This window comes from Anabrus simplex, chromosome 1 (genome assembly GCF_040414725.1).
Source record: "Anabrus simplex isolate iqAnaSimp1 chromosome 1, ASM4041472v1, whole genome shotgun sequence".
Classification (NCBI taxonomy): Eukaryota; Metazoa; Arthropoda; class Insecta; order Orthoptera; family Tettigoniidae; genus Anabrus; species Anabrus simplex.
This window is the reverse complement of record NC_090265.1, coordinates 44,231,640-44,303,728: the sequence shown is the minus strand read 5'-3', so window position 1 is coordinate 44,303,728 and position 72,089 is coordinate 44,231,640. Positions and strand designations below refer to the sequence as shown.

At 41.0% G+C, this 72,089-nt stretch overlaps 1 protein-coding gene across 1 annotated transcript; it reads right to left on the bottom strand.

Moving 5' to 3' along the window:
* Positions 1-33,880: 33,880 nt before the first annotated feature.
* On the bottom strand, positions 33,881-64,469 carry LOC136860808 (glucose dehydrogenase [FAD, quinone]-like). Its single transcript, XM_068225464.1, has 2 exons — positions 64,402-64,469; positions 33,881-36,455 (listed from the first exon to the last, which is right to left on the bottom strand). Exon 2 carries the CDS (start codon positions 36,450-36,452, stop codon positions 34,623-34,625), a length of 1,830 nt encoding a protein of 609 aa, XP_068081565.1. The 5' UTR covers positions 36,453-36,455; positions 64,402-64,469; the 3' UTR covers positions 33,881-34,622.
* Between the last annotated feature and the right edge of the window lie 7,620 nt (positions 64,470-72,089).

Below are 72,089 nucleotides of genomic sequence, written 5' to 3'. Positions count from 1 at the left end.
AGTCCAGGACGTTTCCAGATAGCGCAAGCCTTGAGATTACACGTTCACAACTATGGTATTCTTTACAATACATGTAGTCTACGTATTCTTTCATAGAAGGACGTACATAATAAAATGCATTCAACACGGCGCTTGTATAAAATGCGCGAAACAGCATGCTTTGTAATCACCATGTACCAGGAAAGTAAACAAGTACTTTAAAGGTTGTCATAAGCAATGAAGTACTAAACAAAAAGGGCCGATTGCAGACACGGTATTTAGACGATGTCTACGGTTAAACATTGCCTAAGTATGACTGCCGTATTGCAGAGACGTTATCTATCACTTAGACACTGTCTAAAATCGATGTTCAAGTGGTCATGTTTAAACACTGCCGAGAGCACTGTTTAACCTCACATGAGAGGAGTGAATCACAATCAGAGGTTATGTACCATGAAATGTGTCATTTGTATTATCATGTTGAGGCGATTCCGGGAAGAAAGGTTAGTCCGACCGCCTCTCTGTGGGTCGCCCGCTGCTAAATCGCAGCAATTTGTTTTACATGCACTGGGAGATAGATCTTAAAATAAGGTTTCGCTTTTCGAGAGACTTGTTTCTTGAGACTGACAAAGTGACAGTCCGGTAACTGTCAACTTGAATACAATTCTTGGCAACCGATGTATTTTATTATATACATGGGGTAATTTCCATGGAATTATAGGTCACTTTTTCTACATACATATCAGAATTATGTGTCCTGATCGTCAGAGGACTGTCGCATATATCAACCGGGAGGGATTCACTTATATTTACTGCCAAGAAAACACATAATAGTGAAAACTAAAAAATAGGTTATATGGGGCTTTAGCAACTATCAGATAGGAAAAGGCAAGTGGTTGTGATTATTGTGTAAAGACGACTGGGAAAGAAGAGCCGTGGCCATAATAACAGCCCTAGTATTTTCCTGGTGTAAAAATAGCGAGACCACGGAAAACAATTTTCACGGCTGCCGATGATGCGTTTCGAACCTACGATCTCCAGAATGCAGGCTACATCTATATGGCCCGCGCAACACACTCGGTTACACATTACTATTGCTTCATCTTCCCTTCGTCGAAGCTACCGTTTTTTATGAGTAGATTACACTCACTGTAACAACGCTATAATGAAACCTACACTTCCCCGCACGGTGGCGTGTCGCTTTAGTGACGATAATGTTATGAGATTTAATTTACACCAAAAGCGATACTCTTATCTGTGGGCAAGTCATACTCAGCCATATTTAAGTAATGTGTAGGAAGACAACAGCTGACTGGCGTTCGGCGCGCGCACCGACGAATTTCATTGGTTGCGACAAGCAAAGAGTTGCATGAAAGATACTTCTTTCTCCATTTACAAACCAAAATTGAAACTTTAAGTGGTGTCTAGTTAAACATCGACTGAACATTGTTTATGCAATGGAAAGATCGTGCTCGATTTAGAAGTTTTTTAGGTAGACGATGCCTAAGGCTTAAAACTAGTCATCGTTTCTGCAATCGGCCCAAAGCGTTCTGCTTTTTAGGGACTTAACATTCTTAACTCTTATGTGAACTGAAGCAAAATAATACTGAATACTATGCCGCTACTATATTGCTTCTATAACAAAACGTCATGCTTTTTAAACTTAAACAAAGGAGTATTGGCTACGATAAAAGTAGCATCTCTTCAAATAACCACGTTGATACCGAAGTACACAAACACAAACACACACTAACAAATTACTATGTCAATCCTTATGCCACACCCTATGTGGTTGTGTCCCATTTGCGATCACAGCAAGAGTTGTCCCATTTGCGATCACTGTAAAATTATCAGCAGCCTATCAGGGTTTTCCAACGTCCATGAAGCAGGAGGACTGCTAATTAGGGCGTACTCCACACAACCTCTCTCTTGAAGGTATTTTGAGATACTATTACTCTATAGTTTTAACATACTGTATATTATTCCAGCTGTAGACATCCATCGTAGATGTAGCTTTTGTTGTTATGTTGTTATCTGCGTACTTACTTACGGCATGCAGGTCATTGAGACTAATAAAGGCAGGCCTTGTGCTTTATATAATGTATATTCTTACAGAAATTTATGGAAAAGTCGGGGATGTTTGGTGAAATGGGTTTTTTAATCGCTGTCTTTATATTGCACCGACACAGATAGGTTTTATGGCGACAATGGGGTAGAAAACGGCTAGAAGTGGGAAGGAAGCGGCCGTGGCCTTAATTAAGGTACAGCCCCAGCAATTTGTTGCTTGTTGTGAAAATAGGAAACCACGGAAAACCATCTTCAGGGCTACCGACAATGGGATTCGAACCCACTATTTCCCGAATGCAATCTCATCTTTTCTCGCTGTCATTATAGAATGATCATTTCTTCAACTTATTTAAATCTAAATAATTTCTTAACATGAAGTTCTAGAATCTTGTGCATCTAATCGGAGCGTACAGACAAAAAATATCATTTTTTTATATAGGTGAAAGTAGGCTGAGTGGCCGCGCGTTTTTACGCGCTACGGCTATGGAGCTAAACTCTGCGTGCGGGAAACGTGTGGGTTCGAACTCCACCGTCGGCTGTTCTCAGAGTGGTTTTCTGTGGTTTAATATTTTCATCTCCAGACAAATGCCGGTACAGTTCCTATTCATAGGCCAGAGCTGAGTCCTCCCACCCCCTTACCCAATTGTATTCACAATAACACATTTCATCTTCATTAGCTCCTCAACTGAGGTTGGAGCCAGGAAGGGCATCCGGCCGTAGAAACATCTATATATAAAATAAGAGTTTTGTCTGTACATTGCTCAGAATTTGAAAAGAATGGTATTTCTGTATCGGTCATGTCCACAGTAACAAGGAAATGCATTTTTTCTTTTCCGTAATTTCTGTCTGTCTGTCTGTCTGTCTGTCTGTCTGTCTGTCTGTCTGTCTGTCTGTCTGTCTGTCTGTCTGTCTGTCTGTCTGTCTGTCTGTCTGTCTGTCTGTCTGTCTGTCTGTCTGTCTGTACACGCATCACGAGAAAATGGCTGAAGAGAACTGAATGAAAATCGGAATGTAAAGTCGGGTGATGAACCGCTACAATCTAGGCTATAAATTATTTTATTCACGCCGAGTGAAATGGTAGTTTAGGGGAAGGCCAGAAATTTAATTCTCAAATATTTATGTTATTATTGGCCGTGTCTTAATGAAAATCGGAATGCAAGGTTGGGGTAATAAGTCGATATAATTTAGGCCATCAATAATTGTATTCACGCTGAGAAAACTGGTAGTTTAGGGGAAGGCCTAAAATTTAATTGTCAAATATTTATTATATTAGTGGTCGTATCTTCACGAAAATTGGTATGCAAAGTCGGGGAATAAGTCGCTATAATCTAGGCCATCAATAATTTTAGTCACTCTGATTGAAATGGTAGTTTAGGGAAGGCCTGAAATGTAATCTATATATAAAATAAGAGTTTTGTCTGTACATTGCTCAGAATTTGAAAAGAATGGTATTTCTGTATCTGTCATGTCCACAGTAACAATGAAATGCATTTTTACTTTTCCGTAATATCTGTCTGTCTGTCCGTCTGTGTGTATGTACACGCATCACGAGAAAACGGCTGAAGAGAATTTAGTAAAAATCTGTAGGTATGTAAAGTCGGGCGATGAACCACTACAATCTAGGCTATAAATTATTTTATTCACGCTGAGTGAAATGGTAGTTATGGGGAAGGCCTGAAATGTAATTCTCAAATAAGTTATTTATTTATTTCTCAAATAAGGTTCTCAAGGGATACCTGGTAGGAAGGTATCGATAAATACTACATAACTAACATGATTTTAGTTATGTCGGAATTTAGTAGTAGTTATGTAAGAAGTTATTAAATTTCCGATCATTTATATCTTATACATTGTTACCGTACCGCATATAATCACAGAGATATTTAATGAATTTGGATTTTTGTTACTAAGTCATATCAGCGCCGAATCACGAGAAAATGGGTAAACAGAATTTAGTGAAAATAGGTATGTAAAGTCTGAGAATAAGTAACTACAGTCTACAATATAAATAATTTTGTTAGACGCCCTAATATCACAAAGTCGAAAGAAAAGTAATGTGAAGGCCTGCAATATAGAAAGCTCATAAACTTTATCAACAATAACATTACATTGACCATTGTTTGTTGTGATGTGCTTTTTGTCTTCTGTTTCCACTCATCCCCGATAGATAGGATTACTGCAGCGTACCGAGGTTTTTAAAATTTGATTTACGTCGCACCGACACAGGTAGGTCTTATGGCGACGATGGGATAGGAAAGGAATAGGGGTGTGAAGGAAGCGGCCTAGGCTTTAATTAAGGTACAGTCTGGTGTGACTGGTGTGAAATGGGAAACCACGGAATACCATCTCCAGGGATGCCGGCAGTGGGATTCGAATCCACTAACTCCCGGATGCAAGCTCACAGCTGCGCGCCTCTAACCACTCGGCCAACTCGCCTGGTCGTACCGAGTGTAACAGCCTGCCTGTATATTGGCGGGAAGTAGCCGGGGAGTTAGATAACTTTCTTCTTTAGCATGCCATTCCTCTGGTTTATACATTTTCTGATATTACTGGTACGTAATACACTGGTTCATCATAGCATTCGAGCTATTCAATCCCTACTCTGAGGCACTGGTTGGAATGAGTAGTGTGCATATTTAACGGAATAATGACAGAAGGGTGTTCACGGCAGACTGCGACCTGGTTATTCCAGCTCTGAAACTTTGGACTCTTAGATCGTCACCGTAGTACTGTTCGTTGAAAGTGAGAAAGCGTGCAGTTTTTCATTTGATCGAGTATTTTATATGATAACATTGCTTTCAATCGCTACATTCCTACTGACGTTTTTGTAATGACGCATGTTGAATGTGATGATGTGGTGATAGGAGTGGAATCGTGGTTGAAAGAAGGGGTGGGTAATAGAGAAGTATTTCCAGAAGGGTACACAGTCTATCGTAGAGACCGAGGAGATAAAAAGGGAGGGGGGGGGGTGTTTATTCTGGTGAAGGAAACTTACTGTTCACATGAATGGTTTACCGATGAAAGGGATGAAATATTAGGGATAAAATTAGTTTGTGATAATATGAAGGAGGTGGGAATTATAGGAACATACAGGCCTGGAAGAGAGGAAAGAGACATGGAAATCTTTGAAAAAATAATAGATTTTACTCATGAAAACAATAATAATGATATGGTAATAATTGGGGGAGATCTAAATTTGCCTGAAGTTGAATGGAAAGGAGCTGCAAGTGAAGCCCATGAACAGAAACTGGCAAATAAGTTAATTTGGGAGGGAGGATTTACACAAGTAGTACAAGAACCGACTCGTCTCAATAACTTACTAGATGTATTCTTGGTTAAACCATGGGAAATTGTTGATAAAACTGAGGTAATTGAAGGAATAGGAGACTATAAGGCTGTAATAATGGATGTAGGACTCGTACCAAAAAGGCTTAATAAGAGGGTTACACAAGACAAGAAATTGTACAGAAATACTAAAGTTGATGAATTTGGGACTTACCTTAAATCACAATTCAGTTGTTGGATAAGTGAAGGGAGTAACGTGGATACACTTTGGGCTAAATTTAAAGGAATTATTTGGGAAGGAGAGAAGAGATTTGTACCTGTTAAGAAGGGTAAAATGACCTCAGACCCTGTTTATTATACAAGGGAAATAAGAAAATTAAAAAGAAAATGTAGAATAGTAAACAGGAAAATCAAAGAGGGTAGGGAGAGTAGAGAAACTAGAAAACAGCTAATGAGGGAACTGAATAGAGTGAAAAAGGAAGCAAAAGAGAATTATATGAATGGCATACTTCAAGAGGGTAATGACCACAAAGGGAAATGGAAAAAGCTGTATTCATATATCAGGAATCAAAAAGGAAAAGGAGTCCAAATTCCTACAATGGTGGGAGAAGGGGGTGAACACTATTTAACAGATACTGAGAAAGCAAACCTATTTGGTAGGGAATTTAGAGATTCAGTAGATGATTGTCAAGAGTTGGAAACCGAAACAGAAGATAGAGAGGGAGAGAGACAGAGGGAAACAAGAAGCTTCTCATTCACAAACGAAGATATTTTCAGAGAAATCCAACTGCTTCAGCAAGGAAAAGCTGCAGGAAGTGATCAAATTACTGGGGAGGTATTAAAGACAATGGGGTGGTACATAGTGCCTTATTTAAAATTTCTCTTTGACTATGTCATAAATAATAGTGTAATACCAAAGGAATGGAAGGAATCTATAATAATACCAATTTATAAAGGAAAGGGTGATAAAAGGAAACCAGAGAACTACAGACCAATCAGCCTGACCAGTATAGTTTGTAAAATTCTGGAGAGTTTAATATCGAAGTACATCAGAGGGATATGTGATGATAAAAATTGGTTCATGAGGAGCCAGTATGGATTTAGAAAGAAATTTTCTTGTGAGGCATAACTGGTGGGATTTCAGCAGGACATATCAGATCAGTTGGATTCAGGAGGTCAGTTAGATTGCATAGCCATAGATCTTTCCAAAGCCTTTGATAGAGTGGAACATGGAATATTATTAAAGAAATTGGAGGGAATAGGATTGGATGTAAGGGTTACACGTTGGATAAAAGCATTTCTAAATTCAAGGGTTCAGAAAGTCAAAGTAGGAAATAATGTATCTCAGGAAGAGAAAGTTTGGAAGGGAATTGCACAGGGTAGTATAATCGGTCCGTTACTTTTCTTAATATACGCAAATGATTTAGGGAACAATATAACATCAAAAATAAGATTGTATGCAGATGACATAATTGTTTATAGAGAAATAAACAACATTGAGGATTGTTCAGAATTACAAAGGGACCTTGAAAGTATCCAACAATGGGTTGAAGAAAATAATATGAAGGTTAATGGAGGCAAATCAACTGTTACAACTTTTACAAACAGGAGCTTTAAAACTGAATTTGAATATACTTTGGATGAGGTAGTTATCCCAAAAGATGGCAAGTGCAAATACTTAGGTGTGAGATTTGAAAGTAATTTGCACTGGAAGGGACATATTGATGACATTGTTGGGAAAGCATACAGATCATTACATGTCATAATGAGGCTACTTAAAGGATGCAACAAAGAATTAAAAGAAAAAAGTTACTTGAGTATGGTTCGTCCATTATTGGAATATGCAAACAGTGTTTGGGATCCTCACCAAGAATACCTAATAAAAGAAATAGATAGTGTGCAGAGGAAAGCAGCAAGATTTGTAACAGGGGATTTCAGGAGAAAGAGTAGTGTATCAGAAATGTTAAAGGAACTTGGGTGGGAAACTTTAAGTAAGAGAAGGGAGAAAACTAGACTTACAGGATTATATAGAGCCTATACAGGAGAAGAAGCATGGGGAGATATCCGTGAGAGGCTTCAGTTGGAAAATAATTATATCGGCAGGACTGACCACAAATATAAAATTAGAAGGAATTTTAGCAGAAGCGATTGGGGTAAATTTTCATTCATTGGGAAGGGTGTGAAGGAGTGGAACAGTTTACCAGGGGTAGTGTTTGATCCTTTTCCAAAATCTGTACAGATATTCAAGAAGAGAATAAACAGCAACAGAGAAAATAAATGAAGTGTTAGAGGGCATTCGACCGGTGCAGGTTATTGTAAATTTAAAAAAAATGTGTGTGAATAAATTAATTCCATCCCCTGGTCTAAGGAGTTTGGACAGCCAAAGTAGGGGACTGCCTGTAGGGGTGAAGTACAGTGGGGACTTCGAGGGCCCTGGGACCGCTACGGTAGCTGTGAAGGCCCTTCAGGAACTCTGAAAAGTGGTGGCAAAAGGGGCTCTGGTTAAGACGCAGCAGGTCGTTATGCTACTTAGGATCCAGAACGGGTAAAAAAAAAGTAAATAAATAAATGCAATGTAAATATTAATGTTATACCAGTTTTATAGTATCATTTGAAGCAATTCCACATACTGTATATCAGTTGACTATATTTGTAAGTAGTACAGGAGATATTATAATTAGAATTTTGTAAACAATATAAATTTATTAAGGATGAGCTGTGTGTTTAATAGAAAACATTGTTAGCGTAAATTGTATAATATTGTATTATAGGAAAAATTTTCTTCTCTTGTTAATTTAATATTTAGTGCTTGACAATAATGTATTTTAGTGTACCATTTGCCACCGAGGTAGACACCTCATTTGCAAATAAAGAGATTTTGATTTGATTTGATTTGAATTCGGTTAGGAAAACCACCAAGCCAGTCTTCCTGAGAAGCCCGTAGCGAAGCACGGGTACATTGCTTTCAATCGCTACATTCGTACTGACGTTTTTGTAATGACCCATGTTGAATTCAGTTAGGAAAACAATCAAGCCAGTCTTCCTGAGAATCCCGCAGCGAAGCACGGGTACATCAGCTAGTCCCGTATAAATTAATCTCATCTAATCCCAACCAAGTATCAAGAATCGGGACTAAGGGGTAGACATACATACGGATAGATGAAAGTAGGCTAATTATATTTTGAGAAGCTGCTTACTTAACGTGTCAGTATGATGTTAGAACCGTTTGAGCATTATTTAAGCAGTAATTTAATAGTGTCCCCTATTGTATAAGAAAGTGTAGGTTAACTATTAAGTTTGAGATGAGCTATAATTGCTTCAAAAAGGGTAGCACTATCGAAGAAGCAAAGTCATGCAGTAAAATCCCTTGTTTTGAAATAAAGTGTAAAAATCAACGGTTTTAATGCGCCCATATTTTTTCCTAATTCTTAAAACTCATATAACCGCCTTTACATCCACAACCCTAAATAAAAGGTTAATTTGAGTCCTGTTTATTCTATCAGTCCCAATATTAACGCACCAGTCTCAAACGGTAAATATAAATAATTAAATGAGTTTCAACATACGATTCGTAAGAATCCTAGTATGTAGTTTCGCCGGTTACTTGAGGGATGTCTTCCTGTAGCAGTCGTTCAGTAGGGAATTTCCTCACAGCAACCTGACTGTATGTCACTGATAAGAGTGATCGCAAATGGGACAACGTTTATCCCGTCAAAAATAAACTAGTCTTGTATTCCACCTGAGTGACCGCAAATGGGACGACACCCCTATGTAGATGAATGTTTCAAGCATTACTTGTAGACCAAAACATGTAACTGGAGCCTGTCACCGGTAGACGTGCACAGCCCTGAGTCAACAACGCGTGGAAGTACAGACGTGCACATTAATGGTGTCCCGACATAAATAATCAACACTGCCCCACTCTAGTACTGAAAAGAAGAGGAGAGAGTGAAGGGGTAGTATTGAAGACCAATCCAGTACAAAACATGGGGGAAGGGAGTGAAGGGGTAATGTCGAAGGCACAATGACTCACCTTCTCGCTTAACGCATTGCTGCATGGACTGCATGAAGACAGCCCGCTACAAGACTTCGTTGTGATCGAAATGGGCACAATGGCGGATGTATTGAAGTACAGCATTAGGTTACCTACTCGTCCGGCCCCGCGGTGTGCGGGGCAACGCGTCCGGCCGCCCCGGGTTCGATTCCCGGCCGGGTCAGGGGGTTTTAATTGTAAATGATTATATCCCTGGCCTGGGTACTGCGTGTTTGTGTTGTCCTTAACGTTTCTCACGTTCAACACTCAACACTTCCGCAATTCCAATTACATGCAGGTTCATATATTGTGCAAGCAGGGGCAAAAGAACTCTATAGTTCGACGCCCCGAACAAATAGCATTTTAATATAAAAATATTAAAAATTAACCTACTCTGTTAATTACAGTATTAAGAGGTAAAGGAGGTTTTTAACCGAAAAGTATTTGATACTAGTTAGGAATATTTTGTAGCTGCGTTATATCGGGTCTACCAATCCTTCCGGGACCATGTGAGCCTCCCACATGCCAATAATACGGCCTCGATTCACCTGTGATAGGATAGGAGCCATCTTATTACAATGTTACAGTATAACGTCAGAATACACACACCGTGTATTCAGCACTACCTGTTCACTCCCTTCCCCTCCCTTTCAGTACTGGAGTGGGGCAGCGTTGATTGTTTATGTCGGGACACCATTAATGTGCGTGCGTGTACAAGGCGACAGAGGGGAAGAGTCTTCCGCGTGCACACATATTTCTAGCACGGGAACTGAGCTTACGGCGGGCAAGGTTTGACACCAAGGATGTAGACCACTGGTTCCCAACCTTTTGTGGCCCATCTCCCCTTTGTAAAGGCTGACTAACACATATCGCCCCTTTTCATTTTCATTGTATGCCTAATTTTAATTTGAAATAAAGCATAAATAATAACTCGGTGTTATTATTTTAAACAATTTTATTACCGTATATAAAAACAACCAAAGCAGTTATCTGGTCACTCTCAAAATAGATAAAAATTAAAATGTATATTTTAACAGATTTTTTTAAGAACAAATAAGTGAATTAATTACCTAAGATCATTGACATACATTTAAAAAACAGGAGTACATGTTTTCATTTTTAAATTGAAATCTGGAAAAATTAAGAAAGTTGACGGTTAAAATTTGAAAAATAAATGAAAGTTATTGTTTGTTCTATTTTACCTTTTCAATGGCTGCCTTGTGCTTGGTGGATTTCAGTTAAAGCTTGAATATCCGGCTTTTTATGTTCGTCAAGTTCAGGAGCGAGTTTCGTTTGAGGCAAATGTTCAACTTACTTGTTTGTACTGTGAGGAGCTGGACAAGAGAACTAAATCCTTTTTCAACTAAATATGTTGACGGGAACGAGATGAGAAGTGGTTCAGTTTTTCCACACAGTTGTGTATAAGTGTCCATAAGCTTCACCCAGACTAACTCGTAATCGCTCTGCTTGAAAATGATTTTCGCCTCACAGTCATACTTCAGATCTAGAAACTTCGTCTGCAAAGATTTATCAAGCTTATCCACAGCTTCAAACGCGAATGGATCTAGAATCCAATCCGGAATTTGCAACTTGGTCAAATCTTCAAATCTTGATTCCATATCAGTTTTTAACTGGTCAAGGCGATCAGTAAAAATTAGGATTTTGTCTTCTGGGATTTCAGTAGTCATCTTATCTGACATTGAACACTTTTTGAGGCAAGTTACGCAAGTTCCAACTTGCGATGCTTCAAATTCTCACTTAAAACAGAATCAGACGTGTCGAGAAACTTAGTAACCGTGTCAAATAATTCGAAGAAACGGCGCCGTTTCCTTTGGAAAGCCACCTCACGGCCGTATGTAGAAGCAAGCGTTCGAATTCCTCATCCTTTTCATGGCAAAATTGTCGGAACACACGGTCATTGAGGGAATGAGCTTTGATATTGGTGACACCTGTAATAACCATTTGTAGGGTTTCGTGCAGGACACTACTCAATTTTTTCTCAGCTAAGTGTTGACGATGAATGACACAGTGAATAGTGATGACCTCTGGCACTTCTTTGTTAAGGTGGGCTAGAAACCCAGCATGACGACTTGACATGGCAGGAGTACCGTCTGTTGTGTAAGCTCTCACGTTCGTTAGGGGAATCTCTTTTTCCTCAAAATAATATTGCACCACTTTAAATATCGACGAACCCTTCGTATCAGTGATCAAAGTTCTAGCAAACAACATTTCCTCGGTAATTTCCTTTTGTTCATTGATAGACCTCACATAAGCTAATACAATTGCTTTGTTATCAATCACAGTTGTTTCATCAGTCTACAAAGCAAATTTACTTCCTTTCAAAAAATTGGTGAGTTTGGATTCGATGTCCGTGGCCAATTCGTCAATATGCCTGGAAACAGTATTGTTGCTCAAAGGAACTGATTTATCATATTACTAGGGCCCTCGCCTAGCATGATTTCAACAATATTTTTGGTAGTCGGTAAAATAAGAGTTTCGCCAATAGTCTGAGATTTACCACATTTAGCGATCAATAAAGAAGCAAGAACACCTTTGTCAAGATCGGTTAATGGGTTTTAAAATAATTCACTCACATTAGGCCGTTTATCAATTTTAACTTTGAGGTGTTTAGTAACGAACTTCTTTACTCACTTTATCATTGAGTACTCTTAATAAATCTTTCATTCGCGAAGGGTTCGTGGCTTCATTACTAGTAAATGTTTCATCGCACAGTAGAAAATGTGAAAACTGCACATTTTGCGGTGACGAGATAAAAGCGAATTTTAAATACTCAGCTGAGTATTGACGACACTTATTCATTTTCGAATTCATTGTGCATGAACTTCTACACTTCAATGCAAACGCACAAAAACTGATTGTGAGGCACACAAAGGCTAGTTAAGAATCAAGACGTATTTAGGTGAATGGCAAGTGTGTTGTGATGGCAGGAGTGGGAGGGGTTGAGTCACCAATCGGCTGCGCTCAGCAACAACAGTTGGGAACTGTGGAGAGGGGTGAGTGCAGTGAAATCGCCGGCTGAGAATAGCCAGTGACTCGTGCTACCCGGCAACTTCTACTGTACACTAATATTTTACTTTTCCCCCTTTGAATACTCATCGCCCCAAATCGCCCCCCCCACTTAGTAGTATAATTGGATGGTTCTGCGGCCTCCTCCTCAGCCCACGGCGCGGGAAATTTGAATTTTGGCCGGAAATTTGAATTTTGGCGGGAGATTTGAATTTGTAAACAAAGCCACGTGCTTTTTGACAGCTGTCATCGACAACAACGCATCGCTAACCTCACTGCCGCCATCTTGACGGGCCTAAACCTCACTAGTGCCAACTTAACCTAAGTAGCGTGAGGTAAACAAAGCCACGTGTTTTTTGACAGCCACGTGCTTTTTGACAGACAACAACGCATCGCTAACCTCACTGCTGCCATCTTGACGGGCCTAAACCTCACTAGTGCCAACTTAACCTAACTAGCATGAGGTAAACAAACCCACGTGTTTTTTGACAGCCACGTGCTTTTTGACAGACAACAACGCATCGCTAACCTCAGTACTGCCATCTTGACGGGCCTAAAACTCAGTAGTGCCAACTTAACCTAACTAGCATGAGGTAAACAAAGCCACGTGTTTTTTTGACAGCCACGTGCTTTTGACAGACAACAACGCATCGCTAACCTCAGTACTGCCATCTTGACGGGCCTAAACCTCAGTAGTGCCAACTTAACCTAACTAGCGCGAGGTAAACAAAGCCACATGCTTTTTGACAACCACGTGCTTTTTTGACAGCTGTCACTTAACCTAACTAGCGCGAGGTAAACAAAGCCACGTGTTTTTTGACAGCCACGTGCTTTTTGACAGACAACAACGCATCGCTAACCTCAGTACTGCCATCTTGACGGGCCTAAACCTCAGTAGTGCCAACTTAACCTAACTAGCGCGTGGTAAACAAAGCCACGTGCTTTTTGACAGCCACGTCCTTTTTTGACAGCTGACATCCGCCATCTTTAAACCACAAAGCACTGTGCTGCCCTCTTTCATCACCTGTCATCGGCAGTGCTGCCATCTTGACGGGTTTAAACCTTAGTGCTACCAACTTAACCTCACTAGCGTGAGATAAACAAATCCACGTGCAGCTGTCATCCGCCATCTTTAATCTATAGAGCGCAGTGCTGCCCTCTTTAGCTACTTACCTTTGAAATGTGGTGGCGGGTAATTTGAAAAATGCTTTTTGACAGCAGCCATCTTTGAGCACCGTGCTGCCCTCTTTAGCTAGATACCTGTGGTGGCAGGCAATTCCACATGACAGCAGCCATCTTTAATCAAGAGAGCACTGTGCTGCCATCTTTAGCTAGATACCTTTGAAATGTGGTGGCGGCAAATTGAAAAATTTCACGTGCTCTTGTTTGGAAACAAACTCACGTGCTTTTTTGACAGCTACCATCCGCCATCTTTAATCAACAGAGCATAGTGCTGCCCTCTTTAGTTTGAAATGTGGTGGCGGCAAATTCCACGTGCTCTTGTTTGGAAACAAAGCCATGTGCTTTTTTGACAGCTATCATCCGCCATCTTTAATCAACAGAGCACCGTGCTGCTATCATGCGGACAATTTCATCACCTGCCATCCGCCATCTTTAATCCACAGAACACCGTGCTGCCCTCTTTATGGCTACTACCTTAAGCACATAGTAGCGGGCAATTTGAAAAGTTCTGTTAGCTATCATCCGCCATCTTTAATCAAGAGAGCACCGTGCTGCCATCTTTAGCTAGATACCTTTGAAATGTGGTGGCGGCAAATTGAAAAATTCCACGTGCTCTTGTTTGGAAACAAACTCACGTGCTTTTTTTGACAGCTACCATCCGCCATCTTTAATCAACAGAGCATAGTGCTGCCCTCTTTAGTTTGAAATGTGGTGGCGGCAAATTCCACGTGCTCTTGTTTGGAAACAAAGCCATGTGCAGCTGTCATCCGCCATCTTTAATCCAGAGAGCACCGTGCTGCCCTCTTTATCGTAGTAGATGTAAATTCGTCACCTGTCATCCGCAGTGCTGCCATCTTTAGCTAGACACCTTTGAAATGTGGTGGTGGATAATTTAAAAAGAGAAATTCTACAGCAGCCCTCTCTCGACGCTAATTGCATAAGATGGCGGCTATACATGACTCCTTAAGGGTGCTTACGCAAGATGGCTGCTATACACAGGTTCTTATGAGACACACTTGGGATGCTTGCGCAAGATGGCAGTTATACATGGCTCCTTATGAGATGCCCTAGGGATGCTTGCTCAAGATAGCGACTGCTCTTATGGGACGGCTTAAGTGTCCTTGCACAAGATGGCTTGAGACGCCCTAAGGATGCTTGCGCAAGATGGCGGACACAAGATGGCGGCTATACACAACTCCTTATGAGACGTTTTAAGGGTGCTTGCGCAAGATGGTTGCTACTCTTATGAAGAAAGCTAGCTTAGAGGCTAACGTGTCGTGCTAGTTCGATTCATTAAATTTAGGGCTTAAATGCAAAACGGACAAAATTTTTCTGCCTAATACCTAGGTTCGCAGTATGAGGAACAAGAAAACCATAGTCTAATGATGGGATCAACGGTTCGGTTCCTACTTAGGCCCTTTGGCATTTGCTCTGTTTTAGCTTGTATTGAAGCGAGTCTTCGTAACATGATCAGGTCTAGCTATGGTAGAGAGTATAACGTACCGTGCTGGTTCGATTCATTAAATTTGGAGGCTTAAATGCAAAATGTTAAATATCTCGAAAACGGTGCATCGTAGAGCAAAACGGACAAAATTTTTCCGCCTAATACGTAGGTTCGTAGTATCAGGAACAAGAAAAAACATAGTCTAATGATGAGATCAACGGTTCGATTCCTACTTAAGCCCTTTGGCATTGGCAGCTATCTATTTCTACAAGATGGTGGCTGCTCTTATGAGACACAAGATAGCTTGAGACGTCCTAGGGATGCTTACGCAAGATGGCGGACACAAAATGGTGACTATACATAGCTCCTTATGAGACAGCCTAGGGGTGCTCGCACAAGATGGCAGCTACTCTCATGAAGAAAGCTAGCTTAGAGGCTACTGCGCAAGATAACAGCTGCTGTTATGCATGTGGTGGAGGGCAATTTGAAATTCTATGTGCTTAATCAACAGAGCACCCTGCTGCCCTCTTTAGCTGAAATGTGGTGGTGGATAATATGAAAAATTCTTTTGACAGCTATCATCTTTAAACAATGGCGACTATACATAGGCTGTTAAGGCCTTATCATTCTCCTCCTCCTCCTCCTCCTCCTCCTTCTCTACCTCCTCCTCCGCCTCTTATGTCAAGGCATAGCTTTATATCGAACAAGTTTAAACCTGCATCGCGAAGGCAAGCGTGTGCAGCGATAACATTATTGTGCATGTTTAGACTTTCGAAACATAAGAAGAGTAGAATCAAACGCTGTACTCCATACGACATGTGATCAGAACATTGATTGATGCGTTCAGAAAACAAAATAAGTGATCAAGACTAGAATCGAACACTGTACTCAATACATCATGTGTTTAGAATATGTCAGGGGATACCCTTGTTCTAAGAAGATCAGATTGAAACATAACAAGACTAGAATAGAACACTGTAATCGATGTTGTTAACTTCAACATGTGATCAGAACATTGATTGATGTGTTCAGAACACGAAATAAGTGATCATGACTAGAATCGAACACTGTACTCGATACAACATGAACATTGATCGATGTGTTCAGAACACAAAATAAGTGATCAAGACTAGAATCGAACACTGTACTCAATACAACATGTGTTTAGAACATGTTAGGGGGTACCCTTGTTCTAAGAAGATCAGAATGAAACATAACAAGACTAGAATCGAACACTGTAATCGATGTTGTTAACCTCAACATATGATCAGAACATTGTTTGATGTGTTCAGAGCAAAAGTACAATTTTGATGATTTGCTTAGTGTAAAATCAAAAACTATGGAAACACACTGTGCACATATCGCGTAGCTAACTCGCTCAGTAAGCAATATTGCAAAACTACAACTTCAATGATTTGCATAGTGTAAAAATCAGAAACACACTGTACCCATACTGCGCAGCTAACTCGCTCGGTAAACGATATAGCCAAAGTATAACTTCAAATTATTTACCTTCCATCATTCGTCTTGTGTGAAAATCAGTCGAACAAGTTATCGCATAAACATGGCTGAAAAAAATCGTGATAGGGTATGGAACCCAGGGGTTACATCTTATCAGAAGGGCAAAAAGGATGAAAGGACTCTTCCTCCTCCTTACCGCACATTCCTTGTAGGGCTAATTGGCTAAAGGGCTAATGGGCTAAAGGGCTAATGGGCAAAAGGGCTAATGGGCTAAAGGGCTAATGGGCTAAAGGGCTAAAGGAGCAACAACCTCATCGATCGCTATCAGCAAGAACGCTTGTACTTTGTTAAGTGTAGAAAATTAATCTTTATTGGTAAATGGTTTTATGTTCAGAACAAGGAATGGAACCTAGGGGTTACGTCTTACCTAATAAAATCCCTGAGGTGCGATGAGTTACGTTTTTCTAACTAGTTTTTGGAACACTGAACTTTTAAAGATGACAAGAGTGAGGTTAACAATGTTCCGTTGTTGGATTTTAAATTCCGCGTTATAACATGCATAAGGTGGCAGCCTTGAGGTTTACCGCCGTAAAGATGGCAGCAGTGAGGTTAGCGACGCTCTATTGTCCTTCAAAGTGAGGTTAGGGTTCGTCAAGAAGACAGCTGTCAAAAAAGCACGTGGCTATGTTTACCAAACAAGAGCACGTGGTCGTGACGTCACGGTCATGTAATCAATCCTTAGCTCGACGTCGCTAAGAGCAGCATTAGGATTAGCTATGCTTAAAAGTCTTAGGAACAGAGCAGCAGAATGAATTGCCATGTTTCAAAGCGTGTACACACCGCCTATCGATTTTACATGCATCGACTCTCGTACTAATCTTCTTCCGCTAGATTGTGCTGGTATCTTAGCATAACTTATACACATGAACTTAAAGTACAAAGAATAGCCATGTTTCAAAGCGTGTACACATTACCTATCGATTTTGCATGCATCGACTCTCGTACTAAACTTCTTCCGCTAGATTGTGCTGCTATCTTAGCATAACCTATACGCATGACCTTAGAGTACAAAGAATAGCCATGTTTCAAAGCGTGTACACATCACCTATCGTTTTTGCATGCATCGACTCTTGTACTAAATCTTCTTCCGCTAGATTACGCTGCTATCTCAGCATAACTTATACACATGAACTTAAAGTACAAAGAATAGCCATGTTTCAAAGCGTGTACACATTACTTATTGATTTTGCATTCATCGAATCTCGTACTAAATTTATTCCGCTAGATTGTGCTGCTATCTTAGCATAACCTATACCCATGAACTTAAAGTACAATGAATAGTCATGTTTCAAAGCGTGTACACATCGACTATCGATTTTGCATGTATCGACTATCGTACAAAACTTCTGCAGGTAGATTGTGCTGCTATCTTAGCATAACTAAGACGCATGAACTTAAAGTACAAAGAATAGCTATGTCTCAAAGCGTGTACACATTACCTATCGATTTTGCAAGCATCGACTCTCGTACTAAACTTCTTCCGCTAGATTGTGCTGCTATCTTAGCATAACCTATACGCATGACCTTAAGGTACAAAGAATAGCCATGTTTCAAAGCGTGTACACATTACCTATCTACAATGCATGCAACAAATATCGTACTAAACTTCTTCCGCTAGATTGTGCTGGCATCTTAGCATAACTTATACACATGAACTTAAAAGTACAAAGAATAGCCATGTTTCAAAGCGTGTACACATTACTTATTGATTTTGCATTCATCGAATCTCGTACTAAACTCCTTCCGCTAGATTGTGCTGTTATCTTAACATAACCTATACGCATGACCTTAAAGTAAAAAGGTGTGTACACATCACCTATCGATTTTGCATGCAACAAATATCGTACTAAACTTCTTCCGCTACATTGTGCTGCTATCATAACATAACTTATACACATGAACTTAAAGTACGAAGAATAGCCATGTTTCAAAGTGTGTACACATTACTTATTGATTTTGCATGCATCAAATATCGTACTAAATTTCTTCCGCTAGATTGTGCTGCTATCTTAGCATGATAGCTAAGATGAACTTAAAGTACAATGAATAGTTATTTTTCAAAGCGTGTACGCATCAACTATCGATTTTTCATGTATCGACTCTCGTACAAAACTTCTTCAGGTAGATTGTGCTGCTATCTTAGCATAACTAAGACGCATGAACTTAAAGTACAAAGAATATGATACTTTACATGATTCTGAACTATTTGATAATAGGTATACTGTATTTCGTAAGGACAGGAATGCCATAACTAGTCGCAAAAAAGATGGCGGTGGAGTCCTCATTGGTGTTAAGGCAACATTTAATCCAGAAATGGTTCATTCATTAGACTCAAGTACTGAGTCAGTATGGGTTAAATTTACTCTCAACAATAAGAAGTACTATATCTGCACAGTTTACTTTCCCCCAAATTCACACTTAGATGCCTACGTAGAATTTTTTAGTAAGTTAGAACAATATATTAATTTACTTGGAAATAACATTATTATAGTTGGCGACTTTAATATCTCTGAAATAGTTGACAGTACGTATGATTTGAACAAAGGAAGTAATATATGTCAAGAATTAAGTAGGGTATTACATTTTTCGAATCTCCACTCTGTTAACAATGTACAGAATAGTAATAATAAGACACTTGATCTTGTGTTATCAAATTTATTAGGCATACGTATTGTTGAGGAAATTGATCCAATCATTCCAAAAGACGGGTATCATCCTCCTCTTCAGATAATACTTAAGGTTATCCGAAATAGGAGAAAAGAAAATAATCATCATAGAAGATATAATTTCACAAAGGCAGATTTTGAGAAACTTTACAGTCTGTTGAAGGAAACGGATTGGATTAATATTAAAGAATGCAGAGATGTTAACTTAGCCACACAACTTTTCTATGATAAAATGTATGCTGTATTGGATCAGTGTGTTCCGAAAACGAAAAACTACAAGAAAAAATATCCCATCTGGTTTACAAAGGATATTATAAGTAATATTAAATTAAAAGAAAAAATTAGAAAGAAGAAAAATTCTGAGTATTACATGCATATATTTAAAACTCTCAGAGCAAAAATAAAAAGAGATATAACTATTGCATACAACCAATATGTCGAGAAGATTGAAAATAACTTGAGTAATGATTGTAAGGTATTCTGGAACTTTATTAATAATAAGAGGAGATGCTTAAAAAATAACCCACAGTTTGAATTTCAAGGTTGTCTGTTACAATCACCAGATGACATAGCTAATGGATTTGCAGACTATTTCAAAACTATATACTCTCAGGAAAAGTCTAAATATAATTTGGAATTTAGGAATAATGATCAACCAAATGAAATAGGTGTACTTAATATACAGCATATAACTATAGAAGAAGTGCTTAAAGCAATTGACCACCTAAAACCGAAGAAATCAGTAGGACCTGATGATATTCCCCCATATATTTTGAAAGGTTGTAGAGAAGTGTTAGTATATCCTTTAACCATTCTCTTCAACCTAATTGTAAAAACAGAGACATTCCCTGACTTGTGGAAACATACCAAGGTTACTCCAGTATATAAAACTGGAGATATCAAATTGTTCAGTAATTATAGACCTGTTACTATTCTTTGTGCCCCAGCCAAAATTTTTGAAATTATATTGTACAAACAAATTTATGATCATGTTAGAAATAGTATCTCACCGAGACAACATGGATTCATGGCGAGAAGATCCACTGAAACAAATCTTTGCAACTTTACTGAATATATATCCGCTAGTTTAGATGATCATGATCAGGCTGATGTAATTTACACGGATTTTCAAAAAGCTTTCGATAAGGTTAATCATGATTGCTTAATAAATAAATTTTCTTCCTTTGGATTTTCTACTACATTACAAAACTTACTGATATCGTATTTAAAGGATAGAACTCAGGTTGTAAGTTACAAAGGTCATATATCTTCCAAATTTGATGTAAATTCGGGAGTTCCACAAGGTTCTAACTTGAGGCCTTTGCTATTTCTAATCTTTGTTAATGACATACCGGAAACTATAACATCTTCTGAAATTCTTATTTTTGCTGATGATATTAAAATATACAAATCTATTAAAACAGTATCTGATTGTCAACTACTTCAAAACGATTTAGATTCTCTTGTAGACTGGAGCAAACAGAATAAGTTAAATTTTAATATAGATAAATGTGTAGCCATGACATTTACTCGGAAGAAACAGAAGATTAAATATAACTATGCAATGGATACTGACATATTAACTCGTGTCAAGACAAAAATGGATTTAGGAATAACATTCAATGAAGATTTAAGATTCAACGACCATATTCAAAAAATTACCAATAATGCTCTTAAAATGTTAGGCTTCATTATACGGAATTCGTTATCATTTCGTCCAAAGACACTATTAACCTTGTTTAACTCATTTGTAAGGTCCAGACTTGAGTATGGCTCAGTTGTTTGGAACCCAGTGACCACAAAAAATATCAATCTTATCGAGAGTACTCAAAACAAGCTTTTAAAATTCATGACTTATAAAATCACAGGAAATTACCCAACCTTCATAAATTACTCAGATATGCTGAAGGAACATGGTGTGAATAGCTTGCGCCACAGACGAAGTTGCAAAGATTTGACTTTCCTGTATAAAATAATTAATTCTGTAATTGATGACTCAAACATATTGAAATCAATAACATTTTATGTGCCACATAAACTAAGTCGTCCTAGAAATATATTCTTTCTATCAAAGGCTAAGACTGAAATACATAAGAACTCCCCAATTAACAGAGCAATGAGGCTCTACAACAATATTCATCCTTATGTTGATATTTTTAGTATGGCTGAAGCTACATTCATTTCGAAATGTAACACTGTACTTCTGAACATAATTTAATAGATTATGAAGATTAAAAAAAGGAAAATAGTATAAACTAGTATAAATGATGTACAACTTGGTTTTTAAATGTATTACATTCCAAGTGGAAATCCTGTTAAAATAATTGTTTTAATTAATATACTGATTTTAATTAGAATGTATTAGTAATGTAATGTATTATTAGTTATATTAACCATAATTATTCTTTTTATTTTTATTTTTTTTTTATTTTAGTAATGTGACTTGTGTGTCAGAGTAATTAGTTTTAGGATTACTCTAACTAGGTAGTGGTTTTTGTTCTTAACATGTACCTTTAACATGTAAGTAACAATTGTCGTGAACATTGTAATTGGGACTAATGACCTGTTATGTTCACAATAAATAAATAAATAAATAAATAAATAAATAAATAAATAAATAAATAGCCTTGTTTCAAAGCGTGTACACATTACCTAATGATTTTGTATGAAACGACTATCATACTAAAATTTTTCCACTAGATTGTGCTAAAATCGTGTAAGTGTGCTGCTATCTTAGCATAACCTATCGATTTTACATGCATCGACTATAGTACTAGACTTCTTCCGCTAGAGCATGTAGCAATCGCTTTTGTGTATCCCTAACCCATGTGCACGAACTTAAAGCACAAAGAAGAGCTATGTTCTAAAGTGTGTACACATCATCTATCGATAATGTATGTATCGAATATCGTACTAAACGTCTCCTGCCAGAGGGTACGACTATCGCTTGTGTGTGCACGAACTTAAAGCGTAAAGGATAGCAATGTATAAAAATCTTGTAAACAAAGCAGCAGCATTACGTATAGTCAAGTTTAAATGCGTGCACACATCATGTATCCATGATTTACACGGTACTAAACTTATTCCATTAGAATGTACAAAGTTCGCATGAGTTTGTGCTGGTATCTTAGCATAGCCTATGTGCATGAAGCATAAAGAATAGTTATGTGTAAAAAATCTTGTGAACATAGCAGAATGTTTACTACGTAGGTGTAGACATTGAACTTTGCATGCTGAGGCAGCATACTACGTGACAGTGACGTCACGACCACGTGCTCTTGTTTGGTAAACATAGCCACGTGCTTTTTTGACAGCTGTCTTCTTGACGAACCCTAACCTCACTTTGAAGGACAATAGAGCGTCGCTAACCTCACTGCTGCCATCTTTACGGCGGTAAACCTCAAAGCTGCCACCTTATGCATGTTATAACGCGGAATTTAAAATCCAACAACGGAACATTGTTAACCTCACTCTTGTCATCTTTAAAAGTTCAGTGTTCCAAAAACTAGTTAGAAAAACGTAACTCATCGCACCTCAGGGATTTTATTAGGTAAGACGTAACCCCTAGGTTCCATTCCTTGTTCTGAACATAAAACCATTTACCAATAAAGATTAATTTTCTACACTTAACAAAGTACAAGCGTTCTTGCTGATAGCGATCGATGAGGTTGTTGCTCCTTTAGCCCTTTAGCCCATTAGCCCTTTAGCCCATTAGCCCTTTTGCCCATTAGCCCTTTAGCCCATTAGCCCTTTAGCCAATTAGCCCTACAAGGAATGTGCGGTAAGGAGGAGGAAGAGTCCTTTCATCCTTTTTGCCCTTCTGATAAGATGTAACCCCTGGGTTCCATACCCTATCACGATTTTTTCAGCCATGTTTATGCGATAACTTGTTCGACTGATTTTCACACAAGACGAATGATGGAAGGTAAATAATTTGAAGTTATACTTTGGCTATATCGTTTACCGAGCGAGTTAGCTGCGCAGTATGGGTACAGTGTGTTTCTGATTTTTACACTATGCAAATCATTGAAGTTGTAGTTTTGCAATATTGCTTACTGAGCGAGTTAGCTACGCGATATGTGCACAGTGTGTTTCCATAGTTTTTGATTTTACACTAAGCAAATCATCAAAATTGTACTTTTGCTCTGAACACATCAAACAATGTTCTGATCATATGTTGAGGTTAACAACATCGATTACAGTGTTCGATTCTAGTCTTGTTATGTTTCATTCTGATCTTCTTAGAACAAGGGTACCCCCTAACATGTTCTAAACACATGTATTGAGTACAGTGTTCGATTCTAGTCTTGATCACTTATTTTGTGTTCTGAACACATCGATCAATGTTCATGTTGTATCGAGTACAGTGTTCGATTCTAGTCATGATCACTTATTTCGTGTTCTGAACACATCAATCAATGTTCTGATCACATGTTGAAGTTAACAACATCGATTACAGTGTTCTATTCTAGTCTTGTTATGTTTCAATCTGATCTTCTTAGAACAAGGGTATCCCCTGACATATTCTAAACACATGATGTATTGAGTACAGTGTTCGATTCTAGTCTTGATCACTTATTTTGTTTTCTGAACGCATCAATCAATGTTCTGATCACATGTCGTATGGAGTACAGCGTTTGATTCTACTCTTCTTATGTTTCGAAAGTCTAAACATGCACAATAATGTTATCGCTGCACACGCTTGCCTTCGCGATGCAGGTTTAAACTTGTTCGATATAAAGCTATGCCTTGACATAAGAGGCGGAGGAGGAGGTAGAGAAGGAGGAGGAGGAGGAGGAGGAGGAGAATGATAAGGCCTTAACAGCCTATGTATAGTCGCCATTGTTTAAAGATGATAGCTGTCAAAAGAATTTTTCATATTATCCACCACCACATTTCAGCTAAAGAGGGCAGCAGGGTGCTCTGTTGATTAAGCACATAGAATTTCAAATTGCCCTCCACCACATGCATAACAGCAGCTGTTATCTTGCGCAGTAGCCTCTAAGCTAGCTTTCTTCATGAGAGTAGCTGCCATCTTGTGCGAGCACCCCTAGGCTGTCTCATAAGGAGCTATGTATAGTCACCATTTTGTGTCCGCCATCTTGCGTAAGCATCCCTAGGACGTCTCAAGCTATCTTGTGTCTCATAAGAGCAGCCACCATCTTGTAGAAATAGATAGCTGCCAATGCCAAAGGGCTTAAGTAGGAATCGAACCGTTGATCTCATCATTAGACTATGTTTTTTCTTGTTCCTGATACTACGAACCTACGTATTAGGCGGAAAAATTTTGTCCGTTTTGCTCTACGATGCACCGTTTTCGAGATATTTAACATTTTGCATTTAAGCCTCCAAATTTAATGAATCGAACCAGCACGGTACGTTATACTCTCTACCATAGCTAGACCTGATCATGTTACGAAGACTCGCTTCAATACAAGCTAAAACAGAGCAAATGCCAAAGGGCCTAAGTAGGAACCGAACCGTTGATCCCATCATTAGACTATGGTTTTCTTGTTCCTCATACTGCGAACCTAGGTATTAGGCAGAAAAATTTTGTCCGTTTTGCATTTAAGCCCTAAATTTAATGAATCGAACTAGCACGACACGTTAGCCTCTAAGCTAGCTTTCTTCATAAGAGTAGCAACCATCTTGCGCAAGCACCCTTAAAACGTCTCATAAGGAGTTGTGTATAGCCGCCATCTTGTGTCCGCCATCTTGCGCAAGCATCCTTAGGGCGTCTCAAGCCATCTTGTGCAAGGACACTTAAGCCGTCCCATAAGAGCAGTCGCTATCTTGAGCAAGCATCCCTAGGGCATCTCATAAGGAGCCATGTATAACTGCCATCTTGCGCAAGCATCCCAAGTGTGTCTCATAAGAACCTGTGTATAGCAGCCATCTTGCGTAAGCACCCTTAAGGAGTCATGTATAGCCGCCATCTTATGCAATTAGCGTCGAGAGAGGGCTGCTGTAGAATTTCTCTTTTTAAATTATCCACCACCACATTTCAAAGGTGTCTAGCTAAAGATGGCAGCACTGCGGATGACAGGTGACGAATTTACATCTACTACGATAAAGAGGGCAGCACGGTGCTCTCTGGATTAAAGATGGCGGATGACAGCTGCACATGGCTTTGTTTCCAAACAAGAGCACGTGGAATTTGCCGCCACCACATTTCAAACTAAAGAGGGCAGCACTATGCTCTGTTGATTAAAGATGGCGGATGGTAGCTGTCAAAAAAAGCACGTGAGTTTGTTTCCAAACAAGAGCACGTGGAATTTTTCAATTTGCCGCCACCACATTTCAAAGGTATCTAGCTAAAGATGGCAGCACGGTGCTCTCTTGATTAAAGATGGCGGATGATAGCTAACAGAACTTTTCAAATTGCCCGCTACTATGTGCTTAAGGTAGTAGCCATAAAGAGGGCAGCACGGTGTTCTGTGGATTAAAGATGGCGGATGGCAGGTGATGAAATTGTCCGCATGATAGCAGCACGGTGCTCTGTTGATTAAAGATGGCGGATGATAGCTGTCAAAAAGCACATGGCTTTGTTTCCAAACAAGAGCACGTGGAATTTGCCGCCACCACATTTCAAACTAAAGAGGGCAGCACTATGCTCTGTTGATTAAAGATGGCGGATGGTAGCTGTCAAAAAAGCACGTGAGTTTGTTTCCAAACAAGAGCACGTGAAATTTTTCAATTTGCCGCCACCACATTTCAAAGGTATCTAGCTAAAGATGGCAGCACAGTGCTCTCTTGATTAAAGATGGCTGCTGTCATGTGGAATTGCCTGCCACCACAGGTATCTAGCTAAAGAGGGCAGCACGGTGCTCAAAGATGGCTGCTGTCAAAAAGCATTTTTCAAATTATCCGCCACCACATTTCAAAGGTAAGTAGCTAAAGAGGGCAGCACTGCGCTCTATAGATTAAAGATGGCGGATGACAGCTGCACGTGGATTTGTTTATCTCACGCTAGTGAGGTTAAGTTGGTAGCACTAAGGTTTAAACCCGTCAAGATGGCAGCACTGCCGATGACAGGTGATGAAAGAGGGCAGCACAGTGCTTTGTGGTTTAAAGATGGCGGATGTCAGCTGTCAAAAAAGGACGTGGCTGTCAAAAAGCACGTGGCTTTGTTTACCACGCGCTAGTTAGGTTAAGTTGGCACTACTGAGGTTTAGGCCCGTCAAGATGGCAGTACTGAGGTTAGCGATGCGTTGTTGTCTGTCAAAAAGCACGTGGCTGTCAAAAAACACGTGGCTTTGTTTACCTCGCGCTAGTTAGGTTAAGTGACAGCTGTCAAAAAAGCACGTGGCTGTCAAAAAGCATGTGGCTTTGTTTACCTCGCGCTAGTTAGGTTAAGTTGGCACTACTGAGGTTTAGGCCCGTCAAGATGGCAGTACTGAGGTTAGCGATGCGTTGTTGTCTGTCAAAAGCACGTGGCTGTCAAAAAAACACGTGGCTTTGTTTACCTCATGCTAGTTAGGTTAAGTTGGCACTACTGAGGTTTAGGCCCGTCAAGATGGCAGTACTGAGGTTAGCGATGCGTTGTTGTCTGTCAAAAAGCACGTGGCTGTCAAAAAACACGTGGGTTTGTTTACCTCATGCTAGTTAGGTTAAGTTGGCACTAGTGAGGTTTAGGCCCGTCAAGATGGCAGCAGTGAGGTTAGCGATGCGTTGTTGTCTGTCAAAAAGCACGTGGCTGTCAAAAAACACGTGGCTTTGTTTACCTCACGCTACTTAGGTTAAGTTGGCACTATTGAGGTTTAGGCCCGTCAAGATGGCGGCAGTGAGGTTAGCGATGCGTTGTTGTCGATGACAGCTGTCAAAAAGCACGTGGCTTTGTTTACAAATTCAAATCTCCCGCCAAAATTCAAATCTCCCGCCAAAATTCCAATTATCGGCCAGAATTCAAATTTCCCGCGCCGCGGGCGGAGGAGGAGGCCGCAGAACCATCCAATTATACTACTCCACTTATTTATTGCCCCCCTCCCTGATAACCCAAATCGCCCATTTGGGGGCTATCACCCCCCAGGTTGTGAGCCACTGATGTAGACTCTCGATTGACTAACGTAGTAATTGCTTGACTTGACTAGAGCAGTAGTTCCCATAATTCAGTTGAGATTTGAGGTTGTGAAGTTACGTAGATATTCATGCTGTTGTTGTAAGCTCTTGTTTTTTTTTGTTCGTATTGTATTCTAATGCTAATGATTTCTAATGCTGAATACGCCAAACACAGCCAGCCTCCGATCCATTGGAATTAACCATTTAAGGTTAAAATCCCCGACCCGGCCGGGAATCGCACCCGGGACCCTCTACACCAAAGGCTAGCACGCTAACCATTTAGCCATGGAGCCGGACAGACGAAGAATAGAAAACCATCTACAAGAACAGCGTGTTTTTGTACTGCAGATGTGGTGGAAACAAGACCATAATCTGATGACGTCCTGGGCTAGCGCTCGTGACAGCTGTTTCTTATATACGCAAAGCTGTCAGTCAGCTCATGACCTTGACATGCCTGGTCGACATTCTACTTGTGCCAATTGACTTGCAGGCCACCCTGTAGATTGTGTCCGAAGGCGTTTGCAATTCTTAACTGATAACTGCAAAATAAATGTTTTAACAGGGGGAATAGCACCTCCGCCTAGCGGAGGTATTCGTAAACTGAATAAGAGGTTTAATAATAATGTTACTGTTTTAACGTTCCACTAACTACTTTTGATGGTGTTTGGAGACCCCGAGATGCCGGAATTTTGTACCACGGGGGTTCTTTTACGTGCCAGTAAATGTATCGACACGAGGCTGACGTAATTAAGCACCTTCAAATACCATCGAACTGAGCCAGGATCGAACCTGAAAAGTTAGGGTTAGAAGGCCAGCGCCTCAACCCTCTGAGCCACTCAGCCCGGCAATAAGATTTTTTTTTTGCTAGTGGCTTTATGTCGCGCCGACACAGATAGGTCTTATGGCGACGATGGGATAGGAAAGGCGTAGGAGTTGGAAGGAAGCAGTCGTAGCCTTAATTACAGCATTTGCCAGGTGTGAAAATGGGAAAACCCGGAAAACTATCTTCAGGACTGCCGACAGTGGGATTCGAACCCACTATCTCCCGGATGCAAGATTACAGCCGCGCGCCTCTAACCGCGCGGCCAACTCGCCCGGTAATAAGAGATTTGAACAGACTGGAATGGTAGGGCCGGTGAGATAGCAGCCCCGGTCTAGAAAGCCAAGAATAACGGCCGAGAGGATTCGTCGTGGAAACCACACGACACCTCGGGCTGAGCAGCGGTCGCTTGGTAGGCCAAGGCCAAGGGTTGTTGTGCCATTGGGGGGGGGGGGCTGGAATGGTAGGAGAACTTCCTCGATGAGGTAGGCCGAAAACCGGTTCAACAGAAAATAATTTAAATATTATTCGCAATGTTTTGTGCAGTCATCACATAAATCAACACGAAAAGCGACTTTGAGTATGGAGTACCTTGAACAAGCCTAGAAATAATGCAGGAATCATTGAAGTTCGAGACCCCACTTTACTCTGAGACCTAAATAAGATGATACTGACAGGCGCTAAGAATTCTGCGAATGGTAAGCAATAAGACAAGAAGGCGATCCTTAATTATAAAACCATTGCATGGAGTCATGAGGCTACTAAAGCTGAATGGTACAGTGAATAGGCACAGCTCTGCCTAGTGTATGGGATCCTCACCAAAATTATTTGATATGTGAACTGGAAAAGATTCAAAAGAAAGCAGCACGATTTGTTCTCGGAGATTTCCGACAAAAGAATAGTGTTACGAAAATGTTGCAAACTTTAGACTGCGAAGACTTGAAGGTAAGGTGACGAACAGCTCGAAAAAGCGGAATATTCTCACGTAAGGTGAGTAGAACCTCGAACCAGCCCTCACACCCAGGTTGAAATTACTGACCTGGCCGGAAGTCGAACACCAGGAACATAAATATTATTTTGTCGTATCATTCTGTGTTGTCTGACTTGTCGTTCATTATTTTGGACGAGTTCCTTAAGCTCCATACTACAAAATTTTGATGTCATATTTTACACGGTATGTATCAGGTGTATGCATAAGTCTTTTCCGGTTTCACTAAGGAATGGTGCCAGCGAACAGTACGCAGCGTATGAGTTTGACAAATACGTCAGTTTTTTCATCTGGCATTAACCTACCAACACATATAAGTTGAGTCCGCCAAAAACTAGCGTCTGTGATGTATCGTTAAGTGATCATGTCAACGTTTTTGCCTGAAAATGAACATTTGTTGCAGGCATTAATTTTCTTATTATTTTAATCAACAGAAAAAGGCTGTGGAAAGTCATCGTTTGCTGGTAGAAACTAATGGTGAACGTGCTCCATCGATTAGAACAAGTGAGACATGGTTTCGACAATTTAAACGTGGTAATTTCAATGTGAGTCCGCCACTGTGGTGTAGTGGTTAGTACAATTAGCTGCCACCCCCGGAGGCCCAGGTTCGATTCCCGCCTCTGCCACGAAATTTGAAAAGTGGTACGAGGGCTGGAACAGGGTCCATTCAGCCTCGGGAGGTCAACTGAGTAGAGGTGGGTTCGATTCCCACCTCAGCCATCCTGGAAGTGGTTTTCCGTGGTTTCCCACTTCTCCTCCAGGCAAATGCCGGGATGGTACCTAACTTAAGACCACGGCCGCTTCCTTCCCACTTCCTTGTCTATCCCTTCCAATCTTCCCATCCCCCCACAAGGCCCCTGTTCAGCATAGCAAGTGAGGCAGCCTGGGCGAGGTACTGGTCATCCTCCCCAGTTGTATTCCCCGACCCAGAGTCTGAATCTCCAGGACACTGCCCTTGAGGCGGTAGAGGTGTGATCCCTCGCTGAGTCCGAGGGAAAAACCGACCCTGGAGGGTAAATAGATTACGATACGATACGATACGATTTCAATGTGAAAGACAGTGTGCGCTCTGGTAGACCACAGACGTGCGATGTCAACCAATTGCAGGCGTTGCTGGATGATGACCCAACTCAAACTCACCTATCGCCAACAAATGATTAATTTAAATCAAGTAATGATCGAAGGACGCCCGGAATGGGTCAGAAAACATTGCAAAGTTATTTTGTTACGCGAAAATGTGCCGTCTCACACAGCAAAATCATTCAAAGACACCTTGAAATCGCTTGGATGAGACATCCTTTCGCACCCGCCGTACTGCCCCGACCTGGCGGCCTCCATCACCTCTTCGCATCGATGGGGCACGCGCTCGCAGAGCAGCACTACATCAATTTCGAGGAATTTGGAAAATGGCTCGACGAATGGTTTGCCGTAAAAGACAAGCAGTTTCTCTGGCATGGTATTCATAACTTACCTGAATGATGGCCGAAGTGTGTAGAAGGCGATGGCCAATATTTTGATTAAATAAAAAATTAATTTCCTTTGAAAATTACGCGTTTTCTTTACCACAAAAACCGGAAAAAATTTATGCATACACCTGGTACCTTGGACTGGGTTGTTACGTAGAGAAGTACAATTACACTCGAATTTTTTTTTGAATATTTTATATTTTATTGATTGTAGAACTATGTACATGGCACTATCATTGGAAGATATGCATGAAAACGATAGATTTTTATAGATACTTCACAAATGATACATTACAATGAAGTTTTATATATATATCAGAACTGATACACGATAATAATAGTCTTTTAATAAATATATCACAACACATACCTGACGATAATACATTTTGGTACATACATCACAACAGATACATGAAAATAATAGAATTTGCGTATAGGCCTATATTACAGATGATACATGGCAATAATAGAGTTTTACAAATATATTACAACTGGTACATGACGATAACGTAGATTCATAAATATATCACAACTGATATATGACCGTGATATATATTTAAAATATAGTATATTGCATCTTCCGTCTATCTTTAACAATAATATCTGGAGTTAACTAAGAAAACAAAAAAAAGTGGTTATATATCACTCCTAGTTTAAATAATTTATTGACTAATATCTTGTCACCTCCTAATATTGCTGATCCGTACTTTTAGTAGTGGGTGTAATAACACCAGTTTTTGGGGTCCTTAATGCCTGAGTGGTCGTAAATATAACCCTTCCAATAAAATTTCTAAGTTGGAGTCAATATTTCAGAAACAGTGACATTATAGACATGATATAGACTTTTGGGCTTATGCCGTGTCAAGAAAATGAGGCGAAATTCTTTACGTTTCGCAGAGAACTTTGCCCTGCGTCATCAGAAGCCTTTCTCGGGGACAGTCGAGAAAGCATCAATGGCTACATATTGACATCATATTTCTTCCAGGTTGCTCTCTTTCGGATGACTTCGGGGAAGGTGGAGGGGTTGGCGGCCTTGTCCTATAATAGTAACTTTTCCGGCATTAGCCGTAGTGTATGATAACGGAAAGCCACGGAAAACCTTTCACAGGACAGCTGACGGTGGGGAACCGTCCCTCTGCGTCTCCCGAATACAGAAGCGTAGAGCCACGGTAGAGGAATGGCCACCTCCCCTCTGCTTGGTTGGTCGGTCGGAGTTCAGAGCTGTCAGACATCTTGGAGGCCGAAGCCCACTCTGCAACCGCCGACGAGAAAGGACAAAGTGCATTTCACATGCTGATCAACGTTATGGCCAGTACGTGGTGAGCACCTTAGTCGAGACGTGCCGATTCGAGTGTGTCACAAGCCTTTTCCGCAAAAACGCGTTACGTCATTTTCAACAAACAATTTAGTAAAATACCACTCATTTTGGACGAAGAATAGAAGGATATGAAAAGTGAACCCCGTCGATGATTTTAGGAACATAAAATGTGAAAAGAAGGAGAATTTCACACACTTTATTAGAACTGGTAGACGACGAAACGAAATCCCATCAATATTTTCGCATTCCCCATGATGATTTTGTGTGCCCTTCGGGATTCGTTAAAGAAGATCTTAAGAAGATGAATACTTCCTTCGGAAAATGCATCACGATGGCTGGAAGACTTTTCTTGTTTCACTGTGACTGCGCCTGCATATGGGGCGTTTCCACCAGCTGATCTCTCTCAGGCCACCGAGCCCTGCCGGTCCTAAATCGCGCTGAACGTGATGAGACGGTCGATAGATCGTGACTTGCATGGCACGGAACATCTAAAGTAGCGACCACTAATGCAGGCGAGACAGATAAATTACGCTGTTGCCAAGGTTATCCAGTAACAGGCCTAGATATGTCCGATTGAGTACTGCATTTCGGAGTGTGAGGCAGGTTGTTCTTTACCAAGCTCGTGATGTTAATTTCATTATTTTTGAGAAAGAAATTACACGAGATTATACTGATTTCAATTATGACTTGCATAATTTTTTTCGTATAAACCAATTTAAATTTAAAAAATGTAAAATCTTGAACATGTACATTTAACAATTCAACAATAATAAAGGTGTTTTAATTTGTTCCACCTATTCAATACTTATATTTTCACTTATAGTGGCTACATAAATAGATTCTTAGTTACATGGGACATGTTTCGCCCTCAATTAAGGGCATCTTCAGCCTAAAAACAATCATCAACAATAAAACTAAATTAAAAGTGGAAGTTAAAAGTTTAGTCAGTTATTAAAATTCGGAACATAAAAATGTGAAAAGTGATACAATATATAAAGATGTTAATGGAAAACTGTCTTATGATTAAACTATAATCTTGTCGGAGACTAAAACTTCTTCTATTAAAATTCTAATTAAAAACAGTTCATAATATGAATTTTAATAACTGACTAAACTTTTAACTTCCACTTTTAATTTAGTTGTATTGTTGATGATTGTGTTTAGGCTGAAGATGCCCTTAATTGAGGGCGAAACATGTCCCATGTAACTAAGAATCGATTTATGTAACCACTATAAGTGAAAATATAAGTATTGAATGGGTGGAACAAATTAAAAACACCTTTATTATTGTTGAACTGTAAAATTTTCAATACGGACCTAAAATGAGGTTTATAACATGTAACATGTACATTTAAACCGGGAAAATTGTGTATAAAAATTTTGAGTAACTGAGGCATTTTTTGGCCAGAAAAATTTTTCTTTTGCGAGAGAAATGTAGAAAACGAATTAACATGGATATGTTTTTGGGCTGGGGTCTAGCTGGAATTAGAGTCATCAATTTTTCATGACAGAAAACAGGCAGCGGGGAATTTTTTTGTTGGTGGTTTTACGTCGCACCGACACAGATAGGTCTTATGGCGACGATGGGATAGGAAAGGCCTAGAAGTTGGAAGGAAGTGGCCGTGGCCTTAATTAAGGTACAGCCTGTTGTGAAAATGGGACACCACGGAAAACCATCTTTAGGGCTGCCGACAGTGGGATTTGAACCCACTATCTCCCGGATGCAAGCTCACAGCCGCGCACCGTGATAACCAGGCATGAATGTGGATGATAAGGAAATCTCATGACTTGTACAGACAATCAGAGAAAATCCCAGACACATTTAGCAAAAAGCGTTTGAAATTTTTGGACATATTCTCAGGACGAGTAATCAGAGATTGACGAAAAGAATTCTGAACCTTGCCCTATCAATGGAAGTAAAACATTACTGGAAGTAGCCATCACAGATGACACTGTTTTAGACAGATCTAAGTTCAGAAAATTAGTCGACAATCACCACTTTCAACATCATCCAAGCACCACCACTACTAAAACCTGGTCAGGAGATCGCATGAAAAGCCACAGCGAGAACATGAGGAGATTTTGGGGGAAGAAAAAGGCAACGACATGAGGTAAATAAGTTCAGTCGCGATCGTTAGTCGGACTTAACGAAGAAAGAATAATACGAATGTTATTGGTTTTTACATCCCACTGACTAATTTTACGGTTTTCGAAGACGCCACGGTACCATCATTCATTCCCACATGAGTTATTTTACGCGTTAATAAATCTACTGACACGAGGCTGACGTATTTGCGTACCTTCAAATACCACCGAACTGAGCCAGGGTCGAACCTGCCAAGTTGCGGTCAAAAGGCCAGCGCCTCAACCGCCTGAGCCACTCAGGCCGGCATAAGAACCACAGAAAAGCACAAGTCAACGGAAGCAAAACATGAACTAGACCTAATTTTTTAATTACGAGTAATAAAATCAAAAGTATCAACATCAGTTATATCTTGTATACAGTACTTTTTTCTTTAACAATTGTACAATTTATTTTACGTCGCAATAACACTAATAGATTTTACGGAAACAATGGAGTAGGAAACGGCTAGGAGTGGGAAGGAAGTGATCGTGGCATTAATTAAGGTACAATCAAAGCATGTACGTGATGTAAAAGTGGGGAAACTACGGAATATACAGTATTTACTTCGGGTCTAGAGACTGAAATGTCTGCACCTGTAATTTCGCCCAGTTTTTCACTTGACGGTATTGCAGTATCATTGACATCATTCATTTTGCCAGAAATCTTTAATCATAATTGCACATCTTTCACTCATCATTACAATGGCTGATATTGGATTTCCATTCGGAACGTAAGGGAATACTGACGCATCCACCACTCTGAGATAATTCACACCGTGGACTCGAAACTGGGGATCTACCACGGCTTTAGGGTCTCCGGCTGGACCCATCCGGCAGGTACCCCCCTGGTGGTTCTCCGGACCAGTATCTCGTCGTATATGACAAGCCCAGTACTTGTCTGAGCCAAAGTGGTAATCCTCACAGCCTTTCACCGGCGTCCTGACTAACTCCATGCCCCATCGCTTCATGGTGTTGGTCAGAGCAAAACGTGTCATTATCTTCAGCCCATCCACCAACACTTCAAGGTCTCTCTTATTGGAGAAGTACTGTGGATCAATGAGAGGATGTTCTAAGGGGTTGGCACTCTTCAGCTTCAGGTAACCAACACTGCGAGGAAGAACTACAGTTGGTCTCACGTCGATTCTTCTTCGTCCACATCTGTAGATGTCTCCGTCAGTACATTCCTTCGGAAGACCAGTTCGTGAACAATTAGCCGTATATCCATCGAAAAATACTTGTAAGTCTGGAACGTCATTCGTCACGTACTTACTCTTTATAAAAGCCGTTGTTTGAGTGATTCCCGTACTAGACAAGGGTCCAGTACGAGTTTGAATAAATTCGTTGAAAACTTGCAAGTTCAGGGTCTCATAAAAAGTGTCATTAATGTAGAAACTAATCCCTGTCGATACATGATTCATGAGATTTCTCCCAACAGGAAGATCCTTAATGACAGGGATACCTACTTTGTTGAGGTCCTTTTTAGGCCCAATTCCTGACAGCAGTAGCATGTGCGGTGATCCAACAGCGCCTCCTGACACAATGACTTCTTTTTTGGCGAGGATGTTTTTCACTTGTCCATCCCGAGTCAATATTTGGACACCATAGGCGCAGTTATTTTTAGGATCTATTAGTATCTTTGTTACATGCGAGTTGATTGCTACTTGAAGGTTCTTTCTGCCTGAGTAAGGTCTCAGGTAGATCCTGGGCGTACTGGCTCTCAAACCTTTATCCACCATCATCTGAGCTATGTCAGCCCCAGTTTGATTCCTACCGCAGAGATCTCCTCTCCTATATCCCATCTCCTGAAAAGCTTTCACAAGATCTTTTGCTAAAGGAGGCTGATATGGATATCGCTGGACAGTCAGAGGCCCCTTGAAGCCATGATATTCCTTTTCGATCACTTCAGGATTTTTGTTGTTTTCTGACATCTTGAAGTAAGGAAGTACGTCCTTGAATGCCCAACCTTTGTTTCCCATTTTCGCCCAGTCATCATAAATACTGGCATGTCCCCGAGTGTACATCATTCCATGCATACTCCCCGTGCCCGATACCATTTTCCCACGAGGCCACTCACAAAAACCACCCGTGTTAAGACAGGCGTCCTTCTGAGTTACTGTCGTATAGTTCCAGTCCATTATGGTATACCTGGCGTTCATGGCAAAGCCTGGAATTTGCGTAGCTGTCGGTTCTTCTGGTCCAGCCTCGATTAGAAGCACTTTCCAAGCAGGGTTTTCACTCAGGCGACCAGCTACCACCGGTCCTGCAACTCCAGCCCCCGCCACGATGAAGTCGAACTCAGAATTGCTGGCGAACATTCTGCCATCCCTGCCGAGTCGGTTGCAGGGATCTGCGATGTCACATTCGTTCTTCAGAAAGGTCTCCAGTATCCCCATAAAAATAGCGAACGCTGGCCCGCATGTTGCGCCCAGGTACGGCGTGTCTTGGAATCTGCAGGCGCCGCATGCACCAGACATGACCTGCAACAGTACAAATACAGTTGGCTTAGGAACCAAATGTTTCAGTTCGGTTTGTTACTCCTAGACACATAGTTAGTCACAAAACAGCTGCAACTGGTTCAGCTTTTAAGCATACCTACACAAATCTTTGTTATATACTGTTTCGCCTTTCGGCGTTCAATCTGCAAGCTTCTGTAAATTTACTGAATGCCACCCCAAACCTCTGTGGCCTTCCTTCGTTCCATACCTCTAACCATCGTCGTCTTAGTCTCCCTCTACTTCTCTTACCCTCCATGACCGAGCACATTATTCTCCTAGCTAACCTATCCCCCTACATTCGTCCCACTGCAGGTGGGGGGGGGGATAATACCCACGGCATTCCCTGCCTCTCGTAAGAGGCGACTACCCATGAGCCCTTAACTGGGAGAAAAAGAAGGACCTCAACAATGTTGTGAGATGGACAGCAGGCAATAGTATGACGATAAACGGTGTTAAAAATAAAGTTGTGAGTTTCACTAATAGTAAAAGTCCTCTCAGTATTAATTATTGCGTTGATAGGGTGAATGTTCCTTATGGGGATTACTATAAGTACCTATGTGTTAATATAAGGAAAGACCTTCATTGGGGTAACCGCATAACTGGGATTGTAAATAAAGGGTACAGATCTGTGCACATGATTATGAGGGTGCTTGGGGTTGTAGTAAGGATGTAAAGGAGAGGGCATATAAGTATGTGGCATGACCCCAACTAGAGTGTGGTTCCAGTGTATGGGACCCTCGCCAGGATTACTTGATTCGAGAACTGGAAAAAATCCAAAGATAAGCAACTCGATTTTTTCTGGATGATTTGCGACAAAAGAGTAGCGTCACTAAAATGTTGCAAAGTTTGGGCTGGGAAGACTTCGGAGAAAGGGGTCGAGCTACTCGACTAAGTGGTATGTTCCGAGCTCTCAGTGGAGAGATGGCGTGGGAGGACATCAGTAGACGAATAAGTTTGAGTAGTGTCTTTAAAAGTAGGAAAGATCACAATATGAAGATAAAGTTGGAATTCAAGAGGACAAACTGGGGCAAATATTAGTTTATAGGAAGGGGAGTTAGGGATTGGAATAACTTACCAAGGGAAATGTTCAATAATTTTCCAGTTTCTTTGCAATCATTTAAGAAAAGGGTAAGAAAACAACAGATAGGGAATCTGCCACCTGGGCGACTGCCCTAAATGCAGATCAGTTAGTGATTGATTGATATTAATTTATAAGAAGGGTAGTTAGGGATTGGAATAACTTACCGAGGGTGATGTTCAATAAATTTCAAAATTCTTTGCAATCATTTAAGAAAAGGGTAGAAAAACAACAAATAGGGAATCTGCCACCTGGGCGACTGCCCCAATTGCAGTTCAATGTTGATTGTTGTTGAGCGTGGGTTGGCGCCCAAGGGGCCCTTAGCTCCTCATTTTCTTCTATTCTATCCGTCCTTCCTTGGTCAACTTTTGTTCTTTTAGATGCCGACCAATCCTAGGGAGTCTCATTTTCACGCGTTTCATGACCCTTTTCTTCCTTTGGTCACTACCCTGATTTTTCTATGTGTCGGAATCTCTTCTACTTTTTTCTCTCTGATTAGTGTTAGTTATACTTCCTCTTAAAACAATAATCACCACCACGTTCACTATTCGCTTCATATGATCCCACCACCGAGGCAGAGGGCGTAAAGCTTCATCAATTGAGTTCATTCCTAACTTAGCCTTCATCTCCTCATTCCTAGCACCCTCCTGCCATTGTTCCTACCTGTTCCTACCAGCGTTCATTCTTACTACTTGCATGTCTGTTAGTTCTAACTTACGAATAAGATATGCTGAATCCACCCAGCTTCCAGACAGTGTAAAGATAGTTTCGTCCGAGGACTAACTTCTTACAGAATACTCTTGATCGCAAGTGCAAGCCACTGCATTAGGTCTGATACACTTTGAATTAAATTGCATTTACTATACAACCATACAGTTCCACAACTTAGCTTATTTCCATCGCCCGTTTCTCTTTGTTAGCACCTTGTGTTGACGCCAAACATTCACACTGTACGTACGTAAGTAATAAAAACTTAGCATGCCTTTTCGTTGTATTTGTAGGCTGAGGATGACTTTGAATGTAAAGTCTTAACTTATGTCCAGGAATTGGAGTAATTCGTGGTAAAAAGGTATATACGAATTTCTCCGCTACATGGAAAAGCACATAATCGTTGATGTTATGGTATTTTGGGCAGCAAGACTGGAGGGGGAGCGATCCATCGTGGCCCCGCCACCAGCGACTTCACCACGTTGGAGCCTCGCTACTCGCCGCACAACCAACTTGAAGGGAGAGAGCCGGCGTGGATTGGTTAGATCCTGCTGCAGTTACTGCCATTGGCCGCTACGTCGATCGAGGCCTCGAGGAGCACAGAAATTACGAGAACCGAGAATCTTCCATATCCGCAGGTTTTCAGGGGCTTCTAGTACCCGATGTATCTCGAAGGGCCGCCCAGGTATATAAGGCACGTGAGACCTGTGAGTGAGTAGTTCAGCTGGTGCTGTGAGTTCATTGTGAATTAGTTTGAGCTTCGTCAGCGAGTTAAGTGCCGACAATCTGAAAGTGAGCTGACAAGCTGTCCGGGAACTGAGTATTCGTTCTGCATGTCTGTCGCCGTGTGTGGGTCTCTTGGGCCAGCCAATGTGTAGCGGTGCTGAACGCTGTGGAAGGGAACACTGGATATTGGCAGGGGACAGTGTACTACTGGAGTGAATGGGCAGCGTTCGTCATCCTGAACTGCGAGACTGACACGTGCAGACTGTGGCAGCGGCAACTAGAGAAACTGTGTGATTGAGAGAGGCAGTGAATGCTTATACTAAGACCAAGTGTGAATAAGTGTGAATGAACAGAAAGAATCGAGAAAAAGAGAGAGAGAGTGTGTGTAAACTGTGTAATTGTGTGATCAGTACTCTGACGTGTAAATAGTATAAGTAGTGGTCCACGTATGCCTGCGTGTGAATTAAGTAGTTAATTTAAAAAACGTTCGAAGTTAGATCCTACCAGTTTCTGTAACAATGTGTTTCTGGGATTACAAGACCAGAGGGAGAGTACATATTATTTGCTTGTGCGTCTCTTAGTAGCCTGTTACGACATGCAGGGGGTCCAAATAATGCATCCTTTCAGTCCACCCACAGCGAAGACAAGAAGTTACGAAAAATTGACAGAAATATGTAGTATCATGATCTACGTACAAAAATATGGCAACTTAACCAGCCAACGAGCTAGAAAGAGGACGTATAGCTGCTACAGCGTTCTGGGTGGTGCGAAGGCAAAATAGAGACGTCATAGTTTAAGTGCCACCCATACACTTTCTCCGCTTAAAGTGTTTAGAAATGAGATCAAACAAATTAACCGCACAAATTATGCTCTCTACGTGTGGGGCTCGCAATTGCATAAAGTGTAGAGCAAACACAAGGGATATATCATATTTCAAATTTCTTTCTTTAATAACGTACCGAGCTCGATAGCTGCAGTCGCTTAAGTGCGGCCAGTATCCAGTATTCGGGAGATGGTAGGTTCGAACCCCACTGTCGGCAGCCCTGAAAATGGTTTTCCGTCGTTTCCCATTTTAACACCAGGCAAATGCTGGGGCTGTACCTCAATTAAGACCACGCCCGCTTCCTTCCCACTCCTAGCCCTTTCCTGTCCCATCGTCGCCATAAGACGTACCTGTGTCGGTGCGACGTAAAGCAACTAGAAAAAAAAAAAGAAAAAACTTTAATAACGTAGGCCTACACAGTTAGGGATTAGCAGAACTACGTTGCCTGTGCTTGTAACACAATCCAGCATGTGCACAGTAGGCCTACTTTTATTTTCCTGTAGGAACTGATCAAACAGCGAAACACAATAAACGGTTTCCTGCCTGGCTGAGTGGCTCAGACGGTAGAGCTCTCGCTTTCTGAGGCCAAGTTGGCAGATTTGGTATTTGAAGGTGCTCAATTCGTCATCCTTGCCCCAGTAGATTTATCTGCCCGTAAAGTACCACCGGTAGTACAATACTCCTGCACCTCAGATTCTACGAAATAATATTAAAAAGTAGTTGATAGGACGAAAAACCAATAACACGATTTACCATCAAATGGTATTTTACGTGGCATTTTGAAAATAAATATAACAATGAACAACGATGATACAAGACGCTTGTTACTATTGAGCGAGTTGGCTACGTTGTTAACGGTATATATAGCTCTCACCGTGCATAGTGTGTTCAAATCCCATTGTCGAAAGCCCTGATATCTGGTTTTCCGTGGTTCCCATTTTCAAACCAGGCAAATGAGGGACCTGCTGTATCTTAAGGCCACTGCCACTTCCTTCGCAGTCCTAGCCTTGTCTTATTCCACATTAGCCAAAAAACGTTTATTAGTGGGTGAAATATAAGGCAATTAAAAAATCTGCATTTCCAGAATCTTAGTCCAAAAATGTGGATGTCAATTATCCAGGAAAGTATATGATTTAAGGTCATTAACACAAGAAGGGCCGTTCTCTTTTTAAACAATTATTTAAAATTATTTATTCTACAACTTCGTTATGATTTTATATTTATTTTTATTTATTTATTTATTTATTTATTTATTTATTTATTTATTTATTTATTTATTTATTTATTTATTTATTTATTTTAATGGTTCATGGTGTGGGTTATCCTAGTCACGTCCTAGTTCTTGAACCATGGGCAACGGCTGAGTGGCCTAGTAAGTGGTCCTGAGAGTCGGGATACCAGTTGCTGTGGATTGGGAGTGGACATCTCGGACATATTCTGAGTCATGGCCCCCCTTGTGCTCAGGCGGCTAGGACTATACAATCCACCGGTGGTCCATAACCCGTTAGAGGAGAGATCCTCACTTGGACTATGTGCAAGTAGGATAGCATCCTGCTTCATGAATTTACCGAACTCAGAACATTTTAAGCAAGCCTCGGACCTATGGGAGGGACTCCCTGGAAACAACTTAGCGAACGAAATGGAATTCGATGGGGAGCTATCAATATTACTGGGGCTTATTGAAGAAGGAAAGAAGAACTGGCTGAGTCAGCAAAGAGGATGCATCTGGATGTGCTAGGAGTAAGTGATATTGGGGTAAGACGAGAGTGAGTACCACCCGGGTGAAAGTATAATAGGGCTTGTGGTTCCAATCTTCAGGTAGTTTCAGTCTCTTATTTTAGATGGCGCTGGAGGTCATTCATAACGTGTAGATAGTTATATACAGGTTCTGTAGATGGCACGCAAGTAAGCATGAAATGAGCGATGTTAATAATTAAAGGCAGTTTGTCTCGAAGTGAAGTATTTCAAGTATTTCAAGTCTAACCTCAATCAGTGGGCCCTTCTAATAAATAAATTAGTCATATAACGTCAAGCATTGTGGAGATAACATTGCTGGATTGCATCGAATTCGACTTTACCCAATCGATTAACTTTGTTCTAACATATATCGATTTTAATCGATAGTTCCTATGATTCTACAGTTTTTGTGTTGTTTGAATTCCAAGTGCTCATGTGCTTGTGCTGTAAATCTTTGACCCTTGTGCTTGTTTATTTGAAATATATCTTCACCAGTCCTCCTGAAATCCTGTATTTCCTGTTTGAGTACACATCCGGGGCTGAAAGCTGAATGGTTCTATTAATGTAGTTCTATATATTTCCTGTCTCAGTGCGTTTAATTCTGTTATTTTTATTTTCATGTGGTACTTGGGTATTGATGTGATACCCCATTCTCTTGCATATGGTGTGCTCTGCTGTCTTGCTTTCGAAGGGATTTCTTATTTGTTATAATATCAGCTTTGTGTTAACGTGTCAATCATTCATTTGAAGTTAAAGCTGCTTTGAGGTGTGTGGTTATGTTCTCAGTAACATAGTATGCCATACGAACTAGGGGTATCAGATCATTATTTACAACATACTAAGTACTTGGAAATAAAAATATATGAATTACAATGTATTGGGCATGGAAGTAGTAGAACTGCATTATTATCGCCGTGCGGGAGGGGTTGGAGGGGGGGGGGGGGCGAGGGGCAGGGATAAGGAGGGGAGAGGAGCTGGAAGCATACCCGGATGTGCGTCACTGCGCCGGATGTCGCTTCTCTGCGCTATCTGTTGATAATAGCAGTAAGATAGTATGGTACAAGTCAAGTCATGCCAGGAAGGTAGATGTTGCTCTAAACGATACCTGTCGCATCATTACCGGCTGTCTAAAACCAACTCCGTTGAACAAATTGTATAGTCTTGCTGGTATTGCCCCTCCTGATATCCGTCGAGAGGTTGCAGCAAAAAACGAGAGGAAAAAGGCGGAAACATCCGAAGCTCACCCTCTGTATGGATACAGGCCAGTTACTCCAAGACTCAAATCAAGGAAAAGTTTCCTCAGAACAACAGAGGCTCTTAATGGGACACCTCAGCAATCCCGAATTGATATGTGGCGCGCAAGCTGCACTCGCTCCGAAGAATGGTTGACACCAAGTGAAGAATTACCACCTGGTCACAAGGAGAAATGGAGTACTTGGAGATCACTGAACAGATTACGGGCAGGTGTGACAAGATGTAAAAGCAACCTGCAGAAGTGGGGTTTTAACATCGAGTCATCATTGTGCGAGTGTGGTGCAATCCAGACGACGCCTCATTTGTTGCAGTGTAGTAGGTGCCCTAAAACATGCACAGTACAAGATCTACTTCAGGCAACAGAAAATGCACTGGATGTCGCCAATTTCTGGGCAAAAGTAGTATAGAATTTTTTCTTATAAGTGTGACTTTGTATAGAATGTTAATAATTCAGTAAGGGTATTTATAGTACTAATGCTTCTGATACGAATAAATAAAAATAAGTGCACAAAATGCGCACTGTGGCGCTATCTCTGATGAGAGACTGAAACTACTAGCGCCGAGTGGCTTGGTACCGAAATTTATCATTGAGTTTCATCTCTATTCTATTCTATCCTCTTTGGTGAGTACAGTTTCTTTGATGTAACTTTTAGGCTTTTCTGTCTGTCGAAAACATTAATCATGGCACATTTTACAGGTATGTTATAGTGTTATAGGTGTTATAATAAGTTACATTAACTAAGTCGACACAGCAAGATATGGCTTCCTTTTTAACAAATATGTTCTTTGGCTGTTCCCCTCTTAGGAGCCTCTTACGGCATGCAGCTGGTACAGTCAATTTGACTAGGATTTGAATGAGGAAGGAAACGAGTAAAGAAAGAAGCGAACTGCATTTAGGCCGGAAGTGATTTACGAAATTTGTTTTCTTAAATTTGATAGAGCTATCCAGGACTCACAATTTGAAACCTTCCCGGGCCCTTTATCCTTTCAACTTTCGTCACAATTGAGGAAATTGCTTAATTTCACGTTTTTCGTAGCATGGGGCCCCTACTTTGTCTGCTAAGGAATGTATTCAGCATTAAAACATATCCATGTTAAAATGATATCAAATTTCCCTATGAGAAAATCAAATGATCATAAATACACTATGTGATCAAAAGTATCCGGACACTCCCAAAACATACGTTTTTCATAGTAAGTGCATTGTGCTGCCACCTACTGCCAGGTACTCCATATATGCGAGCTCAGTATTATCTGCGCACTTTTTATCGATATGTTGTTGTTTCAATGCTTTCATTCCCCACCCTGAAGGGGTGGGGCGGGCCACCTAGAGGGTGTCGCCCTCTCTCTGGCCAGGAGAGATGACGGGGTTGGGAAGAAGTGAGAAAAAGAGGGAGATGGGGAAAAAGGCGATGTGAGTAAGTAATGGAGAGGAGAAGAAAGGACGTGTCGGTTATCGATGGTTGTAATGACAGATTTACAAGGACAGATGGGCTATGTACGAGGTGTGGAGGTTAGAGCGGTGTGCCTGGGTGGAGATGAAAGGTTAGAAGATTGAGGGTAGCGGTGAGATTACAAAGGGAGGTAGTGAGGAGACGAAGGAGTTCGTACGTCGGAAGGGGTGTAGCGAAGAAACTTGTCGGGGGAAGGGGCGGACAGACTGGTTGACGAGGTTCGAAGGATGGAGGGGCTGGCCGGGGGCGACGAGACGTGTTGGGAAGGGAATTACGAAGTTGTAGGGGCGATGAACGAGAGGGTTCCACTTTATACCGATGGCGGTAGATAGTTGCTCCGTTGTGAATAAGATGGTGTACATCGTTGGCAGTTGGAAGGTGTAGTCTGACCATGTATGTAGGACCGGAGTCGTTCTGGATCCTGGACGCACGGCGGGCGGGGACACCAGCTGCTTGAAGTTCCCGGAGTATTTCCTGTGATGAGATTGTAGGGTCGATGCCGCGAAGTACACAGCTAGGCATAGCTGTGGATGATGGTGGTAGTTGCGTTGGCGATGACAGAGACTCGGCGGTTGCTGCGGCGTCAGGGCATGGAGATAGTGGCGGTGGCGGTGCTGCGTGGAAATCCAAGACGTTCGTAGCGGGTTGCTGGGGGATAGATTGTGCGGGAAGTGAAGTAAGAGGAAGGGAGGATATCATTATTGACGAAGGATGACAGGTTGTTACAGTAGCGGGGGGAGTATTGGAAGGGGTAGAGACTGAAGTCGTAATGGTGGTGGTGGTAGTGGTGGTCGTGGAAGTGGGAAAAGGGGGCAGTGACTCTTCTTGCGGCGTCCTGGGTGGAGAATCAACTTCGGCGAGCAGGTTAGCAGGATCTGTGTTGAGTTGGGCGATGATGTTCGGAGGAGTAGGCTCCACTTGGTAAAAGCGTTGATAGATAGTAACGCCGGTGTCGAGGAGACGGGTCACATCGTCCACGCTGGGGAGATAAAGAAGAACCGTTGATGACCGTAATCCAGTAGTGCCATCCAACAGTCTGCAGGCATCGTAGACGGGGGCGCCGGTTGAGCGGAGTTCGTGATATATGTCAGTATCGGTGAGAGCGGGATCAACACCGCTGAGAAGACAGGTGTGCATGGTGGTGTTGGGAAGGCTGACCTCCAACTAGGTGCCAGCCTATATGTTTGAATTGAGGTCGGCTGGGTAGCGAATATAGATGAAGGCCACCCGGCCGAGCAAAAGATTTGAAGTTGCTGCGACGGGAAGTATGCGTCCGCTCCCCAAGAGAAGTGAAGTCGTCTGTCCTTTTATCGATATATTTCGATATATTTCCGTCCGGGGTGAGGAGTAAGGAGGGAGCTCTCGTGGTACCAGTAGTACTCCCAACTGAATGAAAATGAAATCTGAACTGAATCGATAATATGATCGATCGATATGAATTTTGCTAAACCTTTATTATCTTAAGCCAACAACTGTGTCAAACACACATTATATAACATTTCTCGATGCGAATCTTATTCCTAGAGTGAATTCTATAGTTTGGCTTTGCTGTGTAAATAACAACAGTACTAGTACGTAAAGTGTACGCCAGATGTCGCACAGCGATGCATAAGCGATTCATAGTTTGTGTTTCAAAGGTTGCCAGTACGAATCTCTAAGATTGCCGAGGTCGACCAATTCAGCACTAGGGTGTAAATATATCCAGAAAAGGTGCGCAGATAATACTCATTAGACGTCGTGGGAGAGCAGAATGGGGCGCTCCGCGGAACTCAGGGACTTCGAACGTGTTCAGGTGATTCGTTGTCACTTGTGTCAGAAGTCTGTACGCGAGATTTCCACATTCCTAAACATCCCTAGGTCCACTGTTAAGCGTCCGACTAAAGCAGTCCTGTTGAGTGGAGGGTTCCGGTAGAAGGAGAGGGGAGCGCAGGAGTGGAGTGCAGGGAAGTAGTGAAGTGTGTTTAGAAGATTATTGGAGCAAAGCAATACAGGGCCATCATAGGAAGATGGCAGGGAAGAAGGAAGCAAGAATTAGTGAAATTAGGAGGATGTAAAACCGAAATGGAAAAGTAGGGGTAGATGATGCTGGCAGCGGCGGTGATTATTGTAATGCTATGGATTGGGGGATTTGAACTGAACCCCGGTCCAACTGGCAGTGGAAACATGAGTTGGGAAGACATTGAAGTGATTAAAAGGGTAGTTAGAGAGGTGGTTCAAGAAGTCTGCCCATTCGAGCAACTCAAGAATATGATACAGGAGCAAACGAGGGAGTTCGACAGAATGAAGGAATGGTTTCGGGAAAAAGCTGAAGACACAAGATCCCAAATGAGGAACAATGCTGAAGAAGTTGCACAACTGACAAAAAAGATAGAACGATTAAAAGAGTGAACGCTGAAACTTAAAGCAGAATTGGAAGCCAGTACACAATATAGGAGAAAGAAATGCCTGTTTATATATAGTGTGCCTGAGGAGAAGAGAGAGGACAAAGTGCTTACAATTTACAAAGTGGTGGACTTAATTCTAGGGAAAATGAAAATTTATTTTAGCGAAGCTGAAATAGACGATGTGGAGAGAATAAGGAAAGTTAAAGGCAACAGGCCTATTAAGGTTCAACTGTTTTCCACGCTGATGGCCGATATTGTGGTTGGAAATGTGGGTAACATTCAGAGGGAGAAAATATGGATCAAGAGAGATATGGGAAGTAAAGGGATAAGGAAAGAAAAAATTCTCAAAAAACATAAGATACGAGCTAGACTTCAAGGATTGAGAGCATTCATAAGGGGACAGGAACTAGTAGTGACAAACGGCTCCTGGAGTAGAATTTGGACTGTGAATAATTTATTGGATCTAGAAGAGAAGTTGAAACAAGAGGAAGTAACGGAGAGGAGTATGGTCAATAGTTTGGAAGTAAGAAAAGTTGAAGACAGCATTGTTATAAAAGACGGAGAAGGTGATAAGGAAAAGTTAAAGGGAAACGGTAAGATGAATGATGAAAGGCAGGGAGAGATACAAAGTGAAAGTGGAATGATAAACAGTGATAAGGAAGGAGTAGTGGATAAAGGGGCGAGATTAAGAAGGACCAGAGGTGCAGCTACTGAGACAGCCAGAGAAGAGGAAAGGCAGAGAAGTGAATACAAGGAAGAAATGGAGACACAGAGTAAAAGAGAATTGGAAGAGGCAGCCCGTAAGAAGCTAGAGCTGAATATGTCCATAGGGAGGAGCAAGAGTTTAAGAGATATGTGGGGAATAATAAGCAATGACGAGGGTACCGTAACACGAAGTAAAAACGTTAAAAAAGTACTGATAAATAAGGGAATGGTGGTGAAAATAGGGTGGAAGCTTAAAGTTAGAGAGGTGTTTTTAAGTTAGTTTTGTAAAAGTATGTGATTTTTGAAACGCAATGTCTCTAGCTATCACAATTTTTATATTGAAATGTATAGTGAGTGGTGTAATGATATTAATAGTAAATGTATCATGGAGGAGGTGGAATTGGTGTAATCATGGTCAAGGTGTATGTAGAATCTGTAGATGATGAGTGTTATTAGTTGTATAAAAATATTTGGTTTAAGTGTGTTATGACGGTAAGTGTTCTATTAGGCAAATATAAACCCAATGATGTTTGTTTTTATTATTGACTAGCAAGATACCCGTGCTTCGCTACGGTATTATACTGAAATTTATAATTGAATGCTTATTGTTTTAGATATATAATCCGCTGAAATTCGCGATTTGACCCGTTTTCTGCGAGAATCCGCCAAAATTCGCGATCTGACTCGTTTTCTAGTAGATTACGGCAAGTTTCCTCCCATTTTTCAATCTTTCTTTCCAGCAAACGATTTCGTACTTCCCGGGCTAGGTCCAGGTATTCCACCCAGTTAGTTGGGTCCCTAAATCTTTGCCATCTTTTCCTATAAGCATTTTTAATATGGATCAAATCCTTCAGGGGATCAGTCGTGGTGTCGTCTTGGGTGCCTTGGCGGTAGCCTACTGAACCCGCGGCCGGACTGCATTCTTAGTCATTAGCCGTCCAGGACCCGTTTCCAGCGTGGTCCGCACATGTGACGACGGTCCAGAACATTATTATTATTATTATTATTATTATTATTATTATTATTATTATTATTATTATTATTATTATTATTATTATTATTATATGTTCTGGACCCCACAGCAATATGCAAGACGCAACTTGGCGGTAAATTACATCTGCTGCCATTGTCATTGTTGACAATGTGGCCAGCACCATTGTCGCGCGTAGGCAAGTGTGCGATATTTCAGGCGATACGAATGACATACCTCCGTGTATTAGTGACCTTATTATAGAGGTGAACAATTTGACGGTCAATATCATTCCTATTGTTTATTTCAAATGTGTTTAAATTTTTATTTATATGCCAGGAGAATCTACTGTAATCTAAGAACGTTCTCCGAAGGGAAAGATGGCTGTTGAAAAAGAACCCAGGAAAGATTAAAAATGATCGGTTTATGATCAGAATAAGTACATCGAAAGTCAACAGCCTGTTTCCTATCATTCGACAGGATCAGGGATGGAATGAATAAAGCCCCATCTAGCGGCGACAATATGAATTGTGCCGGCTGCCGAAGCTCCCCTCTGGGGCAATGATCGATGAGTGACAAATGAAATGAAATATTGGACAGTGTTGCTGGAATGAATGATGACAGGGAAAGCCGGAGTATCCGGAGAAAAACCTGTCCCGCCGCCATTTTGTCCAGCACGAATGTCACATGGAGTGACCGGGATTTGAAACACGGAACCCAGCTGTGAGAGGCCGGCGCTCTGCCGCCTGAGCAACGGAGGCTCCTTATAAGTACATTATGAACAGTAAAATCAATTGGTCTCACCGCTTTTTACACCCCACCGCCGTTAAGTTTATTTACCCCCACCCTCCAAAAAATTAAAAGAAGGTGTGTTTCTTTATGTTTAAAGGAGATTCCAAATACCAATGTTCACGTTTATTACCTTCAGTTTTGAGATATAAGTATCCCCTTAAAAATAATTCACTTTTTTTAACTTCCATTCACACTCTCCCCCCTCACAAAGTGATATTAAGGCAAAAAATACTTGTTCCTTTAATAGTAATAGTAAAGGATCTTCAAAATACCAATTATCACCATTTTAACCTCTTTAGTTTTTGATTTATGTGTCCTCATGAAAGGAATTCAGCTCCTTTTCACTCCCCCCCCCCAAGATTGATTCCCCCCCCCCAAAACGCGCTTTTCTTTGTTTTTAAAAGAGATCAAAATACCAATTTTCACGTGTGTAACAATTTTAGTTTTTATTAGATGTATGTATTCTCATACAATTAAGTCAATTAATTTTTTCAATCCTTTAACCCCCCAAACCCCCTTCATTGGATTTTCCGAGAATATGTGTTTGTTTACGTTTAAAGCAGATTCCAAAAATCAAATTTCATGTGTGTAACATTTTCATTTTTGAGATATCAGTAGCCTAATTAAAAGAATTCAACACCATTTTCAGTCACTTTTACCCCCCCCACTTCCCAATTGGTATTTCCGAAAACTAAAAATACACATTTCTTTATTTTTAATAGAATTAAAAAAATACCATTTTTCACTTCTGTAACATGTTAAGTTTTTTGAGATATACTGTAGAAATTCTCATTTTAAAATTTCACCCCTTTTTAGTTCCCCTTAAGTGGAGTTTCCAAAGACAAATCACCTATGTTTCTTTACACTTACAGGAGATTCCAAATACCCACTTTTTACGTCTGTAACATTTTACGCTTCTCAGATATTCTGTAGATATAGTCTTTCGAAAAATTCACACCAATTTGCCACTCCTGTTTAACCGCCATTAATTGAATTTTCCAAAAGCAAAAATATACGTGTTTCTTTATTTTTAAAGGAGATCCCATTTACAAATTTTCAGTTCTGTAATATCTTCAGTTTCTGAGATATATGTATCCTCATTAAAGGCATTCAACCCATTATTCACCCTTTTACACCCCTCCTAGTGGAATTTAGAGAAAACAAAGAAATACGTGTTCCTTTATTTTTAAGGGAGATTCTAAACACCAATTTTTACATCCGTAAACGTTTAAAGTTTTAAGATGTAGACACACTCATTTTAAAAATTCACCCCCCTTTTCACCCCCCCCATTATTTGGATTGTCCAAAAACGAAAAAATACCTGTTTCTTTATTTTTAAAGTAGATCCCAAATACCAATTTTCAGGTTTGTAATATCTTCTGGTTCTGAAATATAAGTAGCCTCATTAAAGGCATTCAACCTCTTTTTCACCCTTTTCCACCCTTCCTATTAGGATTTTCCAAAAACAAAAAATACGTGTTTCTTTATTTTTAAAGGAGAATCTAAATACCAAATTTTACATCTATAAACTTTAAAAGTTTTGAGATATAGATACACTCATTTTAAAAATTTCATCCCCCTTTTCACCCCCCATTATTTGGATTTTCCCAAAACGAAAAAATACCTGTTTCTTTATTTTTAAAGTAGATCTCAAATACCAGTTTTCAGGTCTGTAATATATTTAGTTTCTAAGATATAAGTATTCTCTTTAAAGGCATTCAACCCAATTTTCACCCCCTTTTCACCCCTCCTATTGGGATTTTCCAAAAACAAAAACTATGTGTTCCTTGATTTATAATGAAGATTCTAACTACCAATTTTTACATCTCTAAACTTTAAAACTTTTGAGATATAGATGCACTCATTCTAAAAATTCACCCCCCTTTTCACCCTCGCATTAATTGGATTTTCCAAAAACAAAAAAATATGTGTTACTTTATTTTTGAAAGCGATCAAAAGTACCAATTTTGAGGTCTGTAATATCTTCAGTTTCTGAGATATAAGTAGCGGTATCCTGATTAAAGGCATTCAACCCCTTTTTCACCCTTTTTCACCCTTTTTCACCCCTCCTATTGGGATTGTCTGAAAACAAAAAAATACGTGTTTCCTTATTTTTAAAGAAGATTCTAAATACCAATTTTCACATCTGTACACTTTTGAAGTTTTGAGATATAGACACGCTCATTTTAAAATTTCACCCCCCTTTTCACCCCCTTAGCGACGGAATATCCAAAAATCCTCTCTTAGCGAGCACCTACATTATAATATGAATATATCCCCAAAATTTCATTTCTTTATGTCCAGTAGTTTTGGCTCGGCGATGATGAATCAGTCAGTCAGTCAGTCAGTCAGTCAGTCAGTCAGTCAGTCAGTCAGTCAGTCAGTCAGTCAGTCAGTCAGTCAGTCAGGACAAGCTACTTTATATATATAGATAATGTGTTGGTATGATGAAATTATTGGTTGAAGTGTTTTGAAGCTGTATTTATGGCAAGAGAGTTGTATTGATAGATTCTGAAGTGTGGGTAATTAGTAGGGAAATGTATAAGGAGGCCGAATTGGAATGTGGGGTTGGAGGTTTTTTTTAAATAGTTTAGATGGAATGAACTTAATGATGATGACGGCATGTATGGCATAGTAGATATAGTGATCTAAAGGAGTAAATTGTAATTGGTATGTAATGTGTTTAATTATTACGATGTGTAAAAAGTAGATAGAATGGAGGTGAGGATATATTTAGGACTGGGTTGAAAAGTTAGTAGATGGAAATGAATGAGTTCAGAGATACATCGTGGTTTGGGTTGGTATGATGAAATTATTGGAAGTTTTGGTGAAATGTGTGTTAGATTTGTTTAGGTACCACAGTTGCTATATTGAATTGTATTGCGAGTGCTGAAATGATATTGAGGTGGAATTGGTGTATTGAATATATTGGCAAAGTGTGTTATGATGGTAAGAGAGCTGTATTGATAGAGAATGAAGTGTGGGTAATTATTAGTGAAATGTAAGTGAATGGTGGAACAGTATCTTGGTTGTTAAACGTGTGATATGAAAGGTATGAGCGAGGATAAGTGAGGTATGATGGCTAAGATTAAGCAAGTGAAGGATGGAAGGAAAGAGAGGTAGATGACGTGAGGTAGTGCCATGAAATGGGTGGAGTGGTATCTTGATTGTTTAAACGCATGATATGAAGGATATTAGCGCTGATAAAGGAGATAATGATGGCTAAGAGTTAGCAAGTGAAGGTTGGAAGGAAAGAGAGATAGATGAAAAGAGAGGTAGTGTCATATGAAGATGATGTGATGGGAGTGATGGTGGCTAAGAGTTTAAGTCATTGTTGGATCAATTGTTATGGAACGAATGTGTTGTATTAATAAGAGGATGATTGGCGTGGTACGAGGGTTGGTCATAGGGGGATCTGAGTTTATAAGTCTGAAGGATATGTGATGTAGTGATGATGTGGTTGACAGTTGATGGTAAAAGGTGAGGGCATATTGTGAGTATATAATTTAATATTATGATAAGTAGATTTCATTACTATTATGATGAGTGGATCACGGCAAGAGAGTAATTGTAAATACGGTGTGATGAAAGGATCAGGCCTGCTGTTTGATTATGTAATTAAGATAATGTGAGTGGAGTGAGGAAATGACACACAAACGGGACCTGGTGTTATGTTATGGCTGAATCAGCGTACTGGACTAGGTCAATGAGAATGGAAAATACAAGTCATGGAATGTTGTACATGTTATATTTCTCACTTAACAGATCAATTGGGTAATTTACTGTAGATCTGGAGAAAAATAATAATGAATAAAAAATAAAGAATAACCACATATAGCACGAACGCGTACAGACCGACCTCGTCTTTTGACTGACAGAGACCGCCGGCAGTTGAAGAGGGTCGCAAAGTGTAATAGGTAGGCATCTATCCAGACCATCACACAGGAATTCCAAACTGTATCAGGATCCACTCCAAGTACTATGACAGTTCGGCGAGAGGTGAGAAAACTTGGATTACATGGTCGCGCGACTGCCCATAAGCCACACATCACGCAGGTCAATGCCAAACGACGCCTCGCTTGGTGTAAGGAGCGTAAACTTTGGAAGATTGAACAGTGGAAAAACGTTGTGTGGAGTGACGAATCACGGTAGACAATGTGGCGATCCGATGGCAGGGTGTGGGTATGGCGAATGCCCGGAGAACGTCATCTGCCAGCGTGTGTAGTGCCAACAATAAAATTCGGAGGCGCTGGTGTTATGGTGGGTCGTGCTTTTCATGGAGGGGGCTTGCACCCCTCGTTGTTTTGCGTAGCACTATCACAGCACAGGCGTACATTGATGTTTTAAGCACCTTCTTGCTTCCCGCTGTTGAAGAAAACTTTGGGGATGGCGATTACATCTTTCAACACGATCGAGCACATGTTCATAATGCACGGCCTGTGGCGGAGTGGTTACACGACAATAACATCGCTGTCATGGACTGACCTGCACAGAGTCCCGACCTGAATCCTATAGAGCACCTTTGGGATGTTTTGGAACGCCGGACTTCGTGCCAGGCCCCACCGACCGACATCGCTACCTCTCCTCAGTGCAGCACTCCGTGAAGAATGGGCTGCCATTCCCCAAGCAACCTTCCAGCATCTGACTGAACGTATGCCTGCGAGGGTGGAAGCTGTCATCAAGACTAAGGGTGGGCCAACACCATATTTAATTCCAGCATTACCGATCGAGGGCGCCACGAACTTGTACGTCATGTTCAGCCAGGTGTCCGGATACTTTTGTCCCTCGGTCATGGCCAGCCATCAACGGTTGCTAATTTCAGATGGCAACGAGCCATAAGACACAGCCAGCACAGTTGCTAGGTTACACTTCCGTCATACATTTTGGATGAGCTCCAGCTCTAGGACATATTTCAACCATAACAAAATATATCACTGAATAATAGAAATATAATACAGTAATCGGGAGATTGTGGGTTCGAATCCCACTGTCGGCAGCCCTGAAGATGGTTTTCCGTGGTTTCCCATTTTCACACCAGGCAAATGCTGGGGCTGTACCTTAATTAAGGCCACGGCCGCTTTCTTCCCATTCCTCGGCCTTTCCTATCCTACCGTCGCCATAAGACCTATCTGTGTCGGTGCGACGTAAAGCAAATAGCAAAAAAAAAAAAAAAAAAAAAGAAATATAATAGGGCAACAAGCAACTTACTCTAAACAAGACGGATGAAATGCTAGCTCATTATGAAGAATTGTCCCGCTCCATGGCCAACGGCCGTAGCTGTGTTGAAACACCGGATCCCGTGAGATCTCCGAAGTTAAGCAACATTGGGCGTGGTCAAAATTTTAATGGTTTGCCACGCGCTGTTGGTGGGAGTAAGGGAATGGTGGAGCGGAAAGGAACTGGCCACCCTACCGCACGTAAACTCCGCCTTAGACACACCTCTGCGAAGGTTCGGACCTGCCTTCGGGCAGAATACACACTTAGCTTACCTTATGGCCAAATGGTTAGCGTGCTGGCGTTTAGTTTAGAGGGTCCCCGGTTCGATTTCCAGCGGTAGGGGATTTTAACTTTAATTGGTTAATTCCAATGGCTCGGGGACTGTGTTTGTGTGGCGTATTCAACATTAGAAATCATTCTAGGTAGGCCGCTCATCTTCACAGACATGCAGGTCGACTAATAGGCCGTCTACGAGAAAAAGACCCGCACCAGGCCTCTCCGGAGATCACACGCCATGATTATTTTTATGAAGAATTGTCCGAATAACTTTCTGCACAGATAATCGTTATATATTTACTACCGTACTTACGCAGAGAAAAAGTAACGCTGTAATTACGAAGTGACCATGTGATACCAGAAGAAACTCTTGTCACCCAACACTCAATAACCACCATGTTTGGGGCCATTTTATTCACTCCTATAAAATGTTCCATGTAACCAACATCAGACTATAAGACCCTTCATCGGAGGAGACAAATGGTTGCCAAAAAACGGACGTAAGATTTTGGAAAGTCACATGGTCAGCATAATGATCTTTACAAACATTACTTGGCGTTCTGTACCAGGTTCACTGCTTTTGTTATCAGACAGCTCGTTAGTTGACTTCACGAGGCTGAGTGAACCTGTACCAGCTCTCAGACCAGAATTAAATTGCTTGGACGAACTGGAGATTGTACCTGTGACTTGCGGGTACAAGACGGAGACATGACTCTCTTACAAAAGGTATCCGGTATATGGTAACATCTTAAGGTGATTGGAGAGCAAAACTAAACAAACCGTGTGCAAATAAATCTGTAATCTACTTTGAGTTTTACGGAGAGGATGGTGGTTTGAATTCTGAACGCATAATAAGATGGCCACGGGCTTTCAGCATCGAAGACAGTTGAGTGCACATCCTACAAAGTGTGAAATACTTGAAGTAGACGATATAGTGCCACTTCCTCTCAAATAGTTAGGATAACGTTCTGAACGTCATCATCAATTTCTTTCGATGAGGTCGAGCCAATTCTGCGATGCTAAAAAAGGAGGCGCTATATGAAGAAATTAAAAAAACGGAGTGTTTGGTATCTTGCTCTAAATTCTCTATAAGAAAAAATCAGTTACTACCTTTGCAATTTTGTCTAAATTCAGTCAATCAATCAATCAATCGATCAATCAATCAATCAATCAATCAATCTTGATCTGCATTTAGGGCAGTCGCCCAGGTGGCAGATTCCCTATCTGTTGCTTTCCTAGCCTTTCCCTAAATGATTTCAAAGAAATTGGAAATTTATTGAACGTCTCCCTTGGTAAGTTATTCCAATCCCTAACTCCCCTTCCTATAAATTAATATTTGCCCCAGTTTGTCCTCTTGAATTCCAACTTTATCTTCGTATTGTGATCTTTCCTACTTTTATAAACGCCACTCAAACTTATTCGCCTACTAATGTCATTCCACGCCATCTCTCCGCTGACAGCTCGAAACATTCCACTTAGTCGAGCAGCTTTTCTTCTTTCTCTCAATTCTTCCCAACCCAAACTTTGCAACATTTTTGTAACGCTACTCTCATTTACAACGAGACAAATCAATATCTGCAGTAGTACGGCACATTTTTAAGACTGCGCTTTCATCCCGCACTACAAATTAACAATGATAGAAGGCATTAAATATTAGGTACATTGTTAGAAAGCAGTGTCTGCACATTGTTATCTCGTTAATTTTATTGTTGGTAATCATTCTAATACCCGGTCTAGAAAGCCAAGAATAACAGCCGAGATGATTCGTCGTGCTGACCACACGACACCTGGTAATCTACAGGCTTTCGTGTGAGCAGCTGTCGCTCGGTAGGCCAAGACCCTTCAAGGGCTGTAGTGCCGTGGGGTTTGGTTTTTAATCATTCTGATAAGAAGCTATAAGTTGTTTTCATTGTGTTTTAAAAGAAATTCCATCATCAGCAAGTCCGCCTCTGTGGCGTAGTGGTTAGTGTGATTAGCTGCCACCTCCGGAGGCCCGGATTCGATTCCTGGCTCTGCCACGAAATCTGAAAAGTGGTACGAGGACTGGAACGGGGTCCACTCAGCCTCGGGAGGTTAACTGAGTAAAGGTGGGTTCGATTCCCACCTCAGCCATCCTGGAAGTGGTTTCTCGTGGTTTCCCACTTTTCCTCCAGGCATATGCCGGGATGGTATCTAACTTAAGGCTGCGGCCGCTTCCTTCCCTCTTCTTTGTCTATCCTTTCCGATATCCCCATCCCCCACCAAGGCCCCAGTTCAGCATAGCAGGTAAGGCCGTCTGGGCGAGGTACTGGTCCTCCTCCCCAGTTTTATCCTCCAACCCAATGTCTCACGCTCCAGGACACTGCCCTTGAGGCGGTAGAGGTGGGATCCCTCGCTGAGTCCGAGGGAAAAACCAACCCTGCAGGGTAAGTAGATTAAGCAGAAGATTTATCAGCAAGAAGTGCATGCTTAATTATATCATATTTAAGAACTAAATATTCCTTTCATATATTTTATTGGAGAAATCACTCATGAATATTAACAAATGAAAGTAGGAAGCCCTACTCAGTGCGTGAAATGACGCACCCTTTGTAATTTTTTATAATATTTTTTACAATTTCAACATCATTGGTGTCCAACTGTTTTCGCTGTAATAAGTGGGTCTATAGATTCATCAAGGAGATAAAGTCGAAGGGATGGCAAAGCAATAAAAAATAAGCTTAGTGGCAGGTATAATTATTCAAATTACTTCAATCGTTTGCCCTTCAAGGATATAATGATGTGTAAATTTATTTAATATTAAACTTCCTTTAATATAAGCTACCAAATTGGTAATTATCAATAAGATAAAAAGTGTATGAAGAAAATCATGCTAATATAAGGGGAAGAGATAAAAACATAAATCATAGATAACATTGAAAACTTATAAATCTTATAACCGTGCGGTTAGGGGCGCGCAGCTATGAGCTCGCATGCGGGAGATAGTGGGTTCGAACCCCACTGTCGGCAGTCCTGAAGATGGCTTTCCGTGGTTTCCCATTTTCACACCGGGCAAATGCTGGGGATGTACATTAATTAAGGCCGCTTCCTTCCCATTCATAGGCCTTTCCTGTCGCATCGTCGCTATAAGACCTATCTGTGTCGGTGCGACGTAAAGCAAATAGCAAAAAAAAAAAGTCTTTTAGGACAATAACTATCAATTAAAAAATAAATGTCCAGAGGGAGATAAATGTTCGAGTTGTGAGTACTAACTCAAAAAGAAGCACTGAACAATATTGACAGACAGAGCATTATAAAATATACTGAAGAGAAGGCCGATAAAAAGAAAATGGAGAAGAGACTTTTTCAGCTGTAGATAGTTGAAAAATAACGGAGAAATGCAGAATGGAAGGAAGAAAAGAGAAGAAAATCGATTAACAAGCACTCACTCCAGGGAGGTTGTAATGAGAATTGCAGGAAGAAGTGTTCAGAATTGCTTAGTAATGCTGAAAGAAAAAAAAAAAAGATATGCCAGAAATAAATTTTCATACTTGTGTTATAGTTAATATGTAAATTTCAACGTCAACCATAAAGTAGAAAGTAATGAGGAATCGGTTCAACTTTGATCTCAATTTACTCTTTTTCCAAGTTCAGAAAGTTACTGCCTTTTTTTTATCACGGCAGAATTTCCGCTCATCACTTGATTCCTTTCTGAACATATACTTTCGATTGATCTGAGATTAGGAATGGCAATGGGCTAGTCGATGGAGCTCGTAAGGCTAGTGCACAGTGAAGTAACATAAGCTATTCAAAAGAATACGCTGGAAATTTTATCTACATTGAGATTAATTAATCTTCAAATGTTGGATTAAGGTCAGTAACATTATAGTTTAAATTTGTTCGAGAATTTATTTTGTCTGTCTGTCTGTCTGTCTGTCTGTCTGTCTGTCTGTCTGTCTGTCTGTCTGTCTGTCTGTCTGTCTGTCTGTCTGTCTGTCTGTTAGGTCATCAGCCCAGAAGCTGGTTGGATCCTCAAATAGCACCACCAAAGGTTATGCGGTTATAAGGAAACCGCAAAAACCAATGGCAGCACCAAAATGAGGCGGACTAGGCAAGACGAGGAGTGAGGCAGTTTGCCATTGCTTTTCTCACTGGGTCAGAAAGTGCTATTGCAGCACGACTGACCGTATGAGCAACACCTTTCATAACACTCAGATGCACTAGTCGTGCTCTGAATGCCATTACTCAGCACCACCCATAGCCCAGCAGCTTCCATATTGTCACAGCCATGGATGTTGACTGGGACTTCGGTGGCAGCTACACTTTACTCTGGCCTGTGCCGAGAGATGGATACAAAAGTACTGTATCCATCAAGAAATGGCAGCAGGCAAGAATTATTTTTAGTAATAGTAAATACTGCACATTCATTTAATAGTTTTAGAATTATTTTTATGATATTTTAAATTTAAGTTAAATTGCATTTTACGTTTCTTTTAAATTATATTAAGTTTACTTTTAATTTTAAGGAGTTATAATTCTCAATAAGTTATGTTTATGCAGGTGTAATTATATGGAATAATAGTAGGATTCATAGCCTGAGGCCCGCCATGTACAGAACGTCATTAATAAATAATTAAATAAATAAATAAATATTATAATAATCTGACTAAAAATGTCTATAACAAAAGATCTATATCTCTGAATTCAAAAATCAAACACTATTGCACTGTCATCCGGCCAGAGGCTCTATATGCAGTGGAATATCTCGCCGTGAAAAAAAGAAGCATGATGGAGAAATTGGAGGCTAAGGAAAGGAAGATTTTGAGGAAAATCTTAGCTCCAGTCAAAGACAATAGCGAGTTTAGGAGACGGCACAACCAGGAGTTGTACTCGCATGTGGAGAAAATAACCGACGTGATGTGGAAAAGGAGGGTTATTTTTTTATGGACACATGGCCCGAATGAAGTCAACACGGTTAACCAACCGCATTTTCACTTTCCTCCAAGAGAAAAATGCAAAGGGAGCATGGTTCAGTGAGGTACAGAAAGATCTGCAAGAGATTGGGATCTCATTTGAAGATATCCAGGAGCGCGACCGACTAAAGAAATAACTCCAAGGACATTATAGATTCCAACCAAAGCCGAAGCTGGAAACTGGAAAGGCATGGGCGAAAGAGCGAAAGTAGCAACAACGTCTACGAATGAATTAATACTGGACCAACATTAAAGCTCAAAGGAAACAGTTGAAATGACGTGGTTCTTAGTTGGCCGAAACGAAACAATAAATAAATAAATAAATAAGTAAATAAATAAATAAATAAATAAATAAATAAATAAATAAATAAATAAATAAATAAATAAATAAATAAATAAATAAATAAATAAATAAACTATCTAGTCACGAACGAAGCTTCCACTTTCTATAGACCAACGGTAAAGCATTTTTAACCCTTGTCTAGTCGCGCGAAAATTATTACGTTACTTGTCGCGCACGGAGGTAACCTCCGGGGTTAAAAATGCGCGTAATTTTTGTCCTCTGAGATGTTGTTTTGGCATGTTCGTTTGCAGTATTCTTCGGTATAATTTAAGGAAACACTTTTAAGTATTAGTAGGTTATTCTTACACAGTTTGTTTGATCTAAAATCAGAATATTGTTGACCTTAACTGCGACGAATGGTCTTATGATATTACCTACGACGATCACATCATATGAAATATGAAATAATATTTTTCTAAAATACGTTTAGAAGAACAGAACAGCAAAGTCATCGACCTAGAAAATAAATAATATGCACTAAAATATAAGGCAATTTGCTTATTTGCACACGGAGGAAACGTCCAGGCGATGTCACTCGTCACAACAATGATCCTACACTCGCACACAGGACGCACGATCGCGCCGAAATGCTGACAGGATGAGTCCAAATGAACAAGGAGAAAGGTATACGGGTGGGGAGACCAACAGTTCAACTGAAAAGTTTAGTACCGTGCAAAATGTAATCGGCCCGGAGGAAATCTCCGTGAGCGACTAATTAAGGGTTAAATTCAAAACTGCCGGGCTGAGTGGCTCAGACGGTTGAGGCGCTGGCCTTCTGACCCCAACGTGGCAGGTTCGATCCTGGCTCAGTCCGGTGGTATTTGAAGGTGCTCAAATACGCCAGCCTCGTGTCGGTAGATTTACTGGCACGTAAAAGAACTCCTGCGGGACTAAATTCCGGCACCTCGGCGTCTCCGAAAACCGTAAAAGAGTAGTTAGTGGGACGTAAAGCAAATATCATTATTATTAAATTCAAAACTTCATTATTGGAAAAGCCTTCCTCGTGAACAGACGAGATATTCTCCTGTAGACGCTTAGCAAAGTTCTCTGCGAAAAGTAAAGAATTTCACCTTGTTTTATTGACACTGCATAAGCCCAAAACCCTGTAGAGTATCATGTCTATTGAGTACGGGCCGTGGAAGCAGCAATGGCAACATTAAATAATACCAGTCTGTTATGCATGCCATCCCTGCGCACCATTGGCTGGTCCTTCTCGGTCACGACTGAACACCCACTGTATTGTTGTAACACTGATGAGACCATAATGGGCTGGATCTACATCTACACAAATGTCTACTTCCACTTCTAATTCTTTTTGCTCAGTGGTTGCCTACGTTACGTGATTAATGACTATGGGAACAACCGGGCGAGTTGACTGTGCGGTTAGGGTCGCGAAGATGTAGATGCAAGTTTGAATTCGGGAGATGGTGGGTTCGGTGATTTTCCGTGGTTTCCTATTTTCACACCAGGAAAATGCTGGGGTTGTACCTTAATTAACGCCACGGCCTCTACCTTCCCAGTGAGGAGAGCAATGGCAAACTACCTCACTCCTCGTCTTGCCCAGTACGCCTCATTTGGACTCTGCCATTGGTTTTTGTGGTTTCCCTATATCTGCATAGCCTTTGGTGGTGCTATTTGAGGATCCAACCATCCTCTGGGCTGATGACCTAAACCTTCGATGTATTAGTGCAATGTTAAACTACTAGAAATAAATACCATGGAAACACATTTGGAGCACCTCAAGTTCATGAAATCAAATCAATACCTGTAGTAAGACAATACCGAAGGGAAATATTCAGTGATATCATGAATGTTCCGCCTGTTGCTATTTCTTGATGGATGCAGTATTTTTGTATCCGTCTCTTGGTACAGGCCAGAGCTGTAACTTCCACCGAAGACCCCGTCTCATCCATGGCTGTCACTATATGGAAGCTGCTGGGGTATGGGCGGTGCTGAGTAATGACATTTGGAGCACAACTAGTGTATGAGTGTCATGAAAGGTGTTGCTCATAGGATCAGTCGTGCTGCAGTGGCACCTTCTGGTCCAGTGAGGAAAGCAATGGCAAACTACCTCACTCCTCATCTTGCCTAGTACGCTTCATTTGGACTCTGCCATTGGTTTTTGTAGTTTCCCTATATCTGCATAGCCTTTGGTAGTGCTATTTGAGGATCCAACAAGTCTCTGAGCTGATGACCTAACAGACACAGACATCATGAATGTGGGCGGGAGGCGGGGGTTTTCTGTTCCGGCGGAAGTATATAATACCTGTGAGCGACGAAAATGTATGTGAGCCTGCAGCGAAATAACCAAAAATAAGAAAACAAAAAACCCACACATACATCTTTATTATGCCTTTCAGCATTCAGTCTGCAAGCCTTTGTGAATTTATTACGCCGCCACAATCCTTCATTTGTAACTAGTTTTGTAGCCTCTAGTTCTATACCTCTTATCTTTAAATCGTTAGAAACCGCGAGGAAAGCAATGGCAAACTACCTCACTCCTTGGTCTTGGTCTCCCTCTACTTCTCTTACCTTCCATAGCAGAGTTAATTATAAGCCTAGGTAACCTATTCTCCTCCATTCGTCTCACATGACCCCACTACCGAATTTAGTTTATGTCTGCACCTTCATCCATTGCGTTCATTCCTAACTTGTCCAGCTCCATGGCTAAATGGTTAGCGTGCTGGCCTTTGGTCATAGGGGTCCCGGTTTCGATTCCAGGCAGTGTGGGGAATTTTAACCATAATTGGTTTATTTCCCCGGCATGGGTACTGGGTGTATGTGTCGTCTTCATCATCATTTCATCCTCATCATGACGCGCAGGTCGCCTATGGGAGTCAATTGAAAAGACCTTCACCAGGCTTCTCCTGAAAACACACGCCATTATTATTATTATTATTATTATTATTATTATTATTATTATTATTATTATTATTATTATTATTATTATTATTATTATTATTATTATTATTATTATTATTATTATTATATTCCTAACTTAGCCTCTTCTCCTCATTCTGAGTACTCTTCTGCCATTGTTCCCATCTGTTTGTACCAGCAATCATTCTTGCTACCGTACTTTAATGTCTGTTACTTCTAACTTACGAGTAAGATGTCCTGATTCCACCCAGCTTTCACTCCCATAGGCCCGAGGCTTACTTAAAACGTTCTGAGCGTGCTCGTTGAAAATTCTGTGAAGCAGGATGCTACCCTTACTTACACATAGTCCAAGTGAGGGTCTTTCCTCTAAAGGGTTAGGGACCACCGGTGGATTTTACAGTCCTAGCTGCCTGAACACAAGGAGGGCCATGATTCACAATATGTCCGAGATGCCCACTCCCATTCCAAAGCAACTAGTACCCCTACTCTCAGGACCAGTTACTAGGCCACTCAGCCGTTGCCCATGGTTCACGAACTAGGACGCCCACACCATGAATCAGAAAGAAAAAAAAAACAATAAATAGCCCCGTTAATTGTAGAGACTGGCAATAAGGAAGCTACCAGAAGAAGGTGGATGTAAATAAAATGGAGAGCCAGCGAGACAGGTTTAATATATGGTGTAGAAGAGAGCGATCTATTACAACGCAAAGACCAGACACTACATCACAGTTGTTTGTCAGCGGGATTCCACAGTTCAGAATACCTGATAAAGGGGAAATGGAAGAACCAGAGAAGAAAACAGTCTTAAGGAAAATTTATAACTGTTACGTTCTTCAGTTTACCGAAACTAATTTTGAGTTAATAAATTCATAAACTACCTGAAAAAGAAAACAGATGGTAACAGAATTATGCCTGGAAAAGAAACAACTTAATTTCTTAACAGAGTCTAAACTTAAAATAGACGGCTTGAGATATCACCAAAAATAACTTACGGAAAATCCTCAGATGGAAGTGAAGAACAGAGGGTACAAGGAAAAAGAGGAATAATGAAGACCTAAACAAAAATGTGGAGAACATAACAAATACCCAAGAGGAGACTGCTTTAAGAACCACTTCAGAATGAGTGAATGTAGAGTGAAAAAACTATTCAGTTATATGACTAAAGCGAAGGCGACCTCAAAATGGATGAAAAATAAACGATAAATGCAGAAAATTGGAATTAATTCAAATACAGACGTGTTTCGAAGGAAGGTTGAAGAATTCAAAGAGTTCCAGGAAAATCAAAGTGTAAGGGTCAAGAGGATCTGCACAATGGAAATAAGGAGGAAATTGAACGAAGGAATGAAGTCATTCTGGGACGTCACACCGGCCAAAAAAAATTTAATTAAGGGAAAATAGTAACCTGAAAACCAGTTGTTTCTTCTGGTCCACAGTGGACCAAAGTTGAAGAAAAAAGAAAGAAAGAAAGAAAGAAAGAAAGAAAGAAAGAAAGAAAGACAGAAAGAAAGAAAGAAAGAAAAGAGAAGAGAAGTGAAGAGAAGAGGAGGAGAAGAAGTAACCAATTAATTTTGTAAATGTATTAGGAACTGAGTTTTCAAGAAGTATATTTTTGCCTTTTCCTTAAACAAGTAAGAATATTTTGGTTCTTACAACTTTTAGCAAAGACGATCCTTGTGTATGAATATCCTTCTTAGAGTGCAGTCCTCAGGAGAACGGAGATACGTGAACTGACAGAGCAATATCGTCAACCTTATACTTTCAACACTCACGTTCAATTTATAAAGAACTGGCTGACCCTCTCACAGTAGGGTGCATGGATCCCCACCAGACCGAACAATGTTTTTCTAACGACCGTGATAAGTCGGACGTCACAATTACCTCATGCACTAAGGGATCCATTGATAACATCACGATCGGGCTAGTGACGGCTAGTGACACTTAAGGTCAGCTTCAGGTAAACTACCTTATCTTTACGAAGAATGCATTCCGACTTGTGCAAAATTGTATCAGGAAGTATTACCTTATTATTTATAAGGCTAACTGACAACAGTAATAATAACCGAGATCGATAGCTGCAGTCGCTTAAGTGCGGCCAGTATCCAGTAATCGGGAGATAGTGGGTTCGATCCCCACTGTCGGTAGCCCTGAAGATGGTTTTCCGTGGTTTCCCATTTTCACACCAGGCAAATGCCGGGGCTGTACGTTATTTTAAGGCCACGGCCGCTTCCCTCCACTTTCTACGTGTTTCCTATCCCATCGTCGCCAAAGACCTGTATCTGCCGGGGCGACGTAAAACAAATAGCAAAAAAAAAAAAAAAAAAAGACTAATAATTATAATTTAGTACCTATTCCAAACACAATAATAATTCTACCGGGCGGTACACCTCTACGACGCAAGCTCAAATCTTGCGCCAATTGAAACTTCTCTACTGGAGAAACCCGGAACTTTAACTACTGAACTAACTCTACGGTTTATCAGAAGATGTCACTGAGTGTTTTTGATTTACTTTTGTTTTTCAGTGATCAAGAAGCGTGCACATTCTCTAACAGATGTCTCTACCAAAAACGATGGTAATACACTCTGGTGCAATGGAATGAACTCTCTTGAAGAAATGTTGTATTCATAAGTTTTGTCCTTACTAAATTTTGTTCTGTGGTTTGTGGGTTGGCAACATTAATCCTTTCTTTCCGCTAGCCAATCCGTAATTTCTGTAATTAATTTTCCTCCAATCATTGCTTTCTTCTTCGAATTTCCATGTGTAATTTTAGTGAACCAATAAAATGGAGGGGTATGTCTACTCATTCCTGAAAGGTCTCGAATTTTCCACGAGGGTATAAAAACTGCTGATTTTCTTGTCTCTGCGCCACTAGTATAACATCTAACTCAGTGTGTGTGAATATGTAGCAGGGGGCGGGAAGCGCCTCCTTCTTCGGACAGCAGTTCTTCAACAAGGTAATGGCCTTTTAACATCTTTATTTCTTGCTAGCTCAGCAGTTTAACTCTCGGGGAGGGTTCGAAACCTTTAATATGTAAACAATTAAACATGTAATCCCTTTTCCTGGTAAACTTCAGTTTTCTTGAACTTTAATTCGGGAATAGAGAGTGCTTTACCCTCTCGAGCTCCCCTTCATTTGAAATTGAGGTGACTACGTTTTTGTAACCGTTTCTTCTCTTCCTTAATGTATTTAAGTTTTATCATACGAGTCACCTCCCTAGCTTGGGATTAGCCCCTGTGTATCGGCCTAGAGCCACTTAGGTTTTAAAATGTAGATTTAGGAGTGCAAATTCACGCCTCCATCCTTTTTCTTTTGGGCCATTTAAATTTACCTAGTTTTTGCACACTAAGGCCCAGTAGATTGGGTAGGAGATACCCCTGTTTCTTTATTATGCCTTGATGGCAGTTTGTGTAAAAGTCTGTTATTGCCTTTATAGGCTTGAAAGATCGAGAGCGGGTCAGCTCTTTATGGTGTTGTGGTAAAAGTGCCTTAGAGAGGCTTGAGATGTAAAGTCGGGAGCTAATGCTCCATGTAATTAAGGGTTTTCTGCCCTTTGGTATTTTGTGATTGTGAGCTGAGAGCTCAGAAGTTATACTTGGGGCTCGAAGCCCAGATCTTGTAATAACCCCCTAAATCTTGTGATTTATTTGTACCTGATTTTGGCTTGTTGTTGACTTGTTAAGTTTTCAAATTCTATGTAAACTTTGGTTAACTCTTGTTGTCTATTGAAAATATAACCTTTATTTAAATGTTGAATTCATCTTTCGGACTTGTAGTTAGACCCATTCCAGCCCACACCTACTTTCACCTCTGACTTCCACGGATAACTCCGTAATAATAATAATAATAATAATAATAATAATAATAATAATAATAATAATAATAATAATAATAATAATAATAATAATAATAATAATATATTGAATATTCAGCCCAGAGGCTGGTTTGATCCTGAACATTACCACCATCAGCTGTCATATATGGCTTAGGAGTCACTGAAGAGCTATACTTGGAAAATGAGGAATGAATTGCTTTCCCACCGAACCATAAGTTATTCTGTGTCAGTCTGATATGCACGAACCAGCTAACCCTACGATCGACATTTTTCACACCATCAGTAACAGAGACTGAGACAGGTAGTGAAAGTTACAAATTTGTTCTAGCCTATACCAGAAGACATAGTACAATGTGAACACTATATCTCACCCGCAACAGCATAATAATGATAATACGAAGACCGAGCTCGGTAGCTGCAGTCGCTTAAATGCGGAAAGTATCCAGTATTCGGGAGACAGTGGGTTCGAACCCCACTGTCGGCAGCCCTGAAAATTGTTCCGTAGTTTCCCATTTCACACCAGGCAATTACTAAGGCTGTACCTAAATTAAGGCTACGACAACTTCCTTCCAACTCCTAGCCCTTTCTTATCTCCACTACATGGGAAAGCACAGAATGATTGATATTGTGGTATTTTGGGCAGCAAGACTGGAGGGGGAGTGATCCATCGTGGCCCCGCCACCAGTGACTTCACAACGCTGGAGACTCTCTACTCGCCGCACAATCAATCTGAAGGGAGAGAGACAGCGTGCATTCGTCACTCCCTGCTACAGTCAGTCATTGGCCGCTACGTCGCTCGAGGCCTCGAGGAGCACAGAGCAGAGACCCTTCCATATCCACAGGTTTCCAGAGGCTTCTAGTGCCCTATGTATCTCGAAAGGCCACCCAGGTATGTAAGACACGTGAGACCTGTGTGTATTTCAGATGGTGCGCTGAGTTCAGTGTGAATTAATCAGCGAGTTAAGTACCGGCAATCTGAAAGTGAGCTGACAGGCTGTCCGGGAAATGAGTATTCGTTCCGCATGTCCAATCGCCGTGTGTGGGTCTCTTGGGGCAGCCACTCTGTAGCGAACGTGTGTGCTGAGCGGTGTGGAAGGGAACACTGGATATCGGCAGGGGACAGTGTTCTACTGGAGCGAATGGGCAGCGTTCGTCATCCTGAACTGCGAGATTGATACGTGCAGACTGTGGCAGCGGCAACTAGAGAAACTGTGTGATTGAGAGAGACAGTGAATGCTAATGAACGAAGACCGAGTGTGAATTAGTGTGAATGAACAGAGAGATAGAGAGAGAGAGAGAGCGAACTGTGTAATTGTGTGATCAGTACTCTGACGTGTAAGTAGTGTAAGTAGTGGTCCTGGTATTCCTGCATGTGGATTAAGAAGTGAATTAATAAAATCTTAGAAGTTAAATTCTACCAGTTTCTGTATTTATTTATCTACCCCGCCAACGCGTTACAATATGATTGTGAGATTCCAAGATGAGATAGGGAGAAAGAGAGTACAGATTCTTTGTTTGTGCGTCTCTTAGTAGTCTCTTACGACATGCAGGGGGTCCAAATAATGCATCCTTTCAGTCCACTCACAGGGAAGACAAGAAGTAACAGGGACTCTCTGCATAAGTACTAGTATCGCTCATACCTTCGTCAATTTGATATTTTCAAAGGCAAGGATAAGACTGAGACAGGTTAGTGAAAGTAACAAACTTGTCCTAGCCTATACCAGAAGAAATAGTACACTGTAAACACTATATCTCACTAGCAAAGGTATAATAATGATAATACGAAGACCGATTTCGGTAGCTGCAGTCGCTTAAATGCGGCCAGTATCGAGTATTCAGGAGACAGTGGGTTAGAACCCCACTGTAGGCAGCCCTAAATATTGTTTCCGTGGTCTCCCATTTTCACACCAGGCAAATACTTGGGTTGTACCTCAGTTAAGGTCCGAATCCTTGCCTAAATGGTTAGCATCTGGCCTTTGGTTCAGGGGGGCCTGGGTTCGATTTCCGGCCAGGACGGGAATTTTAAACTTCATTGGTTATTTCCAATGGCTCGGGGACTGGGTACCCGTGATGTCTTCAGAATTAGATTTCATCATAGATAGGTCCCCATCCTCACAGGTGCGCAGGTCGCCTATACGCGTAAACTCGAAAGACCTGCACCAGGCCTCTTAGGAGGCCAGGGGCCGATGATCTTCGATGTTAGGCCTCTTTAAACAACAAGCATCATCATCATCATCATCTTAGGAGGCCACACGCCATTATTATTATTATTATTATTATTATTATTATTATTATTATTATTATCATTACCTCAATTAAGGCCACAGCCACTTCCTTCCCACTCCTAGCCCTTTCTTACCCCATCAACGCCGTAAGACCTATCTGCTTATTTGTATCGGTGCGACGTAAAGCACCTTGTACGTACGATAATTCGAAATAATCAAGTTTGGTTATCCTGATTTGTTACCATTTAGGTGTCCGGCTCCATGGCTAAATGGTTAGCGTGCTGGCCTTTGGTCACAGGGGTCCCGGGTTCGATTCCCGGCAGGGTCGGGAATTTTAACCATCATTGGTGAATTTCACTGACACGGAGGCTGGTGTATATGTCGTCTTCATCATCATTTCATTCTCATCACGACGCGCAGGTCGCCTACGGGAGTCAAATCAAAAGACCTGCATCTGACGAGCCGATCTTGTCCTCGGACACTCCCGGCACTTAAATCCATATGCCATTTCATTTTACCATTTAGGTTTTACTTTTCCGGGCTGAGAGGCTCACTCAGTTGAGGCGCTGGTCTTCTGACCCCTACTTGGCAGGTTCGAACCTGGCTCAGTCCGGTGATATTAGAAGGAGCTAGAATACGTCAGCTTCGTGTCACGGGACAAAATTCCGGCACCTCGGCGTCTCCGAAAACCGTGAAAAACTGGTTGGAGGGACGTACAAACAATAACATTAAGTTATTTTTCAGTAAAGAAGGTTTTAGAATAATATACCTACCTCAGACAATTTTAGGTACACTTGTCAGACGATAATGACAGACCTTACGGCAGTGTCACCAACACGAAGACTAATGGGACGTGACGTGTGTAGTGCAGTAGCGTACGAAAGGTATACGACGTAATAAATTAGCTGTGGAACTTAATTGTCTGCTGTGAAATAAGCTAACAGGGGGACTGAACAACAATAAAATTATCATTCATTAATTACATATATTAAGACGAATGATATTTTTAATTATTTGTCGTCAAACCTGGTTAGGTGGGGGCAAAAATGCAGTCGTCCCCAGAATATCAGGGAGAAAGATGTGATATCGTCTGCCTCTGTGGTGTAGTGGTTAGCGTGATTAGCTGCCACCCCCCGGAGGTCCGGGATCGATTCCCGGCTCTGCTACGAAATTTGAAAAGTGGTACGAGGGCTGGAACAGGGTCCACTCAGCCTCGGGAGGGCAACTGAGTAGAGGTGGGTTCGATTCTCACCTCAGCCATCCTGGAAGTGGTTTTCCGTGGTTTCCCTCTTCTCCTCCAGGCAAATGCCGGGATGGTACCTAACTTAAAGCCACGGCCGCTTCCTTCCCTCTTCCTTGTCTATCCCTTCCAATCATCCCATCCCCTTACAAGGCCCCTGTTCAGCACAGCAGGTGAGGCCATCTGGGCGAGGTACTGATCATTCTCGCCAGTTGTATCCCCTGACCCAAAGTCTGAAGCTCCAGGACACCGCCCTTGAGGCGGTAGAGGTGAGATCCCTCGCTGAGTCCGAGGGAAAAGCCGACCCTGGAGGGTAAACATATTAAGAAGAAGAAGAAGAAGAAGAAGAAGAAGAAGAAGAAGAAGAAGAAGTGATATCGTCACAAGTGTGCAGTACACAGAAGAACTAACACGGCATATGACTTGTCATCATGTCTGAGAGAACTGGAATATTGCTATCTGACGAGGTCCTCGTCTTCCGTAATAAGGCAAATTCTTTCATTAATTCAGGAAACCCTCACGTAGTTTTCTGAACAGAGACAAAAAAGGAATTAGTTGGAGGATTGGAGAGAAGTAGTGGAAAGTGGAGAAACGAGGATAAAAAATTCCAAGGAAAAACCTCATGAGCCTAAAGGAGAAGGAATCAAATGTGAAGACAAATAAAATAGAGGTACCAACAACAAACGAATTCGGGTACTTTGGATCATTTCACCAACAAGATGGTGGACTGGAGGAAGAAATAAATAGTCGGATACAATAGCGTTGTGGAACTAGAAGAAATGTGTCCAGTGTGTTGTGTGGCGGAAAGGTTCTGGAAAAATTGAAACGCAAGATTCACAAGATAACAATAGAACAGCTATGACTCACGGAACGTCCGACTCGTTGGCTGAATGGTCAGCATACTGGCCTTCGGTTCAGAGGGTCCCGGGTTCGATTCCCAGCCGGGTCGGGGATTTTAACCTTCATTGGTTAATTCCAGTGGCACGGGAGCTGGGTGTTTGTTATGTCCCCAACATCCCTGCAACTCACATACCACACATAACACTATCCTCCACCATAATAACACGCAGTTACCTACACATGGCAGATGCCGCCCAAGCTCATTGAAGGGTCTGCCTTACAAGGGCTACACTCGGCTATAATTAGCCAAGCGATATTATTATTACTCACGGAACAGAAATCTGGTCGATGACAAGAAAATGGACTGACAAACTGAAAGATGATAATGTTATCCGGACATGCAAGGGTCCATAAAGTAAGAAATGAGGTGGGGGGAGGAAAGTGTCTGAAAATGTAAACGAAGATGGACTCAGATAGTATACAAGCACTCAAATTAAATGATGAGGAATATGTAGGAAGGCGGATGCCGGAAATGCTGCCTTGGGATTACCTTTTAGTTCCGTCGTCTACTCCACGCTTTAAGGTTTTTAGTTAACTAAACTAATAGCCTTCAAAGTTACCAATAAAGACAAAAATCTTTAAGCCTTAGTAGTTCTTCTTCTCTCTTAGAATTTCAGTCTATAAAGCGTCCCGGAAGTTGATGTATGGGCAGCATGAGCCTGCACGGACTAGTGGATGAGGCAGTAGACGACATACACTTATGGAATAAAAAATTCACATTAGTGACATCATCTGGTGGCACTAAGCATGCTGAAGAAGGAGAACCCTCAACATCTTAAGAGGATGACATTAAAATGCTATATAGTTAGCCTGAATATTGTTTACTTATTTTTTGCCATAATTCTTGCAATTTCCTCCTTAACGACCGGCACGCTTCTGAAGCCTAGCTGGCCGGTTGTGTTTATATGTCTTGTCGGCGGGGTGCCAGGATTTCACCACATCGAGGCACAGAGTTGTCAACTCTTAGCTTTTACGTATCTAGCCACTGAGAGCGAGGAGCGAGGCTGGATTGAACAGCGTGAAGCTGTGCAAACATTGGAGACCTGACAAGCAAGCCGGCTTCAGGACCGGCACGCTTTTGAAGTACTCCACGTGGACTATCAGCGACAAAGTAAGCATGCTATTGGTCAAGAACCATCTG

Excerpts from the sequence above, each read along its gene's own strand:
- LOC136860808 (XM_068225464.1), bottom strand. The coding sequence starts at position 36,452 with ATGTCTGGTGCATGCGGCGCCTGCAGATTCCAAGACACGCCGTACCTG.